General features: G+C 46.1%; 1 protein-coding gene and 1 long non-coding RNA gene across 2 annotated transcripts; one reads left to right on the top strand and one right to left on the bottom strand.

The window, feature by feature from the left end:
• Positions 1–31,557: 31,557 nt before the first annotated feature.
• Positions 31,558–33,660, top strand: LOC109768338 (mitochondrial metalloendopeptidase OMA1-like). The gene is made up of 4 exons (XM_020327071.1): positions 31,558–32,199; positions 32,389–32,460; positions 33,125–33,210; positions 33,345–33,660. The coding sequence occupies exons 1-4, from the start codon at positions 31,558–31,560 to the stop codon at positions 33,658–33,660; spliced, it is 1,116 nt and encodes a 371-aa protein (XP_020182660.1).
• A 1,724-nt stretch (positions 33,661–35,384) lies between these two features.
• LOC109768330 (uncharacterized) lies at positions 35,385–39,485 on the bottom strand. Its single transcript, XR_002234077.4, has 3 exons — positions 36,935–39,485; positions 36,049–36,849; positions 35,385–35,969 (listed from the first exon to the last, which is right to left on the bottom strand). It is a non-coding gene; the product is annotated as an uncharacterized lncRNA (long non-coding RNA).
• Positions 39,486–72,089: the final 32,604 nt, after the last annotated feature.

Genomic DNA, 72,089 nt, shown 5'->3' with positions numbered 1-72,089 from the left:
ACAAAGAAACAGCAAGAAAAATAGAATTTGGGCTACTATGTAGTCTTTGCATGTGCACCGCAATGAAATGACATGTGCTCTTGAAGTACAAATCAACAAAAATCCTAGAAATTGAGAAGCACAAAAGTGGCATCACAGACCATCAAACCATAGAAATCACCATGGCATGATTGCCAGCCCAAAAAGTCACCACGGCTCGATGGTTGTGGACACACAGAGCATGAGAGCACAGAGGAGGGAACCAGTGGCTTACTGATACGTCTCCGTCGTATCTACTTTTCCAAACACTTTTGCCCTTGTTTTGGACTCTAACTTGCATGATTTGAATGGAACTAACCCGGACTGATGCTGTTTTCAGCAGACTTTCCATGGTGTTATTTATGTGCAGAAACAAAAGTTCTCGGAATGACCTGAAACTCCACGGAACGTCTATTTGGAAATAATAAAAAATCCTTGCAAAAGATGAAGACCAGGGGGCCCACACCCTGTCCACGAGGGTGGGGGCGCGCCCCCTACCTCGTGGGCCCCCTGGAGCTCCTTCGACCTCAACTCCAACTCTATATATTTGCTTTCGGGGAGAAAAAAATCAGAGAGAAGAATTCATCGCGTTTTACGATACGGAGCTGCCGCCAAGCCCTAAAACCTCTCGGGAGGGCTGATCTGGAGTCCGTTCGGGGCTCCGGAGAGGGGGATTCGGCGCCGTCGTCATCATCAACCATCCTCCATCACCAATTTCATGATGCTCACCGCCGTGCGTGAGTAATTCCATCGTAGGCTTGCTGGATGGTGATGGGTTGGATGAGATCTATCATGTAATCGAGTTAGTTTTGTTAGGGTTTGATCCCTAGTATCCACTATGTTCTGAGATTGATGTTGCTATGACTTTGCTATGCTTAATGCTTGTCACTAGGCCCTGAGTGCCATGATTTCCGATCTGAACCTATTATGTTTTCATGAATATATGTGTGTTCTTGATCCTTTCTTGCAAGTCTATAGTCACCTACTATGTGTTATGATCTGGCAACCCCGAAGTGACAATAATCGGGACCACTCCCGGTGATGACCATAGTTTGAGGAGTTCATGTATTCACTATGTGCTAATGCTTTGTTCCGGTTCTCTATTAAAAGGAGGCCTTAATATCCCTTAGTTTCCATTAGGACCCCGCTGCCACGGGAGGGTAGGACAAAAGATGTCATGCAAGTTCTTTTCCATAAGCACGTATGACTATATTCGGAATACATGCCTACATTACATTGATGAATTGGAGCTAGTTCTGTGTCACCCTATGTTATGATTGTTACATGATGAACCGCATCCGGCATAATTCTCCATCACCGATCCAATTCCTACGAGCTTTTCACATATTGTTCTTCGCTTATTTATTTTTCCGTTGCTACTGTTACAATCACTACAAAACACCAAAAATATTACTTTTGCTACCGTTACTTTTGTTACTGTTACCACTACTATCATATTACTTTGCTACTAAATACTTTACTGTAGATACTAAGCTATCCAGGTGTGGTTGAATTGACAACTCAACTGCTAATACTTGAGAATATTCTTTGGCTCCCCTTGTGTCGAATCAATAAATTTGGGTTGAATACTCTACCCTCGAAAACTGTTGCGATCCCCTATACTTGTGGCTTATCAAGACTATGTTCTGGCGCCTTTGCCGGGGAACATAGCTCTATTCTTTGAGTCACATGGGATTTATATCTGCTGGTCACTATGAAGAACTTGAAAGACGCTAAGACAACAATTTATCCCTCAACTACGAGGGGAGGTAAGGAACTGCCATCTAGCTCTCCACTTGATTCACCTTCTGTTTTGAGTAAGCTTGCGACACCTAAACCTGCTTCTGCTATTCGTTCTGGTATGTCGCATGTTATTGATGATGCCACGTCTGCTATGCATGATACTTATGATGAAACTACTTCTATGCTTGATACTACTGTGCCACTTGGTGAATTTCTTGATGAAGAAATTGCTAGGGCTAGAGAGAAAGAAATTATTGAAACTGATTATATTGATGGAAGTGATGATGAAAACTTGCCTGTTATTCCCGAGGGTTATGTTTTTGATAAAGAAGCTTCTTTAGCTATTTTCGCTTGCAAAGATAGATATGAGCTCAAGAGATCATTAGCTAAATGGAATCAGCAATCTCTTAATGATAGAATGAGACCTGACCCTGCCTTTGCAACTTCACCTATCTGTGTTACCGATAAGGATTATGAATTCTCTGTTGATCCTGATATAATTACTTTGGTTGAACCTGATCCTTTCATGGCTATGAATCTCAAACTGTTGTGGCACATCTTACTAAATTAAATGATATAGCCACCCTGTTCACTAATGATGAGAGATCTCGCTACTTTTATATCCTTAAAATATTTCTGTTCTCATTATAGGGCGATGCTAAGATATGGTTTAATTCCCTTGATCCTGGTTGTGTGCGTAGTCCCCAGGATATGATTTATTACTTCTCTACTAAATATTTCCCTGCTCATAAGAAACAAGCTGCTTTGAGGGAAATATACAACTTTGTGCAAATTGAAGAAGAGAGTCTCCCACAAGCTTGGGGGAGGCTTCTCAAGTTACTTAATGCTTTGCCTGATCATCCTCTCAAGAAAAATGAAATACTAGATATCTTTTACAACGGACTAACCGATGCTTCCAGAGATTACCTGGATAGTTGTGCTGGTTCTGTTTTCAGGGAAAGAACACCGGATGAAGCTGAAATCCTATTGAATAATATGTTGACAAATGAAAATAATTGGACACTTCCTGAGCCAGCTCCTGAGCCAGTTCCTGAGCCTATTCCTAAACCAATTCCGAAGAAGAGAGGTGTTCTATTTCTCAGTCCTGAAGATATGCAAGAGGCAAAGAAATCTATGAAAGAAAAAGGTATTAAAGCTGAAGATGTTAAGAATTTACCTCCTATTGAAGAAATACATGGTCTTAACCTACCGCCTGTTGAAGAAACATATGATCTTAATCCATTACCTATTGAAGAACCTGTTGGGGAACGTAGTAATTTCAAAAAAATTCCTACGCACGTGCCAGATCATGGTGATGCATAGCAACGAGAGGGGAGAGTATTGTCCACGTACCCTCGTAGACCGAAAGCGGAAGCGTTAGCACAACGCGGTTGATGTAGTCGTACGTCTTCACAATCCGACCGATCAAGTACCGAACGCACGGCACCTCCGAGTTCAGCACACGTTCAGCCCGATGACGTCCCTCGAACTCCGATCCAGCCGAGTGTTGAGGGAGAGTTTCGTCAGCACGATGGCGTGGTGACGATGATGATGTTCTACTGACGCAGGGCTTCGCCTAAGCACCGCTACGATATTATCGAGGTGGACTATGGTGGAGGGGGGCACCGCACACGGCTAAAAGATCAATGATCAATTGTTGTGTCTATGGGGTGCCCCCTTGCCCTCATATATAAAGGAGCAAGGGAGAGGCCGGCCCTAGAGGGGGCGCGCCAAGTGTGGGGAGTCCTACTAGGACTCCCAAGTCCTAGTAGGATTCCCCTTTCCTTTCCGGAGTAGGAGAGAAGGAAAGAGGAGGAAAGGGAGAAGGAAAAGGGGGCTGCACCCCTTGTCCAATTCGGACCAGAGGGGGGGCGTGCGCCTCCTTCCTTTTGGCCTCTCTCCTCTATTCCCGTATGGCCCAATAAGGCCCAATACTTCTCCCGGTGAATTCCCGTAACTCCCCGGTACTCCGAAAATACCCGAATCACTCGGAACCTTTCCGATGTCCGAATATAGTCGTCCAATATATCAATCTTTAGATCTCGGCCATTTCGAGACTCCTCGTCAAGTCATTGATATCATCCGGGACTCCGAACTACCTTCGGTACATCAAATCACATAACTCATAATACAAATCGTCATCGAACTTTAAGCGTGCGGACCCTACGGGTTCGAGAACTATGTACACATGACCGAGACACCTCTCCAGTCAATAACCAATAGTGGAACCTGGATGCTCATATTGGCTCCTACATACTCTACGAAGATCTTTATCAGTCAAACCGCATAACAACATACGTTGTTCCCTTTGTCATCGGTATGTTACTTGCCCGAGATTCGATCATCGGTATTTCAATACCTAGTTCAATCTCGTTACCGGCAAGTCTCTTTACTCGTTCCGTAATACATCATCCCGCAACTAACTCATTAGTTACAATGCTTTCAAGGCTTATAGTGATGTGCATTACCGTGTGGGCCCAGAGATACCTCTCTGACAATCGGAGTGACAAATCCTAATCTCGAAATACGCCAACCCAACAAGTACCTTCGGAGACACCTGTAGAGAACCTTTATAATCACCCAGTTACGTTGTGACGTTTGGTAGCACACAAAGTGTTCCTCTGGTAAACGGGAGTTGCATAATCTCATAGTCATAGGAACATGTATAAGTCATGAAGAAAGCAATAGCAGAATACTAAACGATCAAGTGCTAAGCTAACGGAATGGGTCAAGTCAATCACATCATTCTCCTAATGATGTGATCCCGTTAATCAAATGACAACTCATGTCTATGGCTAGGAAACATAACCATCTTTGATCAACGAGCTAGTCAAGTAGAGGCATACTAGTGACACTCTGTTTGTCTATGTACTCATACAAGTATTATGTTTCCGGTTAATACAATTCTAGCATGTATAATAAACATTTATCATGAAATAAGGAAATAAATAATAACTTTATTATTGCCTCTAGAGCATATTTCCTTCAGAACCTCATAGTCTTAATAACCCGACACAGGTAGTAAAGGTAAATTCTCTCTATAGATTTGATGAAGGTGATATTCCTCACTATAAGTCTGCTAGACAATGCTTAGAAGAGTTTGATAATTTTATTGTCAAACAAGAAAACTTCAATGCTTATTTTGGTAGACAATTGAAATACAATTCCGATACGCTTGAACACTTGGGTGATTATATGGCTAATGTTAGAGGTGAACTTAAACTCATTACTAAACATGCTTCTATGGTTATCACTCAAGTAGAACAAGTGCTTAAAGCTCAAAATAATTTGCTCAATGAAATGAATAGTAAGAAAAATGATTATGCTGTTAGAGTGGCTACTAGAACTAGTAAGATGACTCAGGAACCTTTGTATCCTGAAGGCCACCCTAAGAGAATTGAGCAAGATTCTCAGAGAAATAATATTGATGCACCTAGCTAGTTCTTCTAAAAAGAAGAAAAAGAAAAATGATAGGACTTTGCATGCTCCTAGTGAACCTATTGCTGAACCACCTGAGAATCGAAATGATATTTCTATTTCTGATGCTGAAACACAATCTGGTAATGAATATGAACCTAATGAAAATGTTAATGATGATGCTCAACCTAGTAATGATAATGATGTAGAAATTGAACCTGCTGTTGATCTTGATAACCTACAATCAAAGAATCAACGTTATGATAAGTGAGACTTTGTTGCTAGGAAACGTGGTAAAGAAAGAGAACCATGGGTTCAGAAACCCATGCCTTTTCCTCCCAAACCATCCAAGAAAAAGGATGATGAGGATTTTGAGTGCTTTGCTGAAATGATTAGACCTATCTTCTTGCGTATGCGTTTGACTGATATGCTCAAAATGAATCCTTATGCTAAGTATATGAAAGAAATTGTCACAAATAAAAGAAAGATACCGGAAGCTGAATTTCCACCATGCTTGCTAATTATACTTTTAAAGGTGGAATACCAAAGAAACTTGGAGATCCAGGAGTACCTACTATACAAACTATGTTAAAACTGCTTTATGTGATCTTGGAGCCGGTGTTAGTATTATGCCTCTCTCTTTATATCGTAGACTTGACTTGAATAAGTTGACACCTACTGAAATATCTTTGCAAATGGCTGATAAATCAACTGCTATACCTGTCGGTAATTCTGAGGATGTGCCTGTTGTGGTTGCAAACGTTACTATTTTAACGGACTTTGTTATTCTTGATATTCCCGAGGGCGATAGCATGTCTATTATTCTTGGAAGACCTTTTTTGAATACTGCAGGGGCTGTTATTGATTGCAACAAAGGCAATGTCACTTTTCATGTTAATGGTAATGAGCATACGGTACACTTTCCGAGGAAACAACCTCAAGTTCATAGTATCAACTCTATTGGAGATATTCCATCGATTATATTAGGAGGTTTTGAATTTCCTCTTCCTACTATCAAGAAGAAGTATAATATTCTTATTATTGGGGATGTGCATATCCCCGTTGAGGTAACATAGTGTTATTCGAAATTTCTCCGGTTCCATGATTATTCGGAATGAGTTTGTTAACAAGACTTGATCAACCTTGTTAGTGGATTCCTTTTGATGATGATCATGAGATGGATGAAACTAGAAGGCACAACCTTCTGTACCCTCTTTCTACTTTCTGTTATTTAGTTGAAATAAAGTAAAAATAGTATTTTTCTGTCTGTTTTCTGATTTATCCGTGCAATATAAAAATACCCCGAAAATAAAAGTTCTCCAAATGCCCTGAAAATGGAATATGATTTTTTCTAGACTCATTGAGAATTTCTGGCACTGAGAACACAGCAGGAGGGGGAAGCACCTGGCCACGAGGGTGGAGGGCGCGCCCTACCCCCCAGGGCGCGCCCCCTGCCTCGTGGGCCCATGGTGGCCCTCCTCCACTTATTCCTGCACCCATACACTCCTTCTTCCTCCCACAAACACCAATATCCAGCTCAAGCACGAGTTCTAGCTCATTTTGCTGTGATTTTCGATCTCCTTGCTCAAAGCACCTCTCGCAAAACTGCTTGGGGAGATTGTTCCTTGGTATGTGACTCCTCCATTGGTCCAATTAGTTTTTGCCCTAGTGCTTTATTCATTGCAAATTTGTGCTGCCTAGGTGACCATGTTCTTGAGCTTGAATGTCAAATTTATATGGTTCCAAGTATTTCTAATGCATGCTATAAGCTCTAGGCATTTGTAGGAGTAGTTGCTATCAATTTTATTGAGGTTGGTTCACTTTGTTTGAAGTTACTAAAAATTTCAGAATATTTCAGAAAATAATGAAGAGATTTTTGAGGGGCTCGTCGAGCCGAAGCTTGAAGGAAAAGCAAAATGAAGAAGCACAGAGGCCCAAATATAATTTGCCTCGCACCGCGGAGGTCCAGCCGTGTGAATGGCCTTCCGATGATTTCTTGAGAAAAGCCGGGATTTATGATGATTTCTATTCATTGGCTGAGAATGCTGGCCTCACCGACTTCCTCCGCGACAAACGTCATCAGTATCTCTTACTCCCCAATACTTTTGTGCAAAACTTCTACTATTTTCCTAAGGAATCACCTCCCTCAGTAGAGTTTCATTTATATGATGTTGTTAAGAAGAAGCCACTAGATGAATTTTGCGAGGTTTGCAAAATACCCTTCGAGGGTACCTTAGATGAACCACATCGCAAAGATGTGGACGGGTTTATTGAGACCATTACTATGGGGGAAACCAGGAAGGTTTCCGATGCAAGAATCACTAGCATACATTTTATTGTTTTATGCTACTTCGCTATATTTGCTAGTCGTTGCTTAATTGGTCGCGGAAACTATGGAAACCTTAGTGTCCCTCATATTATCATTTTGCTCCATGGTTTGTATTCTGATAACACTGTTAGTATGGATGGTATTATTGCTAAACGGTTAAGTCTGAACCATACTAAGGGCCCCATCTTTGGAGGTATTTATGCTTCACGCCTAGCTGCGCATTATAACATACCTATTAGGCTCTATGAGAAAGAAGAAAAATTGTTGCCCAATGCTTATTTAGATTATAAGAGTATGTTAGCGCATGACTTTATTGTTAAGAATAGGGAAGGGGAGCTTAAATACAAATTGTTCTTTGATAAACATCAACCTGAGACTATTACCTTGCGTGCTCCTTCCTTGTTTAATTTATCTGAGGGGCCGTATCTCGTTCCGTGGGCGGCCATTCAAGCCTACCGGAACCCTACACCAGCCCCGGAGCCGGAACCACAATTTGAGCCTCCACGACAGTCTGATTACTTTTGGGATCCGGAGATGACTGCCAGCCAGTGGCAGCCAGAGTCCTCTTCATCTCAGTATGACCCCAGCTACACCTACGGGTATCCGCCAGGCCATCCGTGGCAATGAACCAACTTAGGCCAAAAGCCTAAGCTTGGGGGAGTACGTATTTCCCACCGACATTACATTTATGTTTACGCACACTCATTACGTAATATCCATGCTAGTTATTTTCTTTTTCTTGCCTTCTTCTTGTGTGTTTGATAAACCTTAAGAAAAACCAGAAAAATTAGTAATAACTTCTAGTTAGTTTACCTTTCTTGCTGTAGTAGTAATAATTAAAAAGAAAACCCAAAAAGATTTCCCGTTTTTCTTTTGCTTGTTGGGAGCTTTCCCGTGTAAATAGTTTTATTTCTTTTCTTTTCTTTGGGGGTCGATAGGAGAAGACCATGTTTAAATTGTTGAAGTGGCTCTTATATGCATTATTGTTGATTTAACCAAGAGCCCATATTGCCTTGTCTTCTCCTGTTTATTGAATGCTCGCAGATTCCAGCTTAGTCCAATGCACGTGCACTCTTATTATTATTCACTTCATTCGGTCGTGCAAGTGAAAGGCAATTATGACGATATATGATGGACTGACTGAGATGAGAAAAGCTGGTACGAACTCGACCTCTCTTGTTTTTGTAAATATGATTAGTTCATCGTTCCTGATTCAGCCTATTATGAATAAACATGTTTGCAATGACAATTAGAGATCATAGTTGCTCGTGCCATGCTTGATTAGCTATGAGCTATAATGGTTTACCTTGCGTGCCAACATGCTATTAAAATGGTTGTGATGTGGTATGATGGGGTGGTATCCTCCTTTGAATGATTTAAGTGACTTGACTTGGCACATGTTCACACATGTAGTTGAAACAAAATCAACATAGCCTTCACGATATTTATGTTCATGGTGGATTATATCCTACTCATGCTTGCATCCAATGTTTATTAATTTTAATGCATGTTCATGATTGTTGTCGCTCTCTAGTTGGTCGCTCCCCAGTCTTTTGCTAGCCTTCACTTGTACTAAGCGGGAATACTGCTTGTGCATCCAATCCCTTAAACCCCAAAGTTATTCCATATGAGTCCACTATACCTTCCTATATGCGGTATCGACCTGCCGTTCCAAGTAAATTTGTATGTGCCAAACTCTAAACCTTCAAATAAACATTCTGTTTTGTATGCTCGAATAGCTCATGTATCAACTAGGGCTGCCCTTATCTTCCATGTTAGGCGGGTTATTCTCAAGAGGAGTGGACTCCACTCCTCACTCACGAGAAAATGGCTGGTCACCGGGATGCCCAGTCCCATGCTTTATGCAAACTAAATCGAAATAATTGCAAACAAAACTCCCCCTGGGACTGTTGCTAGTTGGAGACACTCGTTGTTTCGAGCAAGTCATGGATTGATGCTTGTTGGTGGAGGGGGAGTATAAACTTTACCATTCTGTTTGGGAACCGCCTATAATGTGCGTAGCATGGAAGATATCGCCATCTCTTGGTTGTTATGTTGACAATGAAAGTATGCCGCTCGAAATATTATTTATCTCTATTTCAAAACCGAGCTCTGGCACCTCTACAAATCCATGCTTCCCTCAGCGAAGGGCCTATCTATTTACATTTATGTTGAGTCATCACCCTTTTATTAAAAAGCACTAGCTGGAGAGCACAGTTGTCATTTGCATCCATTACTATTAATTTATATTGGGTATGACTATGACTGGATCTCTTTTACCATGAATTACAATGTCTAGTCAGTCCTTGATCTTTAAAGGTGCTCTGCATTTATATTTTGCGGTCTCAGAAAGGGCTAGCGAGATACCATCTTGTTATATTATATCATGATTGTTTTGAGAAAGTGTTGTCATCCGAGATTTATTATTATGACTCGCTAGTTGATTATGCTATTGATATGAGTAAACATGAGACCTAAGAGTTATTGCAAATGTGGTTAGTCATAATCTTTGCTGAAAACTTGAATGCTGGCTTTACATATTTACAACAACAAGAGCAAACAGAGTTTGTAAAAGTTTTTTCTTTATCACTTTCAGTTTATCAACTGAATTGCTTGAGGACAAGCAAAGGTTTAAGCTTGGGGGAGTTGATACGTCTCCGTCGTATCTACTTTTCCAAACACTTTTGCCATTGTTTTGGACTCTAACTTGCATGATTTGAATGGAACTAACCCGGACTGGCACTGTTTTCAGCAGACTTTCCATGGTGTTATTTATGTGAAGAAACAAAAGTTCTCGGAATGACCTGAAACTCCACGGAACGTCTATTTGGAAATAATAAAAAATCCTTGCAAAAGATGAAGACCAGGGGGCCCACACCCTGTCCACGAGGGTGAGGGCGCGCCCTCCCCCGTAGGGCGCGCCCCCCTACCTCGTGGGCCCCCTGGAGCTCCTCCGACCTCAACTCCAACTCTATATATTTGCTTTCGGGGAGAAAAAAATCAGAGAGAAGAATTCATCGCGTTTTACGATACGGAGCCGCCGCCAAGCCCTAAAACCTATCGGGAGGGCTGATCTGGAGTCCGTTCGGGGCTCCGGAGAGGGGGATTCATCACCGTCGTCATCATCAACCATCCTCCATCACCAATTTCATGATGCTCACCGCCGTGCGTGAGTAATTCCATCGTAGGCTTGCTGGACGGTGATGGGTTGGATGAGATCTATCATGTAATCGAGTTAGTTTTGTTAGGGTTTGATCCCTAGTATCCACTATGTTCTGAGATTGATGTTGCTATGACTTTGCTATGCTTAATGCGTGTCACTAGGGCCCGAGTGCCATGATTTCAGATCTGAACCTATTATGTTTTCATGAATATATGTGTGTTCTTGATCCTATCTTGCAAGTCTATAGTCACCTACTATGTGTTATGATTCGGCAACCCCGAAGTGACAATAATCGGGCCACTCCCGGTGATGACCATAGTTTGAGGAGTTCATGTATTCACTATGTGTGTGACGCCCGGATAATTAAGCTACAGTAACTCTCTACTAATGATGCCACATCACCTCCATTACGGTTACTAATCTCGCGGTAGTTCGAAACCGGTTCAAATCCAAATTCAAAATCAAACAAACAATAAAAGTTTTCCAATCTTGAATCTAAAATGTCCAGAGAGAGCCAAATAATGCATAAATAATAATGGTGGAGAAACCATCCTCTTTGAAAGTGTTTGATTGTCCTAAAGTAAATAAGATAGTAGCAAAACAATTAATTAAATGCTTTTTACAGTTAATAAATTCCTAAACTATTCTATTTAGTTGCCCAAACTTATGTGGCAGTAGAATAATTATTTAGACAAAATTAGGGACTACTTTTATAGATTATAAAACTAAAATAATTAGGAACTAAAAGAAAACAGAAAAGAAAAATAAGAAAAGGGAAAAGACTAAAATAAAAGAAAAGGAGAAAAGCAAACCCCCCTCTCACTGGGCTTCGGCCCAGATGGCCACCGGGCCAACCAGTGCGCCCCCATAACCCCCAAACCCTAACCCCCGATCCCCACTACCCCCCACGATTCCCACACCGCCGCCACCACACGCAACACACGCGCACACGCACACGCATGCATCGTGCCTGGGGAGGGGCGCCCCTGCTCGATCCCCTCCTCCCGCACGGCCGCGCCCGACGCAGGTCGCCGCGCCGCTAAGGCCACCGCCAGCCGGGCTCGGCGCCGCCCCTCAGGTACTCCTCTGTGCCCCCACCTCTCCCTCGCGCGGTGCCCGCCTGACGCCGCGGCCTCGCCTCATCACCGACCCCGACCCCGTCGCACCTCGCCGGTGCCTCGACGCCGGAGCCACCCCGCCGGCCTGCTTCCTCTCCGCCGCTCGTCCCCGTCCTCCTCCTCACACCCCACTGCCACTTCCCTACGCGCGCGGTGAGGCCCGACCTCCTCTCCCCTCTCGCCTCGCTGAACCATGGCCTCGCCCCGCGCGTCCCCACCGTGGCCGCTTCCGCCGCTCTGTTGTCCCTCGCCTTCGCGCAGACCACTCGCCGCTCGCCCCGTCGCCGGCGCCCTCGGCTCCGTCGCCTTCCCTGCTCCCCCGCAAGCGCGCCCCCCTCCTCTGCACTTGGCCGCGGTCCTCCTCCTGAGGCTGCCTCCGCCGCGCCGGAGCCCCGGCTGTGGCCGGTGGTCATGCCCGGGCCACGCCTCGCTCCCCCCGCTCCGCTGGCCGCGCCTGAGGCCTCGGACGGGCGCCCGTTGCGCGAGATCGGGCTGCGCCCGACGCCTGTTAGCGCCCGCTGGCCCCCTGAGTCACTGACCTTGGGGCCCCACGCCCTAGAACAAAAATAAAAAAAGGAATAAAAAATGATAATAAGTAAATAAAATATTAATTAATTAATTAGTTAATTAAATTAATTGACTTAATTAATTAGGTTCAATTAAACTAATTAAAATCTATTACCCTAATAACCTAGTTAGACTAAATTAACTAGTTAGTTAATGTAACAGCCAATGACAGGGGGCCCCACCCCCTGTTGACCAGTCAAACGTTGACTGGTCAATAGGGACCCCCTGGCCCACCTGTCAGCCTCTGGTACACTTCTGTGTATGCAGAGCTGGGTGCACCTAACATTTAGCTATTTAATTTCGAATTAAATTAAATCCAGGAAATCTAGAAAATGATTAAATCTTTATAAAACAATATAAAATAATGCGTAACTCGGATGAAAATACTTTGTACATGAAAGTTGCTCAGAACGACGAGAGGAATCCGAATATGCAGACCGTTCGTCCGCCACGCGTCCCTAGCATAGCGAACCTGCAACTTTCCCCCTCCGGACCGTCTGTCCGAAAACGCGAAACACCGGGTATACTTTCCCGGATGTTTCCCCCCTTCGCCGGTATCACCTCTTACCGCGTTCGGGCACACCTATCACCGCTGTTTGCTTTGTCATGCATCGTTATGCATCTGTTTGCATTGTATTCATTGTTTCTTCCCCCTCTTCTCTCCGGTAGACTACGAGATCGACGCCGTTGTTGGTGCCCCGTCCGACTACACTGTTGACGACCCCTCCTTCTTGCCAGAGTAACCAGGCAAGCCCCCCCCCTTGATCACCAGATATCGCTTATTCTTCTCTATACTGCTTGCATTAGAGTAGTGTAGCATGTTACTGATTTCGGTTAATCCTATTATGTTGCATAGCCTGTCATTGTTGCTACAGTTGTTACCTTTACCTGCTATCCTACTGCTTAGTATAGGATGCTACTGTTCCATCAGTGGCCCCACACTCTTGTCCGTCTGCCATGCTATACTACCGGGCCGTGATCACTTCGGGAGGTGATCACGGGTATATACTCTATACTTTATATACATGACAAATGTGGTGACTAAAGTCGGGTCAGCTCGTTCAGTACCCGCAAGTGGTTCTGATGAGGGGGCTGAAAGGACAGGTGGCTCCATCCCGGTGGGCCTGAGTTCCCGACGGCCCCCGACTGTTACTTTGTGGTGGAGCGACAGGGCAGGTTTAGACCACCTAGGAGAGAGGTGGGCCTGGCCCTGGTTGGTGTGTGCGGATACTTAAGACGCTTAACGAGATCTTGGTATTTGATCTGAGTTTGGCCATCTGGTCTATACGCACTAACCAACTACGCGGGAACAGTTATGGGCACTCGGCGTCGTGGTATCAGCCGAAGCTCTTTTTGATGTCAGCGACTAAGTGGCGCGCGCCGCATTGGACCGTAAGCTCGCGCTTGTATTAAGGGGGCTAGGTATGCTTCCGGCCGCGTACGCAACGTGCAGGTGTGCAATGGGCGATGAGCCCGGACCCCTGCGCGCATAGGATTTAGACCGGCGTGCTGACCTCTCTGTTGAGCCTAGGCGGGGCTGCGACGTGTTGATCTTCCGAGGCCGGGCATGACCCAGGAAAGTGTGTCCGGCCAAATGGGATCGAGCATGTTGGGTTATGTGGTGCACCCCTGCAGGGAAGTTTATCTATTCGAATAGCCGTGTCCCTCGGTAAAAGGACGACCCGGAGTTGTACCTTGACCTTATGAAAACTAGAACTGGATACTTAATAAAACACATCCTTCCAAGTGCCAGATACAACCCGGTAATCGCTCTCTAACAGGGCGACGAGGAGGGGATCGCCGGGTAGGATTATGCTATGCGATGCTAGTTGGTGAACTTACCATCTACTCTCTTCTACATGCTGCAAGATGGAGGTGGCCAGAGGCGTAGTCTTCGCCAGGATTAGCTATCCCCCTCTTATCCTGGCATTCTGCAGTTCAGTCCACCGATATGGCCCTTTACACATATACCCATGCATACGTAGTGTAGCTCCTTGCTTGCGAGTACTTTGGATGAGTACTCACACTTGCTTTTCTCCCTCTTTTCCCCTTTCTATACCTGGTTGTCGCAACCAGATGCTGGAGTCCAGGAGCTAGAGATCCCGAGGATGATTCTACGTGGAGTTTGGCTTCGAGGAGTAGTTAGGAGGTCCCAGGCAGGAGGCCTTGCCTTTTCGATCGTTGCTACTTTTGTGCTAGCCTTCTTAAGGCAATCTTGTTTAACTTATGTCTGTACTCAGATATTATTGCTTCCGCTGACTCTTGTGTTTTCGAGCTTATGTATTCGAGCCTTCGAGGCCCTTGGCTTGTAATATAAAGCTTGTTTTATTTTAATTTGTCTCTAGAGTTGTGTTGTGATATCTTCCCGTGAGTCCTCGATCTTGATCATACACATTTGCGTGTATGATTAGTGTACAGTCAAATCGGGGGCATCATAATGTGCTAATGCTTTGTTCTGGTTCTCTATTAAAAGGAGGCCTTAATATCCCTTAGTTTCCATTAGGACCCTGCTGCCACGGGAGGGTAGGACAAAAGATGTCATGCGAGTTCTTTTCCATAAGCACATATGACTATATTCGGAATGCATGCCTACATTACATTGATGAATTGGAGCTAGTTCTGTGTCACCCTATGTTTTGATTGTTACATGATGAACCGCATCCGGCATAATTCTCCATCACCGATCCAATGCCTATGAGCTTTTCACATATTGTTCTTCTCTTATTTATTTTCCTGTTGCTACTGTTACAATCACTACAAAACACCAAAAATATTACTTTTCCTACCGTTACTTTTGTTACTTTTACCACTACTATCATATTACTTTGCTACTAAATACATTACTGTAGATACTAAGTTATCCAGGTGTGGTTGAATTGACAACTCAACTGCTAATACTTGAGAATATTCTTTGGCTCCCCTTGTGTCGAATCAATAAATTTGGGTTGAATACTCTACCCTCGAAAACTGTTGCGATCCCCTATACTTGTGGGTTATCACTTACCACCTATGTCGGGAGTGGAAGAAGAACAGGGGCCATCAACAACGCTGGTCTCCAAAGCTGTTGGCATCGTGCAGGTCCACCAAGTCCACCTCCTGGCCGGCGTCGGCGGTGCACCCCCAGCCAGGCTCACAGTCGTCGACTCGGACGTGAGGTTGTAGTTCTTGTTGCCGGCGGTGTCGAGGATGCTCTCGAGGTAGAGACTGAGCTTGGCGGCGGTGCACACGCGCTGCCGCATGTCTTCTGCACACATACTGGATGGATTCATTTGCATGTGTAATTGTAAGGGTCGAACAAGATAATGTCAGAAGCAAAGCATGAAAATCAGCCCCTTCCCTTACTGATGGAATGTTGGAATTTGTCCATATTAAAGGAAATTATATAATCTTTTGATTAATTGAAACCCTAAGCTAACTAAGTAACTCATGTTTCTCTTTATTTTGTTGGGATATGAAGCAACCCTTGCACTGATTAATTCTAATTCCACCATGACAAATAGAGCAAAGGGCATTAGCGGCAGTGTGAAGAAGTGACCCACCAAACTGAATCCCTTTCTTTTACATGTGCAACAACAACATTTGGAACCCACCAAACTGGAGTATAATTAGTGATTGCAGAAAACACAAAGTGGGTGTTGAGACTACAATGGAAGCAAGATGTGACATACATACTAGCACAAAGCGTTCGAGAAAATGTTAGAACCTTGGCGCACACTTGAGCACTCTAACTCTGTGTCGGTAAAGCACAGGAACATTCCTACTTTCTTTAGAACTCTGAAACAAACAAATCTTGATTACATGCGAAGAATACGTCTCCTAGTTAGATTTTAGAAGACATGCACCAGGTCCTACAGCAAGAAATCTTATCGAAAACATCCAATCCAACTTGCAAATCATTTGTAAGTTTGGGAAATCAAAATCATGTACTCCTTCCGATCCATATTAATTGACGTTGGTTTAGTATAAAGTTAAACTTTTGTACTAAACCAGCGTCAATAAATATGGATCGGAGGGAGTACAAATATTTGAACAGAAGGTCGCATACAAAAAGAGCTTCATGAGGAATCAATTGAGAATTTGTACATCAAGAAAAAAATCTGCCTCACGCAGGGAAACTGACTCGTTTAATTATAACTAGCCAACAACAACTAAATCCCCCTCGAACCGACCCTATATGTCCCGAACTGACCGGCAATTCTAATTCCACCATGACAAACAGAGGAAAGGACATTAGAGGCAGTGTGAAGAAGTGACCGACAGATGAATTGTTGCCCTTAATGAAAACAAAATGGTTAACCATGATGGAATGAGATTCAATCAGGGGTAGAGCATGAAAATTGCATGCTCCCTGATAGATGCCACTATACTGAGGTCCACCCAGATTAAAGGGATCAGTTTTTCGATTTATACAAACTGTAACCTAAGTAGCTAATGTTTTATTTTCCATTGACGATAAACTCCATCATGACGAGCAATTGAGCTGGAGGAACAAAGCAGAGCAGGGCAGGCAGTGTTGAGTGAGAGATGGGGCAGCTACGTACCTTCCTTGATGCAGTACGTGGACGAGTAAAGGTGGGATCGGAGGAGAAGTTGAAGCTCTTGACGCCCCTGCAGCAACGCAATTTTTCATACTAGAAAACAATTCGTCCTGAAGCAAACAAAAGGAGAAATGAAGAAACATGAAGAAATTGGGCTCCTTGCGCACCTGCCGGGTCGGTGACCTTGCTGCGGCTAGGGTCGGCAGATTAGGATTTGTTCTGATTTGTCTTGTACTCCAAGTAGATCATTGTACTCCTATATATATATGCTCACGAGGCTCAAACAATATATAACAACTATTCCACCAATCTCCCTCTCTCCCTTCTAACATGGTATCCGTTTCCGGGTTCTAAACCCTAGCCGCCGCCGCTTCCGCATCCGCGCGATGCCCCTGGGGCGGTCGGCCTTCATGACCGCCGCCGGGGCCTGCGCCCGTACCTAGGGTTCGTCCGCCGGCCGTGTTGGCCGGCTGCCCTAGAGAGTCTTTTTTCCCCGATCCTTTGATCCGGGTTTTCTTTCTCTCGCCGATCGCTTTGATCGGCGTCTACTTTTTGGTTTTCCGGTCTATGTGATCCGGTTTGCGTCGCCCGCCGTCGCCGTCGACACCGTGCGCCTCTACTCCAACACCGGCGCGATTGGCCGGCTTCTTCACCGACCCGGCGGCCTCGAGCGTCGTCCGCGCGTCTGCCCGTCGGTCGCCCCGACCCGGCGGCCTCGCGTCATGCGGCGGCCCTTCACCGCCGCCGTTCGCGCGACGGCCCGCCCGTCGATCTACGTCGGTCGTCACCGCCCTGCTCCGACCGGGACTCCTGCATCACCCCGACCCGGCGGCCTCGCGCCATGCGGCGGCCAATCATAGCCGCCCTGCCGCCCGCCGCCGCCAGCTTCATCTTGGACTCCGCCGCCACCGCGCCTTCACCGAGCGGCGTCCCCGACCTCGCGCGCGATCGGATTGATCATCGGACCGCCGCCGTGATCCGCCTCATCTACGCCGTGCGACCGACCTGGCCCGTCGGTTGCGCGCGCCTCCGTAGGCCCCGTGAAGACCGTCCCGAGTTAAGCGCGCCCCTCTACCGATCGAGCAACGGGCTGCCGCTGCGTCGCCCCATCGGGCCGCAGCGCCGCCGCCCCGTGGTTCTTCTCCCGGCTGCACCGACCCGCGTCACCGCTGCGTCGCCCCTTCGGGCCATAGTACCGCGGCCCGCGGTCCACCGCCGCCCAGTGGCCGTCAGCTCCAGCTCATCCCCGTGGCCGCACCGACCCTCGCGCCGCCACTGCGTCGCCCCATCGGGCCGTAGCGAGCGTGGCACACGGTCCACGCCGCCGTCCCGAGGCCGTCCCCGCGCTCCTCCGCCGCGCCGCCCCTTCGGGCTGTCGCGCTGCGGCCCGCGGTCCCTGCCGCCACCCCGAGGTCTTCCCGCCGTCACCCCGACCTGCCCGCCGCCGTTGCGTCGCACCTTAGGGCCGTAGCGCGGCAGCCCACGGTCCACTTCGTCATCCACGCGCGTTGACTTCCCGTGGTATGCGTTGCGCTGCCTCCCTTGGCGCGGGAACGCCACCGTCCGCGCCGGTCTTCCTCATGCTGTCGGGTTCTTCGTCTACTTCGAGCACCGCCGCCGCGCTCCTAACCTAGCCGCCGCCGCCGCCGTCAGGACGCTGCCGCCGCTCTTCTTTGGTTGCCGCCGCCGCTACCCACGTAGCCGCCGCCGCCGCCCGTCCACCTCCTTCGTCTTCGTCCAGCACCAGCCCGTCGCCAGCGTCGCCGTCATCTACCCCGACCAGTTCGTCTACTCCGACAACCGCAGGCGACATCGGCCCCGCGCTGATTGACGCCGCAACCGTCGTCGAGTCCTTCTTGTTGGGGATCGTAGCAGAAATTTAAAATTTTCTACGCATCACCAAGATCAATCTATGGAGTAATCTAGCACCGAGGGGAAGGGGAGTGCATCTACATACCATTGTAGATCGCTAAGCGGAAGCGTTGCAAGAACGCGGATGAAGGAGTCGTACTCGTAGCGATTCAGATCGCGGTTGATTCTGATCTAAGCGCCGAACCACGGCGCCTCCGCGTTCAACACACGTGCAGCCCGGTGACGTCTCCCACGCCTTGATCCAGCAAGGGGAGAAGGAGAAGTTGGGGAAGACTCCGTCCAGCAGCAGCACGACGGCGTGGTGGTGGTGGAGGATCGCGGAACTCCAGCAGGGCTTCGCCAAGCACTACGAGAGACGAGGAGGGAGAGAGGTATGGCTGCGCCTGGGAGAGAATAACTCGTGTATTGGGCAGCCCCTAGACCTCAACTATATATAGGGGGGAGGGGAGGGGGCTCCGCCCCCTCTAGGGTTCCCACCCCAAGGGGTGCGGCAGCCCCAGATCCCATCTAGGGTGGCGGCCAAAGGGGGGAGAGGGGGAGGCGCACCTGGGGTGGGCCTTAGGGCCCATCTGCTCTAGGGTTTGCCCCCATCTTCTCTTGAGGCGCCTTGGGCCTTGCTGGGGGGCGCCCCAGCCCACCTAGGGGCTGGTCCCTTCCCACTATTGACCCACGCAAGCCTCTGGGGCTGGTGGCCCCTCCCGGTGGACCCCCGGACCCTTCCGGTGGTCCCGGTACATTACCGGTGATGCCCGGAACACTTCCGGTGGCCAAATCCTCACTTCCTATATATCAATCTTTACCTCCGGACCATTCCGGAACTCCTCGTGACGTCCGGGATCTCATCCGGGACTCCGAACAACATTCGTTAACAGCATACATACTTTCCCTATAACCCTAGCGTCATCGAACCTTAAGTGTGTAGACCCTACGGGCTCGGGAACCATGCAGTCATGACCGAGACATATCTCCGGCCAATAACCAACAGCGGGATCTGGATACCCATGTTGGCTCCCACATGTTCCACGATGATCTCATCGGATGAACCACGATGTCAAGGATTCAATCAATCCCGTATACAATTCCCTTTGTCTACCGAGTATAGTACTTGCCCGAGATTCGATCGTCGGTATCCCGATACCTTGTTCAATCTCGTTACCGGCAAGTCTCTTTACTCGTTCCATAACACATCATCCCGTGATCAACTCCTTGGTCACATTGTGCACATTATGATGATGTCCTACCGAGTGGGCCCAGAGATACCTCTCCGTTTACACGGAGTGACAAATCCCAGTCTCGATTCGTGCCAACCCAACAGACACTTTCGGAGATACCTGTAGTGCACCTTTATAGCCACCCAGTTACGTTGTGACGTTTGGTACACCCAAAGCATTCCTACGGTATCCGGGAGTTGCACAATCTCATGGTCTAAAGAAATGATACTTGACATTAGAAAAGCTTTAGCAGACGAACTACACGATCTTGTGCTAGGCTTAGGATTGGGTCTTGTCCATCACATCATTCTCCTAATGATGTGATCCCGTTATCAACGACATCCAATGTCCATGGTCAGGAAACCGTAACCATCTATTGATCAAGGAGCTAGTCAACTAGAGGCTTACTAGGGACATGGTGTTGTCTATGTATCCACACATGTATCTGAGTTTCCTATCAATACAATTTTAGCATGGATAATAAACGATTATCATGAACAAGGAAATATAAGAATAACCAATTTATTATTGCCTCTAGGGCATATTTCTAACAGTCTCCCACTTGTACTAGAGTCAATAATCTAGTTCACATCACCATGTGATTAACACTCACAGGTCAAATCACCATGTGACTAACATCCAAAGAGTTTACTAGAGTCAATAATCTAGTTGACATCACTATGTGATTAACACTCAATGAGTTCTGGGTTTGATCATGTTATGCTTGTGAGAGAGGTTATAGTCAACGGGTCTGCAACAATCAGATCCGCATGTACTTCGCAAAACTTTATGTCATATCGTAGATGCTGCTACCACGTTCCACTTGGAGCTATTCCAAATGGTTGCTCCATTATACGTATCCGGTTTTTCTACTCATAGTCATCTGGATAGGTGTTAAAGCTTGCATCGACGTAACTCTTAACGTCGAACTCTTTATCACCTCCATAACCGAGAAATATTTCCTTATTCCTCTAAGGACAATTTTGACCACTGTCCAGTGATCCACTCCTGGATCACCTTTGTACCCTCTTGCCACACATGTGGCAAGGCACAAATCAGGTGCGGTACTCAGCATGGCATACCGTATAGAGCCTATGACAAAAGCATAGGGGACGACCTTCGTCCTTCCTCTTTCTTCTGCGGTGATCAAGCTTTGAGTCTTACTCAACTTCACACCTTACAACTCAGGTAAGAACTCCTTCTTTGACTGATCTATTTTGAACTCCTTCAAAATCATGTCAAAGGTGTGTGTTCTTTTGAAAGTATCATCGGGCGTCTTGATCTATCTCTATAGATCTTGATGCCCAATATGTAAGCAGCTTTATCCAGGTCTTCCTTTGAAAATCACTTTTCAAACAACCGTTTGTGCTTTCCAGAAATTCTACAGCATTTCGGATCAACAATATGTCATCCACATATACTTATCAGAAATGTTGTAGTGCTCCCACTCACTTTCTTGTAAATACAAGTTTCTAGCAAACATTGTATGAACCTAAAAACTTTGATCACTCCATCAATGCATATATTCTGACTCCGAGATGCTTGCTCTAATCCATAGAAGGATCGCTGGAGCCAGCATACCTTTTAGCATCCTTAGGATCGACAAAACCTTTGATTGTATCACATACAACTTTTTCTTACGAAAACTGGTAAGAAAACTTGTTTTGACATCCATCTGTCAGATTTCATAATCGAAAAATACAGCTAATGCTAACATGAATCCGACGGACTTAAGCATCGCTACGGGTGAGAAAATCTCATCGTAGTCAACTCCTTGAACTTGTGAAAAACTCTTTGCCACAAGTCGAGCTTCATAGACGGTAACATCACCGTCCACGTCCGTCTTCTTCTTAAAGATCCATTTATCTCAATGGCTTGCCGATCATCGGGCAAGTCCACCAAAGTCCATACTTTGTTCTGATACATGGATCCTATCTCGGATTTCATGGCTTCTAACGATTTGTCGGAATACGGGCCCACCATCGCTTCTCCATAGCTCGTAGGTTCATTGTTGTCTAACAACATGATATCTAAGACAGGATTACCGTACCACTCAGGAGTAGTACATATCCTTGTCGACCTACGAGGTTCGATAGCAACTTGATCCGAAGCTTCATGATTACTATCACTAACTTCCTCTTCAACACACGTAGGCGCCACAGAAACATCTTTCTGTGTTGCACTAATTTCCGGTTGAAGTAGAGGTTCAACAACCTCATCAAGTTCTATCTTCCTCCCACTCAATTCTTTCGAGAGAAACTCCTTCTCGAGAAAGGACCCATTCTTGTGACAAACAATTTGCCCTCGGATCTAAGATAGAAGGTATACCCAACTGTCACCTTTGGGTATCCTATGAAGATGTGTTTGTCCGCTTTGGGTTCGAGCTTCTCCGGCTGAAGCCTTAAGCATCGCAGCCCCAAACATTAAGAAACGACAACTTTGGTTTCTTGCCAAACCAATGTTCATATGACGTCGTCTCAACGGACTTAGATGGTGCCCTATCTAAAGTGAATGCAGATGTCTCTAACGCATAACCTCAAAATGATAGCGGTAGGTCGCTAAGAGACATCATAGATCGCACCATATCTCATAAGGTTCGATTACGACGTCCGGACACCCCATTTCGCTGTGGTGTTCCAGGTGGCTTCAACTGTGAAACAATTCCACAATGTCTTAAGTGATTGCCAAACTCATAACTCAGAAATTCTCCCTCGATCAGATCGTAGGAATTTGATCTTCTTGTTATGATGGTTCTTAACTTCACTCTGAAATTGCTTGAACTTTTCAAACGTTTCAGACTTGTGCTTCATTAAGTAAATATACCCATATCTACTCAAATCGTCAATGAAGATGAGAAAATAACGATATCCACCACACGCCTTAATTCTCATTGGATCACGCACATCAGCATGTATGATTTCCAACAAGTCACTTGCCCATGTCATTGTACCTGAAAACGGGATCTTAGTCATCCTGCCCATGAGGCATGGCTCGCATGTGTCAAGCGATTCAAAATCAAGTGACTCCAAACATCCATCAGCATGGAGTTTCTTCATGCATTTTATGCCAAAATGACCTAAGCGGCAGTGTCACAAGAAAGTGGTACTATCATTATTAACTCTACATCTTTTTGGCGTGAACATGTGTATTACCATGACCGAGATTCAATGAACCATTCACATAGGGTGCATGACCATGAAAGGTATTATTCATGTAAAAAGAATAACCATTATTTTCTAACTTAAATGAATAACTGTATTGCAATGAACATGATCTAATCATATTCACGCTCAATGTAGACACCTGATAACATTTATCTAGGTCCAATACTAATCCCGAAGGCAGATGGAGCGTGCGATGGTTATCTCATCAACTTTGGAAACACTTCCAACACACATCGTCACCTCGCCCTTAGCCAGTCTCCGTTTAGTCTGTAGCTTTTGCTTCAAGTCACCAATAAAAGCAACTGAACCGGTATCCAATACCCAGGTGCTACCAGGAGTACTAGTAAGGTACACATTAATAACACGTATATACTTTGTTGCAGTTGCCAGCCTTCTTATCTACCATGCATTTGGGGTAGTTCCGCTACTAGTGACCGTTCCCCTTACAATAGAAGCACTTAGTCTCGGGTTTGGGTTCAACCTTGGGTTCCTTCATTGGAGCGGCAGCTGGTTTACCATTCATGCAGTTTCCCTTCTAGCCCTTGCCCTTCTTGAAACCAGTGGTCTTGTTAAACCATCAACACTTGATGCTCCTTCTTGATTTCTACTTTTTGCAGTCTTAAGCACCGCGAACAGCTCCGGGATCATCTCCATCCCTTGCATGTCATAGTTCATCACGAAGATCTAGTAGCTTAGTGATAGTGACTAGAGAACTCTATCAATCACTATCTTATCTGGAAGTTTAGTTCCCACTTGATTCAAGTGATTGTAGCACCCAGACATTCTGAGCACATGCTCACTAGCTGAGCTATTCTCCTCCATCTTGTAGGCAAGGAACTTGTGAGAGGTCTCATACCTCTCAACACGGGCATGAGCCTGAAATCCAAATTTCAGCTCTTGGAACATCTCATATGTTCTATGGCGTTCAAAACGTCATTGGAATCCCGATTCTAAGCCGTAAAGTATGGTGCACTTAACTATCAAGTAGTCATCAGGACGTATCTGTTAGATGTTCATAACATCCACAGACGACGCTGGAGGGGTTGGCACACCGAGCGGTGCATCAAAGACATAAGCCTTCTGTGTGGCAGTGAGGACACTCCTCAGGCAACGGACCTAGTCCGCGTCAATGCTTACAATATCTTTCAACTTAATCTTTCTCTACGAACGTATTGAAACAGGGAGCTACAACGCGAGCTATTGATCTACAACATATTTGCAAAGACAATTTAGACTATGTTCATGATAATTAAGTTCATCTAATCAAATTATTTAATGAACTCCCACTTAAATAGACATCCCTCTAGTCATCTAAGTGATACATGATCCGAATCGACTAGGCCGTGTCCGATCATCACGTGAGACGGACTAGTCATCATCAGTGAACATCTTCATGTTGATCGTATCTTCTATACGACTCATGTTCGACCTTTCGGTCTTCCGTGTTCCAAGGGCATGTCTGTACATGCTAGGCTCGTCAAGTCAACCTAAGTGTTTCGCATGTGTTCCGAGGCCATGTCTGTACATGCTAGGCTCGTCAACACCCGTTGTATTCGAACGTTAGAATTTATCACACCCGATCATCACGTGGTGCTTCGAAACAACGAACCTTCGCAACGGTGCACAGTTAGGGAGAACACTTTTCTTGAAATTTTAGTGAGGGATCATCTTATTTAAGCTACCGTCGTTCTAAGCAAATAAGATGTAAAACATGATAAACATCACATGCAATCTAATAGTGACATGATATGGCCAATATCATTTTTCTCCTTTTTGATCTCCATCTTCGGGGCGCCATGATCATCGTCGTCACCGGCATGACACCATGATCTCCATCATCATGATCTCCATCATCGTGTCTTCATGAAGTTGTCTCGTCATCTATTACTTCTACTACTATGGCTAACGGTTTAGCAATAAAGTAAAGTAATTACATGACGTTTATGTTGACACGCAGGTCATAAATAAATTAAGACAACTCCTATGGCTCCTGCCGGTTGTCATACTCATCGACATGCAAGTCGTGATTCCTATTACAAGAACATGATCAATCTCATACATCACATTTATCATTCATCACATCCTTTTGGCCATATCACATGACACGGCATATGCTGCAAAAACAAGTTAGACGTCCTCTAATTGTTGTTGCAAATTTTTACGTGGCTGCTATAGGTTTCTTAGCAAGAACGTTTCTTACCTACGCCAAAACCACAACGTGATATGCCAATTTCTATTTACCCTTCATAAGGATCCTTTTCATCGAATCCGATCCGACTAAAGTGGGAGAGACAGACACCCGCTAGCCACCTTATGCAACTAGTGCATGTCAGTCGGTGGAACCTGTCTCACGTAAGTGTACGTGTAAGGTCGGTCCGGGCCGCTTCATCCCACGATGCCGCCGAATCAAGATAAGACTAGTAACGGCAAGTAAATTGACAAAATCGACGCCCACAACTACTTTGTGTTCTACTTGTGCATAGAAACTATGCATAGACCTAGCTCATGATGCCACTGTTGGGGATCGTAGCAGAAATTTAAAATTTTCTACGGATCACCAAGATCAATCTATGGAGTAATCTAGCACCGAGGGGAAGGCGAGTGCATCTACATACCATTGTAGATCGCTAAGCGAAAGCGTTGCAAGAATGCGGATGAAGGAGTCGTACTCGTAGCGATTCAGATCGCGGTTGATTCCGATCTAAGCGCCGAACCACGGCGCCTCCGCGTTCAACACACGTGCAGCCCGGTGACGTCTCCCACGCCTTGATCTAGCAAGGGGAGAAGGAGAAGTTGGGGAAGACTCCGTCCAGCAGCAGCACGACGGCGTGGTGGTGGTGGAGGAGCGCGGAACTCCAGCAGGGCTTCGCCAAGCACTACGAGAGACGAGGAGGGAGAGAGGTATGGCTGCGCCTGGGAGAGAATAACTCGTGTATTGGGCAGCCCCTAGACCTCTACTATATATAGGGGGAGGGGAGGGGCCTGCGCCCCCTCTAGGGTTCCCACCCCAAGGGGTGCGGCAGCCCCAGATCCCATCTATGGTGGCGGCCAAAGGGGGGAGAGGGGGAGGCGCACCTGGGGTGGGCCTTAGGGCCCATCTGCCCTAGGGTTTGCCCCCATCTTCTCTTGAGGCGCCTTGGGCCTTGGTGGGGGGCGCCCCAGCCCACCTAGGGGCTGGTCCCTTCCCACTATTGGCCCACGCAAGCCTCTGGGGCTGGTGGCCCCTCCCGGTGGACCCCCGGACCCTTCCGGTGGTCCCGGTACATTACCGGTGATGCCCGGAACACTTCCGGTGGCCAAATCCTCACTTCCTATATATCAATCTTTACCTCCGGACCATTCCGGAACTCCTCGTGACGTCCGGGATCTTATCCGGGACTCCGAACAACATTCGGTAACCGCGTACATACTTTCCCTATAACCCTAGCGTCATCGAACCTTAAGTGTGTAGACCCTACGGGCTCGGGAACCATGCAGTCATGACTGAGACATATCTCCGGCCAATAACCAACAGCGGGATCTGGATACCCATGTTGGCTCCCACATGTTCCACGATGATCTCATCGGATGAACCACGATGTCAAGGATTCAATCAATCCCGTATACAATTCCCTTTGTCTACCGGTATAGTACTTGCCCGTGATTCGATCGTCAGTATCCCGATACCTTGTTCAATCTCGTTACCGGCAAGTCTCTTTACTCGTTCCGTAACACATCATCTCATGATCAACTCCTTGGTCACATTGTGCACATTATGATGATGTCCTACCGAGTGGGCCCAGAGATACCTCTCCGTTTACACGGAGTGACAAATCTCAGTCTCGATTCGTGCCAACCCAACAGACACTTTCGGAGATACCTGTAGTGCACCTTTATAGCCACCCAGTTACGTTGTGACGTTTGGTACACCCAAAGCATTCCTACGGTATTCGGGAGTTGCACAATCTCATGGTCTAAGGAAATGATACTTGACATTAGAAAAGCTTTAGCAGACGAACTACACGATCTTGTGCTAGGCTTAGGATTGGGTCTTGTCCATCACATCATTCTCCTAATGATGTGATCCCGTTATCAACGACATCCAATGTCCATGGTCAGGAAATCGTAACCATCTATTGATCAACAAGCTAGTCAACTAGAGGCTTACTAGGGACATGGTGTTGTCTATGTATCCACACATGTATCTAAGTTTCCTATCAATACAATTTTAGCATGGATAATAAACGATTATCATGAACAAGGAAATATAATAATAACCAATTTATTATTGCCTCTAGGGCATATTTCTAACACTTCTCTGCTGGCCTCTCTGACTTCTCCGACATGGCGTACAGCTTGTGCAGGTCCTCGTCTATGCATGCCCGGTGCTGGCAACACCGATGTATGCCTTCGTCCACGACGTGTCCCCGGGCCACGCAAGCCTGGTGCGGCGCTTCGTCAACTTCGTCTTCGTCCGTCTATGCATGCCCAGTGCTGGCAACACCGGTGCGTGCCTTCGTCTACGATGTGTCCCCGGGCTTGGCAAACCCGCCGCGACGCGTCGTCAAAAACATCTTCTTCCAGGCGCACCACTACTTCGACACCAATGCGCCTATGCCAACTCGGCGCCTCCTTGCGCCCGCGGCTCCACGGCGACATCCTCGACACCGGCTCTCCGACTCGACATCGACCACGACATTTTTCAAACGGCTACCTCGACCACAGCTCCACCACCCACGCTCTCGGCTACATCAACAAACGGCACAAAGGGCTACCGCCTTGCTTGAGCAATCTCGTCGGTTGTCACTCCAACCACGACTCCGCGATGTGTCGACCGTTACGACTGGGGGGGGGGGTGTCCGTCGGCTTGCCTTCGGATTCTTCTCCAGTCTCGCCGTCTGCGTCGCTACCGTTGTGACTGCGGGGGGATGTTGAGTATCGTGATTATTAGGAAAGACGAGATAGATTAGGATTTGTTCTGGCTTGTCTTGTACTCCAAGTAGATCATTGTACTCCTATATATATGCTCACGAGGCTCAAGCAATATATAACAACTATTCCACCAATCTCCCTCTCTCCCTTCTAACACGGCGCTCGACCTTCGTCTAGGGAGCAGGCAGCCGAGCAGGTTTCCTCTCCCTCCCGGCGCTCGACCTCCGTCGAGGGAGGCCCAGGCCGAACGACGCCGCTGGCGGGCGTGGGGGTCGGGAATTGGGAACGCCATCGCGTGCTCGATCTGCAGCCTAGGATATCCGAGGAGGAGGAGGGCGAGGTGAGGAGGAGAGGGTGGGGGTGGCGGTCGCCGGTTGTGGGGGGAGCGGAGAGGGCAGCTGAGGCCGGCGGCGATTTGGGAAGGCGGCGGTGGTGGGTGGCGGTGGCGCTTGCATGTGGAGGTGGCGTGGGAGGGGGAGAATTTGGTTTGCGTCGGGGATTTCGGCTGCTTGTTGGGTTGGTTGGGCCGCCAGCCACCTCCCAAGTCGAGTCCCACGGATCGTCCCTTCCCTTTCCGTGTTGGTGATTGGTCGATACCTTTGTCCCGATCGTTGGATGAATAGAGGCATCCAAGCGCTCGTTCAGATCCCGACGGCTCATTCCACGTCTCACACGTCCCACGAATCATCACTTTGACTCTGATTGTTGATTGGCCGATGCATTCATCTCGTGGATCGTTTGCTTCCTGCAGTCGATCCCAGTCGCTCCTTCAAATCCAATGGCTAGAGATCTTTCTTATGGTTACTTCCACATTCACTGTTTGTTGGGAAGTGGCGTGGGAGGGGAGGAGGTTGCCATTACTGCTGGGGATTAATTTCTTGCGCCTCTTTTGTTGTTGTTTGTTATTATGCCAATTAATCTTCCGTCTCCCAACTATTCGTGTCTCATCTCCAATAAATAAAACATGTCAAAGTTTTTTCCGCCCATATCAATTCGTCAAAGTTTTCTTTTAGGGATATATACCCGTCAATGCATCTTAAGTAGATTTCTCAGTGAATTGTAAGACGGAAAACCCGCCAAAGTTTTTCGCGTCTAGATTTGAGTAGGTTTCTTAGTTTGGGGCCTAGTGACAACCCCCCCCCCCCCCAAGCTTCTCGTTAACATCGCTCGCTTGTCCACACATCCACTTCTGCGTACCTTGCGCACTCGGCCTCTAGGCCCCCACGTTGCATGCTTGATATGCCTCGAGGTGACTCCTTCTCCAGTCAGGGTGCGGAGGGTAGGCGGCGGGCAAGTACGGTGGTGGCGAGGTTGCTGGTGGTTGCTGGCGACGGGCGGTAGGCGGGCCTGATTTGGGCCCAGATGGGCCACACAGGCTGCGCCATATCGGTATGTTAAGCTGCAATCTTGGGGTAGCGCACATGCGCGTTTGGATGTGTCGCTTGTATGCTACGCGAGGTCAGCGAGGGTGCGGCTCCGGACTTGGTGGCGGCGATCTCCTCCTTCTGGTGGTGGTTGGTCGGTTGATGGTCGGTGGTGGCAACTGCAGCTGTCCAGGCATGGCAACCCCAATGTTACCTATGTTCCTTCTCCTAATTCATTGTCCACAACTTCACTTCATGGACTCACCTGTGTACGACGTTGATGGCAGGTACATGGTTGCCGCCTGATGCCACGTGCTGCATGAAGGTCCTACATTTTTCCATATAACTCGTGAGTCTTTAGCCATCGTTGCAAGTTTAATTTCATGGCCACACCAGTATGTTTCTTTTCCGTATGCGTTACCTTGATTTGCCACATTAGTTACTTGAAGTTGGTCACCCGTACATTTGTCAGCGTTAGCGCCCTGTGACTGAACTTGCCATGGTATCCCCCTGTGTGTGGTTGGGTCATAAGAACCTGCGAAATATGACATTGTAGGACATAAGTAGAATGCCAGCTTCCTCGTCACAAACATGGCAACTGTTCCTTTTTTCTTATCATGCATCGTACCGATGCTCACGTACTGCTCTAGTAGTGGCAGCAATGGCCTGCAGAAATGAGTTGATTGTACTCTGCTGCATCCCAAGGGGGCGTTTCCGGCCTTTGAGAAAACCAAGGATCAGTGTCGTCCTCATGATTCATTCTTCCGCTGTGTTTTCAGTCACTGCATGAACAAGAACGCATCAATAATCCGCAAAATGCATTTTTGCTGTTTGCACATACAAGATAACACGGCAATCTTATCACATTTCCTGCGTAGGCAACCAACACATCATGGCAAGTAGGATATGCACATTCATTCTCTTTTCTAAAATCTGGATACCATCTATCATTTTGAAGCGATGGCAACAACCAATATAATAGGATGGCAAGCAACAACATAACATGGTGGCAGCTAACGACAACGATAGGTGGCAACTGACGTTAGATACAAACGGCAATTATTTTTCCTCCCCTCCCTATGCCAAATTCCTCCTTTCTCTTCCTATTTTTAGTGATTCCTATGCATCTTTCAGTACCAACTACTCGCACCAAGGCAAACTAGAAGCTTAGCTCAACTCTAGTATAGTATATGGCAGATCTGGCGTATGTTGGTGGGCAAATGCGAATACACACAAATCCATGGTGTGTTTGCCCTGATAGCGTGGATCTAATCGCCATCTTTGTGGGCAATCTGCAATTTCAAATTTCTGGGCAGAAGAAGGACGAGAAACAGAAGGAGATCGAAGATCCACCTGTTTAGCTTGTCGTCTTGTGAAGGCGGGGTTGGGAGGGGGGGAGGGGTGTGGTTAGCGGTGGGGAGGCGCTAGGGATCTGCTCTGGTTGCCATGGCAACTAGAGAAGGAAGGTGATGGAAGTAGGGGATGGAGAGGTAGGAGACGATGACGCAGGTCGCACAGGAGTTCGAAAGGAGGCCGGGACGACGGGCGTGTTGGGTCGTGCAGGCAGCGCGGTCGTTCGCCGGACGTGTGGGCGATTGTGCCACACATCGGACGTGCGGGCTGTGGCTGCGCGCATCCGGACGCCGTCGTGCGGGCGGGGTCGTCTCCGTGCCACACAGGGCGTGTGGCCCAACCCCCTATATGCCACACGTGTGGCAGTTATCGGCGTCCTAAAATTTAGACTCGGTAATAGATAGGGAAAAAATTCAGTGTCTAATAGGAAAATAAAATTTAAGACGGATGTTAAGGAATTCTTTCGTTACTAATAAATTATTAGTTTCGGAAAACGTATAGTAGTGCTGAATTTCTTTCGGAAGACGTAGAGCAAAGAGACAGATTTCGGATTGAGCTAGCTATCGCCGCCCCGATGGATCACTCTCCTATACGGCTGGGCGGCCGGCAAGTATCATTACTCCGACCCGTCGCTGGACTCCGAGTCGCGGCAGGCCCCCGTTAGCCTGTTATAGTATCTTGCTAGGATCTCGTGAGCGATCCTCTCGATCATATACGGTACGAGCAGTAAACTATAGTTCCAAACACGACAGCTGAAGAGCCCTACTCGATCCATCGTCCAAAACCGCCATGAACCGTTTGTGGTGCTCGCTCTCCCAGATGCTCCGTCGCTGCGGAGCTACAGCTGCCCCGCAGCGCCTGCTTCACTGGTGTTCTTCTGCCCCCCGCGTCACGCCGTCGACTGTGCTTCCTCGGCGGTTCCGTTGGTACCACGACCCTTGGAAGGCCACGGCGGCGACGGCCATCGGCTTGGGCGCCGCGGCGCTGGCCGCCTGCGAGGTCGTGCCCTGCACCAACCGCTGCCACCTGGTCGTCTATTCCCGCCAGGGGGAGCGGGACCTTGGCGAGTCCCTGTTCGCCGCCGAGTTGAAGTCCATCCACAGGCATAGGATGGTCGACCCACACCATCCGGATAGCATCCGCGTCCGCCTCATCGCCGAGAGAATCATCCACGCCGCCAAACGCGGCCTCGGCATCTACGACAGCCGTGACGCCCCCTTGCTCCGCGTCACCCGCAAAGGGAAGAAGCCGTGGGCGCCGCAGCCGCACACGAGGCACCTCCATGGGCTCAACGGCAGCTGGGAGCTGGTCCTTGCCAGGCATACTTCCGCCAATGCCATGTCCGCGCCCGGTGGCAAGCTTTTAGTGTTCACGGGACTGCTTGACTACTTTAAGACCGATGGCGAGATCGCCTTCGCTCTTGCGCATGAGGTACGCTATCTACCCACGCACGCACCAGCCTAGGTTTATTTTCTACCCCCTCCGTAGACAAGTGTAACACGTTCTGACTGCCAAAACGTGCTATTGTTTACCGAGGGAGTAATAGATGACATCTCGCCTGCGTGTTGCATCGGGTATTATATCTTTGATCAACATTGTTCAGTATCCGGGCCAATATAGCTTTTAGTGTTCACGGGACTGCTCGACTGCTTTAAGACTGATGGCGAGATCGCCTTCATTCTTGCACCTGAGGTATGTATCCGGGCCAAGATAGCTGCCATTCTTCTGCAACACTTTGACGCAAACAAGTTGTGTTGCTGAAGTCTGTCGCTGGTTATCTGTCTTTGGCCTCAGTTGCCGGGTCTGTCTTAGAACCTTTGCTGGTAATCCTGGGGTTGTTCTTATATTTTTTGTTTATTAGTAGTGAACTAAGTTTATTTCGCAAAGAAAAAGTAATGAACTAAGTTTGCTGTAAAACTAAGACCATGTGGTTTCATTATAGGGGGAGGCCTCCCTTTTGCTGCCCCCCCCCCCCACCCACCAAAAAAAACCTCCAAGAAGTAGCACCCAATGTTTGATATATAACACGATCAAGCCATTGTGAGTCGCGATAACTCGGTGGCAACCGAACAGCAGACGTGCGGCGGCCGGCTGGTTTTGCATCTCCAGTTTACGTCACCTGTTGGAGTTGCACTTTTACATCTTTGTTTTGCATCATCTATTGAAGTTGGCTGTTTTTTGGAGATGTAAAAACCATTTTTTGGTATGTAAATTATACAACACCTACTTACATCTCCAAATGTACATCTTCTATTGGAGATGCTCTTAATTATGGAGTATTCGAGTTCCAAGTTGGAACTTCCAACCTAATGAGATGTTGTTGTCGTGTTGGTAATTTTAGTTTATTTTTCTATAGGTTGGGCACCTCATTGCAAGGCACCAAGCAGATATTGGAGATAGTGTGTGGTTACCAGATTTCCTACGACGGATCTTTTTACAAAGGTAATGTTCTACGCACCCGAGCCCTTTTCAGAGCACCATGATTGTTTATTCGCTCGTTAATATCCACCTATGCATCAAAATACCTTCCGTTAATCAATTAGAAGCTCTCATGTGTTGCATGTGTATGTACGTAGGATGGAGATAGAGGCTGATCGCATTGGAATCTTGCTACTTGCGGCTGCTGGTTTCCATCCAAACCATGCCCTTGCGGTCGCCAAGAAGCAAGCTACAATTGCCGGAGGTTATTCTGTATGGAAACAGATCCTAGATACCACTCATCCCCACCCGAAGGACAGATTGGCGCGTTTGTCAGAGGCCAAGACCATGGAGGAAGCGCTGGAATTGTACAATGAAGCTAATGCCATGGATAAAGTAACTGAAAAGTATTTTTCCGGTAACCCTAGCATGTCCATCTCAGATGAAAATGGTATTTCAAAATCTGAAAAGTAGATGATACCTTGTGGGTCATTGTGGGAATTTTGTTGCATTGTATTTGAGGAATTTCAATTTATGGACTTTGAGTATGAGAAAGGAAACGGAATATGCAATATGATCTATAGTATTTCATTGTTATATACTAGTTGAATAATTTTGCAGAGTATAATTAAATAGTACTTCTCACACATTTTTAGAGAAATACAAATAGTAAAAGTGATGAGGTGGCAAGTGCGGTGATGTGATATGTGTGCATGTTGAAAGAAAAAGTAGACGGGTTAGAGCATCTCCAACAGTAGCCCTAAAACACGACACCAAAAAGTAGTTATGGAGCACCAAAAAATTGGTTTTAAATAACCTGAATTTTTCTTTATGCTTCAACAACAGCCTTATAATAGGGCGCTGCTACTCCAACAGCTGCCCTATGGTCACCAAAACATCCAAACCATTGTAAATTTGATCCAAACATACAAACACTCTAAGTTTTAAGCACACAAACTTAAACATAGTTCGGATACATACTTCGGCTATAAACTACTACGAACTACTTATACTCCTCCTCCTTCTTCTTCTCCTCCTCCTTCTTGTTCTTCTACTCGTACTCCGCTTCGGCCACCCTTCGATAAGAAAGATTACTTACACAAGATATATTATTCTTTCACACTTGCTCTAGAAACCAAAGGGAGAAGGAGGGGAATTGAAAGCGACAGAGATGAAGTACCAGCAATTGCAGTGATAGGTGGAAAAGGCTTTCTTTCTTCTTACATGTATTGAGCTTGGCCCTCCTTGAGATCTCAGAACAGCCCCCGAAGACTTTATCGATGAATGGATGAAATAAGTTTATCTATCTAAGACATCTTATATAAGGGAAGAAGCCAGCCCCTGATTGAAGAATGAAGAAGCTAGCCCGGGTAGACTTTAAGAGCTATTGCTTTGCCCATCTGTCTCGCTCTGTCTTGGAGGTCATAGAAAGATACGAAGGGCCTACTCACCTGATGTCGAAGGCGGGGGCGACAGTGTCCGGCAAGTCAAACGTGTCGAGCGTCGGCCATCGTGGATGATCCCGGCCTAGTAACGGCGGGAGTCCCGCTGACAAACGACATAGAAGAGCCCCGGGCTTGCAATGCGGACCTGCTCCGCAATTTTTTTACTTAGAATAATTTTCTCATTGTAATAATTATCCGAGTGACATTCAATGAAATAAAGTCTTACTTTTCCTGTATATCATCGAATTTGGCTACGTGCTATGACTCACTCCGGTGACACGATACACTCGGAAACTAAAACACTCCCAACGGGTGGGCTTAGCCACGATCCAGAATTCACCTATATTAAAAACTCATCCAAGTGGGGACATCCTCCTCACTTGGGGGCTTAGTGCCTTCGCCACGATCCAGAATTCGCCTAAGTTAAAAAAAACTCATCTGAGTGGGAACATCATCCTCACTCGAGGGCCTAGCTGCAAACTAGAGTTCACCTAAGTTAAAAACTCATCAGAGTGAGAACATCATCCTCACTCTGAGGTTTAGCCGCGAACCAGAATTTGCCTAAGTTAAAAACTCATCGAGTGGGAACATCATCCTCACTCGGCTTAGCCGCGAACCAGAATTCGCCTAAGTTAAAAAGTCATCCGAGTGGGTACGGGCTTAGCCGCGAACCAAAACTCGCCTAAGTCAAAAACACATCAGCAAATAATGCAGGGATTCAAACATCGGACTAAAACTTCGATCCATCCAAAGTTGTCAATGCAAAAGATCAAGTACGTGAGCTCCAAGATCATTAAAGTTTAGCGGTTACATAAAACCTGTCGGGATACCGAGGCAAATTCATTCGGAATTAAAAGTTTTTCAGTCATGCGTCCGACGCAGGGCTGGGTGGACCAACGAATGTGTCTAAGTCGATGTCATTTGCGATCCATGTGGCGGCCTTGATGAACGTCTCCATGAAGTCCTCGAACCTAAAAATTTTCTTGTTGGCGGCCTTGAAGGACATCAGCTTCTCTTCGTCCACATCCTTGCAGTGGACACGGATGAGTGAAAGCGCCACGTCAACTCTGCATCGAGCCGCGGACTTCTTCCATGATTGCACTCGGCTTGTGATCGCCTTCAGTCTGGTCATCATGGACTCCAGGCCACTCTGAAGCGTCACCTCTGGAAGCAATTCCTCGTCGATCATCTCCGTGGCGAGCTTCAGACGCTCTATGTAAGTCGCTGCATTGTTGATGTGCTCGTCCTGTCGGAGGATCGCCAATCCAGTGTTGTCCTTGAGCAGCAGCTGTTATTTCTCAATCCTCTCAGTCTCCAGCTCGGCATCAACATGGAATTCTGCACACAGAAACAAAGCGAAGATTAACATCTCCAGATATCCTGAAGTAAATGAAGCTCACTTGGCTAAACTTCATACCTTCGAGCTTCTTGCTCATCTCCTCGCTGAAGTCTTCGACGTACTCTTCGAGCTCAACCTTCTTTTTGAGGAGCTCGGCAACCTAGTCGCTCAGCTTTTTCCTCTCCTCCTCGAAAGCACTCGCCTGGGTATTGCACTTCATCTCCCACTCGGTGTACTGTTTCTTGAGCTCGGTGATCTCGCCTTTGATCACCTCAGCAGAAGCCTTTAGGGTCTTGCTCTCCTCCTTGAGCTTCTCGACTAACTTCAGCGACCGCTCGGCCGCTTTAGCCTACGCATACGCGTCCTTCCAGACCTCCGCTAGCTTGCTATCCTTTGTCCCTGAGAGCCTGCTTCATGGTTTCTAAAGAAATACCGGTCCTGAGCCTCTTTACAAGTCGGGCATTCTCTCTATGAACTTATACTAAAGCAAGTTTATTCGGATCAAAGGGAAAGAAAGCTTTGATGAGTAGTCGGATAGCAAAAGTAATCTCCCAAGGTTGACACATGCTTAACTCAGTCTAGCTCGTTTGGTTGACATGCAGGGCCGGCCCATAGATATACAGGGCCCCGGGGCAAGACAACAATAAGGGGCCCTTGTGTTTACTCAAAAGCTCAAAATATTTATATTTCAAAAGCAAAGTAATATCCAGTAAATAGGATAGTCTGATGATCTTAATTCGCACTCTAAAGCTGACAATACAATTTATTAGTTGATCAAGTGAACTACACCATGATAGCAATGAAATGATGTAGTTCAACAAAAGCTAGGTTTCCCCAAAAGCTTGCATTCCTAAATTTGAATGGAGACTTCATTTTGTTCTGCAAAACAAAAGTTCCTGTCAAAACTGGTCGCTACTTATATCTTTTGTGTTACCATCAGATAAAAAGTTAGGCATGAACTTACATTTGTTTCCGGATCTTCCCCAATTGGTCATGTTCTTCACTCCAAAGTTCTTCACCAAGATAATAACTCAATTCTTCCAAACATTTCTGCTCAAGGCATAGTAAAGGAAACTGAGCATTTCACGTCTATACTAGAACTTGGAAATTCGTCTAACAGTTCTAGAAGCAAAGTCATCGATCATTTATTTCATCCAACTTATCTTTCTCAATACATAAAGTAGCAAGACCATTTAATCGTTCTTGTGACATTGTTGACCTCAAATAGTTCTTTAACAATTTCAACTTCGAAAAGCTACGCTCTGCTGATGCTACGGTCATTGGTACAGTGAACAAAATTCGATAAGCAATTAAAACATTTGGAAAAAAGTCAATATCTCTAACAAACTCAAAAATCTCCATAGCGTGCAATAGCAAATCTGATTCTGGTAAAGTCATTTGCAGCAGTCTTAATTCAGAAAAAAAATCATCTAACTCAACATCGCATGAACCATTTCGTGAAAATGTTTCTACAAACTTAGCACAACATTTGCGTAGTTCAACATCATCCAATAACTTCATGTCTTTTGAGCTAAGTAAGAAGCCAAATATACTTTTGAACACTTTGAGTTCTTTGAATCTAGTTGTCAAAGAGACCTTTGCAATATCAACCACAACTAAGAAATAAATAACTTTGAACGCCTTCTCAACTTTTAGAACTTCTTCTTCGTTATCGGGTTCATCAAATTGTTTCTTCCTAGTAACGTTACGTTTTATTGGAAATGATGGTTCTATGCCCATGTCAATTGCAAGACCTTTGGCGATAGTCAAACAAGATGCAAATCCTTCATCTCTATACTTATCAAAAAAGTGCATTACGCCTTCAATTTGCTGCAAGGTAGAGTCGACACACATAGATGCAGACTGCAACTTCTTGCTCACCATGTTTACAGCAAAAAATATATCATGCCAAATAACCATGCCAAGTAAAAACTCAAAACTACCAAGTGCATCAAATAATTTTTTTGCGTCGCTCCTTGACTAGGCATCATCACAAATTTTACATAACTCGAACAAAGCTAGCCTTAATTGTGGAGCTTGATATCTAATAGCTTTTACACTTTTGATTCGACTCTCCCACCGAGTATTAGACAAACCTTTCACAGTTAAACTAGGAATATGGTCAAGTAAAACTTTCCATATTTTTGTGGAACTTGAAAATAAAACATAAATTCGTTGCACAATTCCAAAGAAGGATGTAGCTTTACTGCAAGAACTTGCCATATCACACAAAGTAAGATTGAGGCTATGACACACATATGGCATATATAGAGCTCTTGGATTTCTTTCAAATAAACGACTTTGTATCCCTTGTTTATTTCCTTTCATGTTGGAACCATTATCGTACCTTTGGCCCCTTACACTATCAATATTTAATCCATAAGCCACTATTGCATCAATAAGTACATTAAAAAGACCCAAACCAGAAGTGTCATCCACCGTCAAAAATTCCATAAAATATTCTTCTATTTTTATTTTCTTATTTGACATGTTGACACATCGAATACATTTGTTCTTGATGGTTAACATCTGGAGTACAATCAAGAATTATGGAGAAATATTTAGCCTCTTTAATAATTTGTAAGATAGAACTAGTAACACTAGAGGCCAAAAGAGAAATCAACTCATTCTGGATTTTGTGGCTGAGATAGTGATGATAAATTTCATCATTTTGAATTCGTCTAAGATGTTCTTGCATTATTGTATCAAATTCAGCAATCATCTCTACACATGCCAAAAAATTACCATTATTGTGTTGGTAAAGTTTCTCACTACATCCACGAAAAGCCAAGTTACGTTTACCAAGATTTTTAACAATGGCTACTAATCTCACTAACACTTGTCTCAAACGTTCTTTCTCCTTATTGATCTGCTACTGGATATCCTTATCAATGGTCTTATTTTGGCTAGTCTAACTTTTAACTCATTCCAAGTGTTCATGGTTTTAATATGCTCTACACCATTTTCATGTTCTTTAAGCCTCTCGCTAAGATAGCTTCCAGTCACTCAATCATTACCTGCTAACGCACTCTTGTTGCTATGGGATTTGAAAAGCTTGCAACAAAAGCAGTACACTTTGTTAACATGTTCAGAGTAAACCAACCATTTCCTGTCATGTACCTCTCCATTGCTCAACTTTCTGGAATAATAAGATTGTGAAAAACGTCTAGAATTAATATCTGGAGGGTACACAATATCATCATTTCTTACGGGACCCTTCTCAACTAAAATATCCCTAGCCTTATCATCCAGATTATCCCAGTTTCGTGGATCAAAAATGTCAACAGTGAATGGTTGTTGTTTATCGACACTCGGTGAATGAGTTACATTTTCTTGCTCACTGGAATTGTTATTACCCTCATTCATATCATCATCAGTAGAATTTGTATTCTCATCTGGTTGTTATTCAACACTTACTATGGCCAATTCCAGGGGATCTCTAGAAGAACTAACAGGTCTGAAAAAATTGTTAAGTGATCCTTTCAGGGATTTTACCTCTTCATCTTTTTCCTTTGGTGTCATGCCGGTAACAATGGAGATCATGACAGTACTTTGGAGATGGAGATCAAAGCACAAGATGATGATGGCCATATCATGTCACATATTTTGATTGCAAGTGATGTTTATCTTTTTTACATCTTATTTTGCTTAGTTTGGCGGTAGCTTTATAAGATGATCCCTTACTAAAATTTCAAGGTATAAATGTTCTCCCTGAGTATGCACCGTTGCGACAGTTCTTCGTGCCGAGACACCACGTGATGATCGGGTGTGATAAGCTCTACGTTCACATACAAGGGGTGCAAGCCAGTTTTGCACACGCAGAATACTCGCGTTAAACTTGACGAGCCTAGCATATGCAGATATGGCCTCGGAACACTGAGACCGAAAGATCGAGCGTGAATCATATAGTAGATATGATCAACATAGTGATGTTCACCATTGAAAACTACTCGATCTCACGTGATGATCGGACATGGTTTAGTTGATATGGATCACATGATCATTTAGATGACTAGAGGGATGTCTATCTAAGTGGGAGTTCTTAAGTAATATGATTAATTGAACTTTAATTTATCATGAACTTAGTCCTAATAGTATTTGCATAACTATGTTGTAGATCAATAGCTCGCGATGTAGCTCCCTGTTTATTTTTGATATGTTCCTAGAGAAAAATAAGTTGAAAGATGATAGTAGCAATGATGCAGACTTGGTCCGTGATCCGAGGATCATCCTCATTGTTGCACAGAAGAATTATGTCCTTGATGCACCGCTAGGTTACAGACCTATTGCAGGAGCAGATGCAGACGTTATGAACGTTTGACAAGCTCGGTATGATGACTACTTGATAGTTTAAGTGCACCATGCTTTACGCTTAGAACCGGGACTTCAAAAAATGTTTTGAACGCCACAGAGCATATAAGATGCTCCAAGAGTTGAAATTGGTATTTCATACTCATGCTCGTGCCGAGAGGTATGAGACCTCTGACAGTACTTTGCCTACAAGATGGAGGAGAATAGCTCAACCAGTGAGCATGTGCTCAGATTGTCTGGGTACTACAATTGCTTGAATCAAGTGGGAGTTAATCTTCCAGATAAGATAGTAATTGACAAAGTTCTCTAGTCACTATCACCAAGTTACTAGAACTTCGTGATGAACTATAATATGCAAGGGATGACGAAAGTAATTCCCGAGCTCTTCGCGATGGTGAAATCGGCGAGGTAGAAATCAGGAAAGAGCATCAAATGTTGATGGTTTACAAGACCACTAGTTTCAAGAAACGGGCAAAGGAATAGAAAGGGAACTTCAAGAAAGAATGACAAACAAGTTGTCACTCCCGTGAAGAAACCCAAACCTAGACTCAAGCCTGAAACTGAGTGCTTCTACTGCAAAGGAAATGGTCACTGGAAGTGGAACTGCCCCTAGATACTTGGCGGATAAGAAGGATGGCAAAGTGAACAAAGGTATATTTGATATACATGTTATTGATGTGTACTTTACTAGTGTTTATAGTAACCCCTCGGTATTTGATACTAGTTCAGTTGCTAAGAGTAGTAACTCGAAACAAGAGTTGCAAAATAAACAAAGACTAGTTAAGGGCGAGGCGACGATGTGTGTTGGAAATGATTCCAAGGATGATAAGATCACCATCGCACACTCCCTTTACCTTCGGGATTAGTGTTGAACCTAAAATAAATGTTATTTGTTTTTGCGTTGAGCATGAATATGATTAGATCATGTTTATTGCAATACGGTTATTCATTTAAGTCAAAGAATAATTGTTGTTCTGTTTACATGAATAAAACCTTGAATGGTCATACACTCAAAATAAATTGTTTATTGAATCTCGATCGTGTTGATACTGATATTCATAATATTGATGCCAAAAGATGCAAAGTTGATAATGATAGTGCCACATATTTGTCGCACTGCCGTTTAGGCCATATTGGTGTAAAGCGCATGAAGAAACTCCATGCTGATGGGCTTTTGGAATCACTTGATTATGAATCACTTGATGCTTGCGAACCATGCCTCATGGGCAAGATGACTAAGACTGCGTTCTCCGGAACAATGGAGCGAGCCACTGACTGTATGCGGTCCAATGAGTGTTGAGGCTCACGGCAGGTATCATTGTTTTCTGACCTTCACAGATGATTTGAGCAGATATATGTATATCTACTTGATGAAACACAAGTCTGAAACACTTGAAAAGTTCAAAGACTTTCAGTGTGAAGTAGAGAATCATCGTAACAAGAAAATAGAGTTTCTACGATCTAATCGCAGAGGCAAATATTTGAATTACGAGTTTGGCATTCAATTAAAACAATGTGGAATAGTTTCTGTGACTCCCGAATAATTAGGCTACAGTAATCACATACTAATGATGCCAAGTCACCATTGTCACTGTTGATTAATCTCGCGTTAGTCCAAAACCGAGTCAAATTCAAATTTCAAATAACAAGCTAAATTATTATTTCTTCAAACTATCAAATAAAAATGTTCGACGGGCGGCAAATATTCACTAAGTAATGAACATGTTGGAACAAACCTCATTTGGTTTCCCAATTTGCCCATGGAATTAATTTAGTGGAACAACAAGATTAAATAAAAGCATTTTAATTCAACTATAAATTTGAACAGTTCCAATTGGCCTCCAACTTTTTATGCAATCTCATAGTGTTGACTAGGAATTATGTGCAAAGTTTTATAGTTAACAAAAATCACTTGGCGGCTAAAATAAATAGAAAACAGTAAAGGAAAACTAAGTAAAAAAAGAAAATAACAGAAAAGTAAAACAAAGGGAAAAATAAAAAGAACCCCCCTCTCGTTGGGCGTCGACCCAGCTGGCCATCGGGCCAGCTAGGGTAGCTCACCTCACTCCCCATAACCCCATCGGCGGAAACCCTAGAGCCCACCGACACCCCACTCCGACCCACTCACTCTCTCCCTCCCCCCGATCTGGATCGAGATCGGGGGCACGGACTCGACCTGATGCCCTCGCCGCCGCCCGGAGCCACGTCACCGACCAGCGCCCCTCGCCGGACCGCCTCGACTTCCCCTTCCTCCCCAACGAATCACCCGAGCAGGAACGCCTCTGCATCGTCCCCTACGTCGTCTTCCTCAACCCACGGCCACCGCACGCCGTCGCCGATTTCGTCGCCGCCGAGCCTCCCCCGAGCCCGCTTTGCACCTCTACAGGCTCAACGTGAGCCCTTGCTTCCTCCCCTCTCTCTCTCTCTCATCACTGCTAGCTGCCCGTACGCGCCGCGGCCATACTTGCCGCTGCTCCCTGTCGTTGTGCTGTGCTGCTGCCGCTCCTGCTAATAGCAGCCAACGCCGCCGCTGCTCGTGCTAGTAGCCGCCGCTACTGCTTGCTGCAGCCGCGCCCGCGCAGTCTCGCTTGATGCTGCTCCGGCCACGGCGCTCGACCGCGCCGCCCCTGGCCTCGCCCCACTCCTCTGCTTCACCGTGCTCGCCTCGCCTTCCCCTTGTTCCGGCCAGCCCGCCCGCGTTCGCTACGCCTCTTCGGCTGCACCAGCGTCGCCGCATCCGCTGCACGCCGCCCGCACCTCCCACTGGCCACCCCTGTGTCGTGCCCAACGGCTGCCCTGCCCTCGCCAGCACGCGCGCGCTAGCACTGGCCCGTCGCCGCGCGCCGCTCCCCTGCTCCCGCGTTTCGCCCCATCCCCTACCGAGCCCGCCTCCCCGTGGCCTCGCCACTGCCGCCTCAGGCGGCCGGCCTCGCCCTCCCCCCGTCGATATGCGAGGATGCCCAATCGGGCTGGGCGCCAGCGCCCATAACTTGCACACCCGCTAAGGCTCCCCAAAGCCGCTGGCGATCGGGCCCCACACCCAGGAAAAAAATGTTTAAAATAAATAAATAGATAAAAAATATATGTTAATTAATGAATTAATTAAGTTAATTAATCTAGGTTAACCTAACTTAATTAGCCTGATAATTAAGCTGCTTAACTGTTAATTAGTTAACAACCAATGATAGTCGGGGCCCACGTGTGAGTTGACCGGTCAACCGTCAATGTTGACCACTGACGTTCCGCTGACGTCACGCTGATGCAATAATGAATTTTGTTCTATTAAATCTGTTAGTACGTGAAAATGAATTAAAATTTTGAAAAATAATATGCAATAAACCGTAAGTCGGATGAAAATACTTTATACATGAAAGTTGCTCATAACGACGAGACGAATCCGAATACGCAGCCCGTTCATCCGCCACACGTCCCTAGCATAGCGAGCATGTAACTTTCCCCCTTCGGTCCGTTTGTCCGAAAACGCGAAACTCCGGGAATACTTTTCCGGATGTTTCCCCCCTTCGCCGGTATCACCTACTACCGCGTTAGGGCACACCTAACACCGCTCGTTGTCCTGTCATGCCTATGTTTGCATTATATTTATTGTTTCTTCCCCCTCTTCTCTCGCTAGACACCGAGACCGACGCCGCTGCTACCCAGCACGACTACGGTGTTGACGACCCCTCCTTGCCAGAGCAACCAGGCAAGCCCCCCCCTTGATCAGCAGATATCGCCTATTCCTTCTCTCTACTGCTTGCATTTGAGTAGTGTAGCATGTTACTGCTTCCGGTTACTCCTATTCTGCTGCATAGCCTGTCATTGTTGCTACAGTTGTTACCCTTACCTGCAATCCTAAATTCTTAGTATAGGATGCTAGTATTCCATCAGTGGCCCTACATTCTTGTCCGTCTGCTATGCTATGCTACCGGGCCGTGATCACTCGGGAGGTGATCACGGGTATATAACTACATACATATTATATGATACATGTGATGACTAAAGTCGGGTCGGCTCGTAGAGTACCCGCATGTGATTCCGATGTGGGGGCTGAAAGGACAGGTGGCTCCAGGGACGGATTAAGGGGGGGGGGGACGAGGGGGACAAGACCCCCCCCCCCCCCCCCCCCCCCAACGATCGTGTCATCCCTTGATGGCGTTCTCTTAGTCACTAATTTTTTTGATTCCGTAGCTGTACGTAACGTGCTTTGCCCCCATATGGGCTTCAGCCTTTGCAATTAACGTGAAGCATCAGCATTTCAGCCCATGTACAGCCCAATGTATTTGCTAAATGAAGGAAAATGCCAGTGGCCAACCCATCATGGAGGACGCCCAGCCACGACTTGGGAGTTGGACTACGCACGCAGTCTCACACATATCGCTTAGACCCTAACCTCTTCGTTCCAAGCCGCTCCTGTGATCAGATCTCTCAATCGCGCCTCCGATCTCCATCGAGACGGGGCGAAGGGAAGGGGAAGCTGGGACTGGCGCCGATCCATGAACATGGTGCCGCCTTGCCGACATACCGGACGCAATGAAGAGCTGCAAGCCTAGGGCAGTCCCGGGATGTGAAAACTGGCACCGAATCGACAAGATTGCAACCAAAAATCGATCGCCGCTGCAATGTGTGGCTATAAGCCTGCGCCCTACGACCCCGCGACGATTGACCGACCAAGGATATTGTGCGGTTAGTCTTCTTCATTGATGTGTATTGTTAAACGGTTTTCTAGATTACATTTTACAAAGTTTCTGCGTTCAGATGGAATTAGCTTATGTGCGTAGCAATTTTGTTTTACCATCACAAGGCCTGAAGCACTAATCGATGATAAACTTTTGAATTAATAAATAGGGAAATAATTTATCCATTCTACAATGGAACTGGTTTTACAACCTGAATCTGGCTGTATGACTGTAATAACTATCGCAGTCAACTAGCAGCTAGTCAAAAAATAGCACCAATTCTAGTCCAGCAAACGAGCACACTTGATCTAGGTCACGGTAAAGCAAATAAGTTAAAGGTTGAAGATGCAAGGCTAACGCTTGGGATAACCACATGGTATGGTATGTCTATTTTTCTGCTTGTTGCCTTTTGCCCCCCCCCCCCCCTATGTCTAAATCATGGCTCCATCCCTGGGTGGCTCCATCTAGGTAGTGGTGGGCCTGAGTTCCCGACGGCCCCCGACTGTTACTTTTTGGCGGAGCGACATGGCAGGTTGAGACCACCTAGGTGAGAGGTGGGCCTGGCCCTGGTCGGCGTCCGCGGTTACTTCAAAATAACACGCTTAATGAGATCTTCGTATTTGATCTGAGTCTGGCCACTGGCCAATACGCACTAACCAACTACGCGGGAACAGTTATGGGCACTTGACGTCGTGGTATCAGCTGAAGCCTTCTTGACGTCAGCGACTGAGCGGCGCGCGCCAGGTTGGACCGCGTAACGCAACTTCCTTTGTAATGTAGGTTGCTAGGTCTGCTCACCGGCCGCCCACGCAACATGCAGGTGTGCAATGGGCGATGGGCCCAGACCCCTGCGCGCATAGGATTTAGACCGGGGCTGCGACGTGTTGATCTTCCTAGGCCGGGCATGACCCAGGAAAGTGGGTCCGGCCAGAGGGATCGAGCGTGTTGGGTAATGTGGTGCACCCCTGCAGGGAAGTTTATCTATTCGAATAGCCGTGATCCTCGGTAACAGGACGACTCGGAGTTGTACCTTGACCTTATGACAACTAGAACCGGATACTTAATAAAACACACCCTTCCAAGTGCCAGATATAACTCGGTGATCGCTCTCACACAGGGCGACGAGGGGAGGATTGGCGGGTAGGATTATGCTATGCGATGATTCTTGGTGAACTTACCATCTACTCTCTTCTACATGCTACAAGATGGAGGCTGCCAGAAGCGTAGTCTTCGACAGGACTAGTTATCCCCCTCTTATTCTGGCACTCTGCAGTTCAGTCCACCGATATTGCCTCTTTACACAGATACCGATGCATATGTAGTATAGATCCTTGCTTGCGAGAACTTTGGATGAGTACTCATGGTTGCTTTTCTCCCCCTTTTCCCCTTTTCCTTTCTTCCTGGTTGTCGCAACCAGATGCTGGAGCCCAGGAGCCAGACGCCATCGTCGACGACGACTCCTACTACACCGGAGGTGCCTACTACTACATGCAGGCCGCTGACGATGACCAGGAGTAGTTTAGGAGGATCCCAGGCAGGAGGCCTGCGCCTCTTTCGATTTGTATCCCAGCTAGCCTTCTTAAGGAAAACTTATTTAACTTATGTCTGTACTCAGATATTGTTGCTTCCGCTGACTCGTCTTTGATCGAGCACTTGTATTCGACCCCTTGAGGCCCCTGGCTTGTATTATGATGCTTGTATGACTTATTTTACTTTTAGAGTTGTGTTGTGATATCTTCCCGTGAGTCCCTGATCTTGATCGTACACATTTGCGTGTATGATTAGTGTACGATTGAATCGGGGGCATCATAGTTTCACAAACTCATGCCACCTGGAACACCACAACATAATGGTGTGTCCGAACGTCATAACCGTACTTTATTGGATATAGTGCAATCTATGATGTCTCTTACCGATTTACCACTATCGTTTTGGGGGTATGCATTAGAGACAACTACATTCATGTTAAATAGGGCACCGTCTAAATCCGTTGAGACGACACCGTATGAACTATGGTTTGGCAAGAAACCTAAGCTGTCGTTTCTTAAAGTTTGAGGTTGCAATGCTTATGTGAAAAAGTTTCAACCTGATAAGCTCAAACCCAAATCGGAGAAGTGCGTCTTCATAGGATACCCAAAAGAAAATGTTTGGTACACCTTCTATCACAGCTCCGAAGGCAAGATCTTTGTTGGTAAGTATGGATCCTTTCTAGAGAAGGAGTTTCTCTCGAAAGAAGTGAGTGGGAGGAAAGTAGAACTTGATGAGGTAATTGTACCTTCTCCCGAATTGGAAAATAGTTCATCACAGAAATCAGTTCCTGTGATGCCTACACCAATTAGTGAGGAAGATTAATGATGATGATCATGAAACTTCAGATCAAGTTACTACCGAACCTCGTAGGTTAACCAGAGTACGGTCCACACCAGAGTGGTACGGTAATCCTGTTCTGGAGGTCATGTACTTGACCATGACGAACCTACGAACTATGAGGAAGCGATGATGAGCCCAGATTCCGCGAAATGGCTTGAGGCCATGAAATCTGAGATGGGATCCATGTATGAGAACAAAGTGTGGACTTTGTTTGACTTGCCCGATGATCGGCAAGCCATAGAAAATAAATGGATCTTCAAGAGGAAGACAGACGCTGATAGTAGTGTTACTATCTACAAAGCTAGACTTGTCGAAAAAGGTTTTTGACAAGTTCAAGGTGTTGACTACAATGAGATTTTCTCACTTGTATCGATGCTTAAAAGTCTGTCCGAATCATGTTAGCAATTGCCGCATTTTATGAAATTTGGCAAATGGATGTCAAACATGCATTCCTTAAATGGATTTCTTAAAGAAGAGTTGTATATGATGCAACCAGAAGGTTTTGTTGATCCTAAAGGTGCTAACAAAGTGTGCAAAGCTCCAGCGATCCATCTATGGACTGGTGCAAGCATCTCGGAGTTGGAATATACGCTTTGATGAGTTGATCAAAGCATATAGTTTTATACAGACTTGCGGTGAAGCCTGTATTTACAAGAAAGTGAAGGGAGCACTACAGCCTTTCTGATAAGTATATGTGAATGACATATTGTTGATCAGAAATGATGTAGAAGTTTCTGGAAAGCATAAAGGAATGTTTGAAAGGATTTTTTTAAAGAAAGACCTCGGTGAAGCTGCTTACATATTGGGCATCAAGATCTATAGAGATAGATCAAGACGCTTGATAAGTTTTTTCAATTAGTGCATACCTTGACAAGAGTCAAAGAAGGAGTTCTTGCCTGTGTTGCAAGGTGTGAAGTTGAGTAAGACTCTGCTACCTCTTGAGCATGCGTTGGTTTTCCCTTGAAGAGGAAAGGGTGATGCAGCAAAGTAGCATAAGTATTTCCCTCAGTTTTTGAGAACCAAGGTATCAATCCAGTAGGAGGCCACACGCAAGTCCCTCGTACCTACACAAACAAATAAGAACCTTGCAAGCAAGGCGATAAAGGGGTTGTCAATCCCTTCACGGCCACTTGCAAAAGTGAGATCTGATAAAGATGATAAGATAATTTTTTTGGTATTTTTAGGATAAAGATTGAAAGGAAAGATTGCAAAATAAACGGCGACAGAAATAGCTAGTTGACGGGAGATTAATATGATGGAAAATAGACCCCGGGGCCATAGGTTTCACTAGTGGCTTCTCGCAAGATAGCATAAGTATTACGGTGGGTGAACAAATTACTGTCGAGCAATTGATGGAATAGTGCATAGTTATGATGTAGAGGGATAAACTCAAGCAATATGATATAAACCCCATCTTTTTATCCTCGATGGCAACAATACAATACGTGGCGTTTCGCTTTCTGTCTTTGGGATCGAGCAACACAAGATTGAACCCAAAGCTAAGCACTTCTCCCATTGCAAGAAAGATCAATCTAGTAGGCCAAACCAAACTGATAATTCGAAGAGACTTGCAAAGATAACAAATCATACATAAAAGAATTCAGAGGCGATTCAAATATTGTTCATAGATAGTCTTGATCATAAACCCACAATTCATCGGATCTCGACAAACACACCGCAAAAAGAGTTACATCAAATAGATCTCCAAGAAGATGGAGGAGAACTTTGTATTGAGATCCAAAGAGAGAGAAGAAGCCATCTAGCTAATAACTATGGAACCGAAGGTCTGAGGTAAACTACTCACACATCATCGGAGAGGCTATGGGCTTGATGTAGAAGCCCTCCGTGATCGATTCCCCCTCCGACGGAGCGCCGGAAAAGGCCCCAAGATGGGATCTCATGGGTAAAGAAGGTTGCGGCGTTGGAAATAGGGTTTCGTGGTGCTCCCGGATGTTTTGGGGGTACATGGCTATATGTAGGAGGAAGAAGTAGGTCGGTGGAGCTGCGAGGGGCCCACGAGGGTGGGGGGCGCGCCCAGGGGGCAGGCTCGCCTCCCTGCCTCGTGGCCTCCTCGCTTCTTTCTTGACATCCACTCTAAGTCCTCTGGATCACGTTTGTTCCAAAAATCACTCTCCTGAAGGTTTTATTCTGTTTGGATTCCGTTTGATATTCCTTTTCTGCGAAACACTGAAATAGGCAAAAAAAACAGCAATTTGTACTGGGCCTTGGGTTAGTAGGTTAGTCCCAAAAATAATATAAAAGTGTATAATAAAGCCTATTAAACATCCAAAACAGATAATATAATAGCATGGAACAATCAAAAATTATAGATACATTGGAGACGTATCAAGCATCCCCAAGCTTAATTCCTGCTCGTCCTCGAGTAGGTAAATGATAAAACAGAATATTTGATGTAGAATGCTACCTAGCATATTGTTCAATGTAATTTTCTTTATTGTGGCATGAATGTTCAGATCCGAAAGATTCAAGATAAAAGTTTAATATTGACATAAAAATAATAATACTTCAAGCATACTAACTAAGCAATCATGTCTTCTCAAAATAACATGGCCAAAGAAAGTTCATCCCTACAAAATCATAGTATGGTCATGCTCCATTTTCGTCACACAAGAATGCTCTCATCATGCACAACCCCGATGACAAGCCAAGCAATTGTTTCATACTTTAGTAATCTCAAACGTTTTTCAACATTCACGCAGTACATGAGCGTGAGCCATGGACATAGCACTATGAGTGGAATAGAATATAATGATGGGGGTTGTGTGGAGAAGACAAAAAAGGAGAAAGTCTCACATTGACGCGGCTAATCGGGCTAGGGAGATGCCCATCAATTGATGTCAATGCAAGGAGTAGGGATTGCCATGCAACGGATGCACTAGAGCTATAAATGTATGAAAGCTCAACAAAAGAAACTAAGTGGGTGTCCATCCAACTTGCTTGCTCACGAAGACCTAGGGCATTTGAGGAAGCCCATGGTTGGAATATACAAGCCAAGTTCTATAATGAAAAATTCCCACTAGTATATGAAAGTGACAAAACAAGAGACTCTCCATCAGAAAGATCATGGTGCTACTTAGAAGCACAAGTGTGGAAAAAGGATAGTAGCATTGTCCCTTTTTTCTTTTCTTTTTTTTGAGCCTTCCTTTTTTTATTTGGCCTTTCTTTTTTTTGGTACAATGCTCTATTAATGATGATCATCACACTTCTATTTATTTACAACTCAATGATTACAACTCGATACTAGAACAAAATATGACTATATGAATGCCTCCGGCGGTGTACCGGGATGGGCAATGAATCAAGAGTGACATGTATGAAATAATATGCATGGTGGCTTTGCCACAAATACGATGTTAACTACATGATCATGCAAGGCAAAATGACAATGATGAAGCGCGTCATAATAAACAGAACGGTGGAAAGTTGCATGGCAATATATCTCGGAATGTCTATGGAAATGCCATAATAGCTAGGTAGGTATGGTGGTTGTTTTGAGGAAGATACAAGGAGGTTTATGTGTGATAGAGCGTATCATATCACGGGGTTTGGATGCACCGGCGAAGTTTGCACCAAGTCTCAAGGTGAGAAAGGGCAATGCACGGTACCGAAGAGGCTAGCAATGATGGAAGGTTGAGAGTGCGTATAATCCATGGACTCAACATTAGTCATAAAGAACTCACATACTTATTGCAAAAATCTACAATTCATCAAATACCAAGCACTATGAGCATGCTCCTAGGGGGATAGATTGGTAGGAAAAGACCATCGCTCGTCCCCGACCGCCACTCATAAGGATGACAATCAAAGAACACCTCATGTTTCAAATTTGTTACACAACATTTACCATACGTGCATGCTACGGACCTTGCAAACATCAACACAAGTATTTCTCAAATTCACAACTACTCATCTAGCACAACTCTAATATTACCATATCCATATCTCAAAACAATCATCAAGTATAAAACTTCTCTTAGTATTCAATGCACTTATATGAAAGTTTTTATTATATCCAACTTGGATGCCTATCATATTAGGACTAATTTTATAGCCAAAGCAAATTACCATGCTGTTCTAAAGGACTCTCAAAATAATATAAGTGAAGCATGAGAGATCAATAATTTCTATAAAATAAAACCACCACCGTACTCTAAAAGATATAAGTGAAGCACTAGAGCAAAATTATTTAGCTCAAAAGATATAAGTGAAGCACATAGAGTATTCTAATAAATTCTGATTCATGTGTGTCTCTCCCACAAGGTGTGTACAGCAAGGATCATTGTGGCGAACTAAAAAGCAAAGACTCAAATCATACAAGACGCTCCAAGCAAAACACATATTATGTGGTGAATAAAAATATAGCATCATGTAAAGTTACCGATGGACGAAGACGAAAGAGGGGATGCCTTCCGGGGCATCCCCAAGCTTAGGCTTTTGGTTGTCCTTGGATTTTACCTTGGGGTGCCTTGGGCATCCCCAAGCTTAGGCTCTTGCCACTCCTTTTTCCATAATCCATCAAATCTTTACCCAAAAACTTGAAAACTTCACAACACAAAACTCAACAGAAAATCTCATGAGATCCGTTAGCGAAATAAAACAAACCACCACCTTAAGGTACTGTAATGAACTCATTCTTTATTTATATTGGTGTTAAATCTACTTTATTCCAACTTCTCTATGGTTCATAACCTCCGATACTAGCCATAGATTCATCAAAATAAGCAAACAACACACGAAAAACAGAATCTGTCAAAAACAGAACAGTCTGTAGTAATCTGTATCTAACGTAAACTTATGTAACTCATAAAACTCTACAAAAATAGTAAGACCTAGATAATTTGTTTATTGATCTAATGCAATTGGAATCAGTATTTTATCCCGTTCTGGTGACGTTTGACAATTGTTTTCGTGAGTAGAAAGTTTCTGACTTTTTCAGCAAGATCAAATAACTATCATCCAAGAAGATCCTATAGGTTTTACTTGGCACAAACACTAATTAGAACATAAAACCACATCTAACCAGAGGCTAGATCCAAGATTTATTTCTAAACAGAACCAAAAATCAAGAAACAAAAATAAAATTGGGTTGCCTCCCAACAAGCGCTATCGTTTAACGCCCCTAGCAAGGCAAAAAGGCAAGGATAGATCTAGGTATTGCCATCTTTGGCATGCAATCCATAAGTGGCTCTCATAATAGATTAATAAGGTAATTTAATTTTCCTTCTAGAAAATTGTTCCATGCCTTTCCTTAACGGAAATTGGAATCTAATATTCCCTTCTTTCATATCAATAATTGCACCAATCGTTCTAAGGAAAGGTCTACCAAGAATAATAGGACATGAAGGATTGCAATCTATATCAAGGACAACGAAATCTACGGGCACATAATTCTTATTTGCAACAATAAGAACATCATTAATTCTTCCCATAGGTTTCTTAATGGTGGAATCTGCAAGATGCAAGTTCATGGAACAATCATCAAATTCACAGAAACCTAACACATCACATAAAGTTTTTGGAATCGTGGAAACACTAGCACCCAAATAACACAAAGCATAGCATTCATGATCTCTAATATTAATTTTAATAGTAGGTTCCCACTCATCATAAAGTTTTCTAGGGATAGAAACTTCTAATTCAAGCTTTTCTTCATAGGATTGCATTAAAGCATCAACGATATGTTTGGTAAAAGCTTTATTTTGACTATAAGCATGAGGAGAATTTAACATGGATTGCAACAAGGAAATACAATCTATTAAAGAACAATTATCATAATTAAATTCCTTGAAATCCAAAATAGTGGGTTCATTGCTATGTAAAGTTTTGACCTCTTCAATCCCACTTATACCAATTTTTGCATCAAGATCTAAAAACTCTGAATCATTGGGATGCCTTCTAATTAAAGTTGACTCATCTCCAGTCCCATCATTATCAAGATTCATATTGCAAAACAAAGATTTAATAGGAGACACATCAATCACTTTTAGATCTTCATCCTTATTATCATGAAAACTACAATAACACGCTTTCACAAGCAATCTTTTTTAGCATGCATCCTAGCGGTTCTTTCTTTGCACTCATCAATGGAAATTCTCATGGCTTTGAGAGACTCATTGATATCATGCTTAGGCGGAATAGATCTAAGTTTCAAAGAATCAGCATCAAGAGAAATTCTATCCACGTTCCTAGCGAACTCATCAACCTTAAGCAATTTTTCTTCAAGCAAGGTATTGAAATTCTTTTGAGAATTCATAAACTCTTTAACTCTACTCTCAAAATCAGAGGGCAGATTATTAAAATTTCCACAAGAATTGTTGTAGGAATTACCATAATTATTAGAGGATTACTAGGGAATGGCCTAGGATTAAAGTTTCCTCTGTAAGCGTTCTTTCCAAAATTGTTCCTACCAACAAAATTCACATCCATAGATTCATTATTATTCTCAATCAAAGTAGACAAAGGCATATCATTAGGATCAGAAGAGACACTCTCATTAGCAAACAATTTCATGAGTTCATCTATCTTTCCACTCAAAACATTAATCTCTTCTATCGCATGAACCTTTGTACAAAAGTAGATCTTTCGGTGTGCCTTTGAGAATAATTAACCATAATATTATCTAGGAGTTTATTAGCTTCTCCCGCGGCCGAATCTAAAAGGTTTCTAGAAGCAAAATTCAATCCTGCATAAAAAATTTGTATGATCATCCATAAATTCAAACCATGTGTAGGGCAATTACGTATCATTAATTTCGTCCTCTCCCAATATTTTGCAACATGCTCATGGTCAAGTTGCTTAAAATTCATAATGTCGTTTCTAAGAGAGATGATCTTAGCGGGAGGAAAATATTTAGAGATAAAAGCATCTTTGCATTTATTCAATGAATCAATACTATTTTTAGGCAAAGACGAAAACCAAGTTTTAGCACGATCCCTAAGCGAAAACGGAAATTGCTTCAACTTAACAATATCATTATCAACATCTTTCTTCTTTTGCATATCACACAAATCAACAAAGTTGTTTAGGTGTGTAGCGGCATCTTCACTAGAAAGGCCAGAGAATTGATCTTTCATAACAAGATTCAGCAAGGCAGCATTAATTTCACAAGATTCATCATCGGTAATAGGAGCAATCGGGGTGCTAAGAAAATCATTGTTGTTGGTATTGGAAAAGTCACACAATTTAGTATTATCTTGAGCCATCGTGACAAGCAAGAAATCCAACACGCAAGCACACAGGAAGCAAGCGAAAAAGAGGCGAACAGAAAGAGAGGGCGAATAAAATGGCAAGGGTGAAGTGGGGGAGAGGAAAACGAGAGGCAAATGGCAAATAATGTAATGCGAGGGATAAGAGTTTGTGATGGGTACTTGGTATGTCTTGACTTGTGCGTAGACTCCCCGGCAACGGTGCCAGAAATCCTTCTTGCTAACTCTTGAGCATGCGTTGATTTTCCCTTGAAGAGGAAAGGGTGATGCAGCAAAGTAGCATAAGTATTTCCCTTAGTTTTTGAGAACCAAGTTATCAATCCAGTAGGAGGCAACACGCAAGTCCATCGTACCTACACAAACAAATAAGAACCTTGCAACCAACGCGATAAAGGGGTTGTCAATCCCTTCACGGCCACTTGCAAAAGTGAGATCTGATAGAGATGATAAGATAATATTTTTGGTATTTTTATGATAAAGATTGAAAGTAAGGATTGCAAAATAAACGGCGACAGATATAGCTAGTTGACGGGAGATTAATATGATGGAAAATAGACCCGGGGGCCATAGGTTTCACTAGTGGCTTCTCTCAAGATAGCATAAGTATTATGGTGGGTGAACAAATTACTGTCGAGCAATTGATAGAATAGTGCATAGTTATGAGCATATCTAGGCATGGTCATGTATATAGGAATCACGTCTGCGACAAGTAGACCGAAACAATTCTGCATCTACTACTATTACTCCACACATCGACCGCTATCCAGCATGCATCTAGAGTATTAAGTTCATAAGAACAGAGTAACGCATTAGGCAAGATGACATGATGTAGAGGGATAAACTCAAGCAGTATGATATAAACCCCATCTTTTTATCCTCAATGGCAACAATACAATACGTGTCATTTCCCTTTTTGTCACTGGGATCGAGCAACGCAAGATTGAACCCAAAGCTAAGCACTTCTCCCATTGCAAGAAAGATCAATCTAGTAGGCCAGACCAAACTGATAATTCGAAGAGACTTGCAAAGATAACAAATCATACATAAAAGAATTTAGAGGAGATTCAAATATTGTTCATAGATAATCTTGATCATAAACCCACAATTCATCGGATCTCGACAAACACACCGCAAAAAGAGTTACATAACTACGGACCCGAAGGTCTGAGGTAAACTACTCACAATTTTATGCAGATCGAGGAGAACTTTGTATTGAGATCCAAAGAGAGAGAAGAAGCCATCTAGCTAATAACTACGGACCCGAAGGTCTGAGGTAAACTACTCACACATCATCGGAGAGGCTATGTTGTTGATGTAGAAGCCCTCCGTGATCGATTCCCCCTCCGGCGGAGCGCCGGAAAAGGCCCCAAGATGGGATCTCATGGGTACAGAAGGTTGCGTCGGTGGAAATAGGGTTTCGTGGTGCTCCTGGATGTTTTGGGCGTACATGGGTATATATAGGCGGAAGAAGTAGGTCGGTGGAGCTGCGAGGGGCCCACGAGGGTGGGGGCGCGCCCAGGGGGGCAGGCGCGCCTCCCTGCCTCGTTGCCTCCTTGCTTCTTTCTTAAAGTCCACTCCAAGTCCTCTGGATCACGTTTGTTCCAAAAATCACTCTCCCGAAGGTTTTATTCCGTTTGGATTCCATTTCATATTCCTTTTCTGTGAAACACTGAAATAGGCAAAAAAAACAACAATTTGTACTGGGCCTTGGGTTAGTAGGTTAGTCCCAAAAAAATATAAAAGTCTATAATAAAGCCCATTAAACATCCAAAATAGATAATATAATAGCATGGGACAATAAAAAATTATAGATACATTGGAGACACTAGTAGAAAAAGGGCCTATTGTCCCGGTTCGTAAGGCCCATTTGTCTCGGTTTTTGTACCGGGACTAAAGGGTCGTTACTAAAGCCCTAGGCCTTTTGTCCCGGTTCTTACACGAACCGGGACAGATGGGCCTCCACGTGGCCGGTGCTGCGAGCCCAGGCAGGAGGGCCTTTAGTCCCGGTTGGTGGCACCAAGCAGGACCAATAGGCATCCACGCGTCAGCTGTTCAGGGGCTAGGGTTTTTGTTTTTTTTTCTGAAAGGGTGGGGGGTTGGGGGGTTTTGTATGATTAATTAAGGTGTTTCATATATTGTGTTAGGTAGCTAATTAATTAATAGAGAGAAGTGTCCTCTCTTATCTTCGTGCTTGGTCGACGCTACGTACTATATGTATAGAGAGGCCCTCGACACGCTAGCTAGTAAGCAAATGAAGGAAACCATTAAGTACAGAAGTTCGTCATGGATACCGATAGAAGTGATATCGACCTCTCCTTCTCCAAGAGATTGCGCGAACAACAAGTTTTCGTATATCTATCTGACGCTACTGGCTACATATATACAATATTAAGATCTCTTACAATATAATTTCCCCTAATTATATATGAACTCAGCATCAACATGGTATTCTCTGGCTTTATTGATGACGTGGTCAAGAAAGAATCCCGCCAATTCCTCTTGAATTGCTTTCATGCAATCTTCGGGTAGGAGTTCATTCCGCGTCTGCCACGTCTAATTTGAAGAAGGGGCTTAATACATATATATGAATGAAACTCAACAGAAATGATGGTGTAATAAAATGAAATTGTGAATATTATTGCTTACGCACTTCATATTGTCTTTTAGAGTAGCCCCGCTAATCTTTGCAAGTCGCGTTGTAGATGAACTCGCACACGTAGTATCCACAGTAATCATTCCCTTGTTCCTGCCACAAGCACTTTACGAGAAACAGAGGTCAATCAAACTGATAATGAAGCATTATAAATGGCAATGATGAAAGTAGCTAGAATCAACGGGAGATGCGCGGAACTAGCTAGCTAGTAGTACTTACTATCAGGTATGTATATCGCAGCTCCTTCGGCAGTCCTGGAGCTTCTGCGGTGAACTTTTTCCAAACCCTGCAAGACAAAGAAAATAATTATTACTTGAGATATCAGGAAATGAACAAAAAGTTGCCGATATGGTGCGATAATGATCGATTGAACTTACTTGTTGAGAATTTTAGTCATGTCCACATAGGTCTCGGGATCTTTTCGTCTCAAGTCTAAGACGGTTACTAGTCCACTACTGGAATCAGCTAATTTGCCATCTGCCAGCTCTTTGTCGTCTGCTAGCTGACGGCAAAGAAGCTCTTTGCCATCAGCTACACAAAAACAGACGGCAAAGAAAAGGCTGACGGCAAAGAAGCTCTTTGCCATCTGCCAGCTCTTTGCCGTCTGCCAGCGGACGGCAAAGAATCTTTGCCGTCCGCTGACAGACGGCAAAGAGTGTGGTGGCCCCCACCCCCCGCTCGTTTGAAAAAAATCATAACGGCCCACCTCTTTGCCGTCCGCTAGCAGACGGCAAAGAGGCAAAAAGGCGGACGGCAAAGGCTGGCGGACGGCAAAGAAGGCACTTGACTAATGGCACGTACCCCCCGCCCGTTACTCACTTCGTCCTCGCGCCCTTCTCCTCCCACCCCGCCGCCGCCGCCGCCGCCCGCCACGCGCCGCCGCCCCGTCGCCCCCCGCCGCCCCGTCGCCCCGCCGCCCCGGCTCCCCGCCGCCACACCGCCCCGTCGCCCCCCCGCCCCGGCCCCCCGCCGCCCCGCGCCCCACCGCCGCCCCGGCCCACAGCCGCCACGGCACCTCGCCGTCCCGGCCCCCCGCCGCCCCGCGCCCCCCGCCGCCTCCTCCACCGCCCCGCCCCGGCCCCCCGCCGGCCGGGCCCCCGCCGCCCCGCCTCCTCCACCGTCCCGCCCCGGCCGGGCCCCCGCCGCCCCGCCTCCTCCACCGCCCCGCCCCGGCCCTCCGTCGCCGGCCCCTCCCCGACCCATCGCCGCCCCCCACAGTGAGCCCCTCCTCCCTTTTTTTCTGTTTTTTTGTTTTTTTTTCTGTTTTTTTGTTTTTTTTCTGTTTAAGTTTAGGTTTAATTAGTTTAAATAGTTTAGTTTTAATTAGTTTAGGTTTTTAGTTTAGGTTAGTTTAGGTTTAGGTTAAGTAGAAGGGGGAAGAAGAAGAAGAAGAAGAAGAAGAGGAGGAGGAGGAGGAGGAGGAGGAGGAGGAGGAGAAGAAGAAGAAGAAGAAGAAGAAGAAGAAGAAGAAGAAGAAGAAGAAGAGGAGGAGGAGGAGGAGGAGGAGGAGGAGGAGGAGGAGGAGGAGGAGGAGGAGGAGGAGGAGAAGAAGAAGAAGAAGAAGAAGAAGAAGAAGAAGAAGAGGAGGAGGAGGAGGAGGAGGAGACACCCCGAAGCCCCGACCCCGAAACAGCACCCCGACCCCGACACGGCACCCCGACACCGACACGGCACCCCGACACCTACACGACACCCCGACCCCCGACACGACACCCCCGACACCCCGACCCCGAGAACCCAACCCCGACCCCGACCCCGACCCCGACCCCGAGCCTGACCCGACACCCCGACCCCGACACCGACACGGCACCCCGACCCCGACCCGGCACCCCGACCCCCGACACCGACACGACACCCCGACCCCCGACACGACACCCCCGACACCCCGACCCCGAGACCCCGACCCCGACCCCGACACCCCGACCCCGAGCCTGACCCGACACCCCGACCCCGAGACCCCGACCCCGACACGGCACCCCGAGACCGACACGACACCCCGACCCCGACACGGCACCCCGAGACCGACACGACACCCCGACCCCCGACACGACACCCCCGACACCCCGACACCCCGACCCCGAGACCCCGACCCCGACCCCGACCCCGACACCCCGACCCCGAGCCTGACCCGACACCCTGACCCCGACACTGACACGACACCCCGACCCCAACCCGACACCCCGACCCCGAGACCCCGACCCCGACACGGCACCCCGAGACCGACACGACACCCCGACCCCGACACGGCACCCCGAGACCGACACGACACCCCGACCCCCGACACGACACCCCCGACACCTCGACACCCCGACCCCGAGACCCCGACCCCGACCCCGACCCCGACCCCGACCCCGACACCCCGACCCCGAGCCTGACCCGACACCCCGACCCGACACCCCGACCCCGACACCGACACGACACCCCGACCCCGACCCGGCACCCCGACACCGACACGGCACCCCGAAAAGGTGTTCTTTGGCCTTCCAGAAGCCGACGGGGTCATATATTTGTGAATTATTAGTTAGGTCATATATCTTTCGATTTTGTTATGAAAAACATCATATATAATTGTGTTGATCGGGTAGTTTTAAATGTGCAGTTGTTTCATCGCTGCGAGGTTTGGTGTTCGACGACCTCGCCGTGCGTTTGACGAGCTCTGCCCCTTCGTTCGTGGGTGAGCACAAATGACATGTCCTCCTCCCCCATTAATTATTTGATCTATTCCGATGAAACTTGATAGCTAGATATATATGTGTCTTGAATCATCAGTATGCGTAACCAATATGTGTCTCCCGTTCGAAAGCGTCATAGTTATAAATATGCATGCATTTGCATATTTATAACCTTGATTCTTTCGAATTGTCCAACGCTATCCATGGACAGCCCGAGTATGTTTAGATTGGGTTCGTTTTCCCATATGCTTTGCTCCGGATCCGACGCATAAATTTCGTCAGTGCCTCCCCTGTTGTTCTCCGGGTACACATCCTCTCTGTTTATTGCAGAGACGTGTATCAGGAGAACAGCGGGGAGGTGCTGCCAAAATTTTGCGTAGGATCCGGGGCATAGCATGGGAAAATGAACCCAATCTAAACATACTCGGGTGGGATTAGGACCTATCATTACCTATTAGAGTGTAGGTTGCATGGACGTAATAAAATTGACAAAGTAGATCAACTGATGAATACATACATGGTGAATTATATACATATATATATTTGTTGTGTGTCTAGTAGCTCTGAAAGTCAAGATGAGTGATCGTGCGTGGATGTACACCGGTCACACTGGTCAAAACAAATGGAGCACTGAATGGTTCACAAAAACCAAGGGGTTTGTGCGAGCCGCATTTGCAAATGGCCAGAGGAAAACCTGGTGCCCCTGTTTACGGTGCGGCAATTGGGAAAAGAGGATAGAGGCTGAAATGGGCAAACACCTGCAGAAGAGTGGTTTTACGCCCGATTATACGGTGTGGACATTTCATGGTGAGTTTGCCCAACGTGACCGAGCTGAGGTGGATCGTCGTCGCACCGACGAGCATGGTACCGGTATGGAAAACATGGCGCAAGACTTTGATGATGCTCGGGATTCGGACGAGGAGATGGAGGAATCTGCAAAGGCCTTCAATGAAATGTTGGAGTCTTCAAAACGTCCGCTCCATGAGCACACTGAGCTTTTTCAGTTGGATGCCATCTCACAAGTAATGGCTCTGAAGGCTCAGTTCAACTTGGGCAGAGAATGCTACGATGCAATGATGACAGTATTTGGACGCTTTCTACCCAAAGGCCATGTAATGCCTGCAAACCTGTACCAGTTGGACAAAATCCTCCGTGCACTGAAGATGCCCTATGATAAGATACATGCCTGTGAGAAAGGATGTGTCTTGTTTAGGCTTGACTATGTGGACTTGAACTGTTGTCCCATTTGCAAGTCTTCCAGGTATGTTGTGGTAGACAACGGTATGGGTGAGAAGACACAGACCAAAATCCCCGTTAGTGTTCTTCGGTATATGCCAATCGTACCAAGACTTCAACGTCTTTTCATGGTCGAAGAGACGGCCAGACAGATGACATGGCACAAAACGGGCAAAAGAACCGAACTAGATGCAGATGGGAATCTGATGATTGTACACACATCGGATGGTGTTGCGTGGAAAAAGTTTGATGAATTACATGGTGACAAAGCGGCAGATCCGAGGCATCCTCGAGTCGGCATCAGCACGGATGGGTTCAGTGTGTTTGGTATGACGGCAGCCCAATACAGTTGTTGGCCCGTATTTGTATTTCCACTCAATCTCCCCCCCGGATAGATTATGCAAAGAAAGAACATTTTCCTGACGTTGATAATTCCAGGGCCCAATTATCCGGGGAAAAATATGAATGTGTATATGCAACCGCTTAAGGACGAATTGCAAGAAGCCTGGGATAATGGGTTCAAGACATACGATGCCTATAGCAAACGGAACTTCATAATGCGTGTCTGGTACATGTACTCGACGCATGACTTGCCGGCGTATGCGCTATTCGTTGGCTGGTGTGTGCATGGAAGGTTCCCGTGCCCCACATGCAAGGGAGCTCTTGAGTTTCGTTGGCTTCAGGCCGGTCGCAAGTTTTCTTGCTTCGACATGCATAGACAGTTCCTGAATCCTCGCCATAAGTTCAGGAAAGACAAGAAGAACTTCATCAGAGGTAGAGTTGACAAAAACTCTGCACCACATGCATTGACAGGCCAACAGACCCTGAATCAGTTAAACGCTCTCGAGCCAGATCCAGAGCGTCCAGGGTACTTCAAGGGGTATAATTCTAAGCACGCCTGGACTCACGAAACATGCTTATGGGATCTGCCTTACTTCAAAGACCTCCTTTGCCCACACAACATCGACGTGATGCACACTGAGAAGAATATCGCCGAGGCACTTTTTGGTACATTGTTCGGCATAGATGGGAAGTCAAAGGATAATACTAAGGCTAGAGTCGATCTGGAGGCGCTATGTGACAGGCCGTTACAAAACATGAAAGAACCGAAAGGAAAGCAGAACTGGACGAAGCCAAAGGCATGGTTCAATCTTGGAAGGCCAGCTATGAGGGAAATTATCTTGTGGGTGAAAATGCAGTTGATGTTCCCCGATGGGTATGCAGCGAATCTACAGAGGGGAGCCAGTCTTGATAAATTGAAGATATTTGGTCTCAAGAGTCATGATTGGCACATATGGATTGAGCGGGTAATGCCGGTGATGTTGCGTGGCTTCATCCCTGAGGATGAATGGCTAGTACTGGCAGAACTCAGCTATTTCTTCCGTGTTCTTTGTGCGAAAGAACTATCGCCTGGCGTGCTAGAAGAAATGGAAGAGTTGGCGCCGGAGTTGATCTGCAAGTTAGAGAAGATCTTTCCACCGGGCTTCTTTAATCCAATGCAACATTTGATTTTGCATCTCCCGACCGAGGCAAGATTGGGGGGGCCCGTGCAAAATCGTTGGTGCTACCCAACTGAGAGGATGCAGAAGACACTTCGACAAAAATGTAAAAATAAACGTAGAATTGAAGCATCGATGGCTGAGGCATTCATCACTGAGGAGGCGGCAAACTTCGTGACAGCACACTACGAAGCCAAAAATCGTCATTTGCATAATCCGAAGCCTCGGTACAATGCTGACGACCCTAAAAAGGGTGGATCCAACCTCAGCCTATTCAAAGGGAATCTCGCACCAGCCAGTGTTTCAAATCCAGTATCTTTGGATAACGAACAATGGCGGACCATTTCGTTGTATATCTTCAACAACCTGATAGAAGTGCGGCCGTACATCGAGTAAGTTCTGGGTACATAGTTTAGCAACTTCTATTTCCTTTGAACTGCTCTTATTCCTGGATATTTCATACAGTCGATACGTCGCCTTATTCTCGTATGGAGCGGTGATCCAAAAGGATTCTGTCGAAGAGTATGAGCTTCTCGCAAAGCAAGGAGGCGGCTATCCCGGTTTCATCTCTTGGTTCAAACAAACGGTAATTTCTATTAGACTTGTAGGCTAATTTGTAGGCGGCTATCCCGGTTTCATTCGCTAATTTGTGCCTAATGCAACAATCCTTTCATATTAAACTTGTAGGCTAATTCAGAGTCTATGGACGCCGAATTGAGACAAGTCGCTAATGGTTTTGACTATAAGGTCCGTTCATTTGACAAATACGACATCAACGGGTATCGCTTTCGTACCTATGGCAAAGAGCTATCTATGGCCGACCGAAAGTCTACAAATTGTTGTGTATCTGCTATCGGCGAAGGAGGTACCGAGTATTATGGGAGAGTTGAAGCAATTTATGAACTTCTATTCTATGGTGAAAACCCACCGAATGTCGTAGTCTTCAAATGTTATTGGTTTCAGCCGAAGGAGACTAGAAGGACTCATGAACATATAGGGCTAGTTGAAATCAACCAAAGCACCCATTTAGATGTTCCTGATGTCTATATTACGGCTCAACAGGCGACCCAAGTATTCTATCTACCATGGGCCTGCCAAACTAATCCAAATCTGAAAGGTTGGGATGTCGTTTATGAAGTGCCGCCACGTGCTAGACTATCTCCCCCAAAGGAAGAGGATTATGAACCTCACATTAACCCAGACACATATGAAGGAGAATTCTTCCAAGAGACACGTCTTTCCAAAAAGCGTTTCAAGAACCGCTATACTTCACCCCAAAACATTGAAGTAGACAGCGACAGTGAATCCGACATCACCCCAGAGGAGGAACAAGAAGAGCCGGAACAAGAAGAGGTTACTGCTGCGGATGACCTGTCATTGCTTGACCGATTACATCAAGGTGGCCTTGCACATGTTGATGCCACTGAACCCTATGAGCCCGTCATTGATTATAGTGATGATGATGATTATGCATTTATTGATAATACTGATCGAGATTATTAGTAGTGTCAGGTATTAAATTTTTTAATGTTGTACTTGATGATGATACACTTAAGTGATACACATATTATTATTCATGTCGGTCTTTTTTTTATGTTGTACTAATTTCGTTTACTGTTTCTCATGGCAGGTGTTGAAAGATGGTGGGCGCTGGTCGGGAGCGCGCCAAGGCCCCTTCTTCGTCGGCGCGTGGTCTGAGGTCTTCGATTCCAGACGTACCTCTCCGCCGAGCGTTGCTGGACAGTATGTCCACACCGCCGGGCCCTTCTTCGTCGACCGCGGTGCCCAGCAGGGGACGAGGTAGGAAGAGAGGAGGTGGGGCACGTGGTCGCGGGAGAGGAGGTAGGGTGACTGCTAGGGCACCTTCCTCGCCGCCACCCCCAGCTGTTTCACCCGAGCACGTGACTGCTAGGGTGGACTCGTCCGAGGAGGAGGCTACACGGACTCCGGTCCACGAGCCTCCGGTCCACGGGTCTTGGGCCCACGAGCCTCGGGTCGACTGGCCTTCGGCCCACGAGACCCCGGAGGAGCACACGTCCGGATGGGGTACCTGGCCGGATCAGCCCGAGGAGCCGAGTGGCCATGCTGATGATGGCGGGGAGCCGACTGATCTTGAGGAGGAGGGTGGCACCGTGTACCAGCGTGGTGCTACACGGCTCCCGTCCGTGCCGGCGACCCGCGAGCAGAGGTGGTTGATCTTCCCTGATGGGGAGGTACGTAAGTGCATTTAATATTTTTGTACCTTCTGCATTCACGTTTCTTCAAATAACTAATGCGTTGGCCTTGTCATGCTGCAGGGGTTGGGACCACCATCATAGTGTCCGCCGGCCCAACTCCGTCCTTGGAGTTCTTTGCCGGCAAAACTTCCCGGGGTTTGTCACGTTGCCTAGTGAGGGTCGGCTTCCAGAGCTTGGGTTGAGCTGGGAGCACTACGTGGCTGCCCCGGCCCCGCCGGATGTCATTATCGACGGTGTCGTGTGCGACACGAGGGCAGACATGGTGATCAGGACGTTCTGGGTAATTTCTCCTTTACACATTTCAAAATCTTCAACTAGCTAGTTATTAATTGTACTAATCAATATTGTCTCATTTGATTGCAGACATTCTACAGGTGTGAGGAGGGATACGAGGAGGACAGCGCAAATGTTATCCAGAACGTCTGCAAGCGCCTACTCCAGAACTTACGGCACGAGGCTCGGGTGCAGGCTGTTCGAGACTACTACGCCTTGCGTGGTATCAAGAAGACCAAGCCGGCGTGCCGCGATAAGTTCCTGAGTAAGGAGCAGTACATGAAGGTAATTCTTAAGGCCTTCTACTTAAGTTCCTTCATTTAGTAATTCTTAGCCGTAGCGCTCAAGTTTCTATTTGCTAACTTAGGCGCCTCCGAGATGGTGTGCGGATCGGATGGATTGTTAGGAGGTGTTGGTCGATGAGTGGTGCTCACAAGAATGGCTAGCCCTCCACAACCAGGCCAAGGACAAACGTGCCCAAATGGAAGGTGTGCCACACCATCAAGGCAGCTCCAACTTATATCAGTTCGGGCGCAACTGGGTATGTGGTTTGCTTCATGATTCATGCAATTCATTCATCATGCTAGCTTGAGCTCTTTAATTACTAATTTTTATTGTTTCTCTCTTTCAGGCACGCCACAATAAGGCGGATAAGGTGCTAGAGGTGTACAACCTGTATGCCATGGCCCACACTGGCTCTTTCAAGAAAGTCAAGGCTTTCTCTCACTCTGACCTCGATGATGCAAACAACTTCACCAACATCTCCTCCCACAACAAGCTCGTGAGATATAGAGATGAGGGGAAGGCGAGGAAAGGGGAGGACTTTAACCCGAGCCAGGGTCCCATTGATCCAGAGCTGGTGATGATATCTGGTGGCGGGAGGTCCCATGGCTCCATAGCCATTGGAGATGGACTTATCCGTTGTCCTAGCACTCTCCCGGAGATCAAGGCGCGCCAGTCAAGCTCCGCTCCTGAGATAAGGCCTCGTGAACGGCCAGTGCAACTCGCCATCAAGGTTAGTGATACGTACTCAGTTATCTTTCTCCATTACATTGTGTGCGCTTCCATCAATGATTACAAATGGTCATGTGAGTGGTGTTGCAGGCTGCTATACAGACTGAGAGAGATAGAATGGAGAAACTTCTGGCGGAGGCGGCGGAGAGGCAGCAGGAGATGGAGGAGAGGACGAGAAAGATGATGGAGGAGGAGAGGGCACGGAATGACATGCAGGCAAGGGCCATGTACGAGCTCCTTGTGGTAAGTTTCTTCTGCAGATTACTTGATAGTCTTAACATTTGAGTCTCATTACTAACTAGTATGACTCTGTTCTGAAAACCAAATGTGCAGTCTGTGTGCGAGAAGTCCGGTCAGCCCGCTCCGCCGATGCCAGTGATTGCTCCTGGGAGCACGGTGAGTTTAGTTTGAATGGACATTAGTTGGTAGTCTTAACATTTGATTGTCGTAATGCTAACGAGACATTGGAAATGATCTTTGTTGCAGCTTAACTCCAGAAACGCATTGCACGATCCTTCTCCAGGGTGCGGCACTAGCCACCCCGCTCCTACACCTCCCTGATCACGGTAAGTTTCTCTAGTGTTTTGCTTAACAAATGCATAAAGACCTAGACTTAGCTTTATTTCCTCCAATATGCTTACCATAATGACCTAGAGTTAGCTTATTTTCCTCCAAAATGACCCATTTTACCTAGGTTAGCTTATAAATGATGCAGTTCATCCAAGTTAGCTCAAAAATGACCCATTTTACCTAGATTAGCTCCTAAATGATCCATTTTACCTACGTTAGCTTTAAAATGGCCCATTTCACCTAGGTTAACTCCAAAATGACCCATCTTACCTAGGTTATCTCATAAACGATCCATTTCAACTAATTTAGCTCATAAACGATCCATTTGACCTAAGTGAGCTAAAAAACGATCCATTTCACCTAAATTAGCTCTTAAATGATCCATTTCACCTAAGTTAGCTCAAAAAGATCCATTTCAACTAAATTAGCTCTAAAATGACCCATTTTACGTAGATGAGCTCCTAAATGATCCATTTTACCTACGTTAGCTTTAAAATGACCCATTTCACCTAGGTTAGCTCCAAAATGACCCATTTCACCTAGATTAGCTCCAAAATGACCCATTTCACCTAGGTTAGCTCCAAAATGACCCATTTCACCTTACTTAGCTCAAAAACGATGCCCTTCACCTTAGTTACCTCATAAACGACCCATTTCAACTAAGTTAGCTCATAAATGATCCATTTCAACTAAGTTAGATCATAAACAACCCATTTCAACTTAGTTAGCTCATATATGATCCATTTCACCTAAGTTAGCTCATAAATGACATATACTTCTTGTTCTAGTCACCTATTTCTAACTTTCTTATTTACCATTTTGCAGATTTCATTCACTTCATGGAAGCTAGCTTGCTATGATGGAGTGCTTGCTTTTCCTTTGATGAAACTTTGCATTGTATCTAGCTTGCTATGATGGATGGAACTATGTGATATGGATCATTGCATCTAACTTGCTATGTTGATGAAACATTGCATTGTAATATATATATGGATGGAACTATGTGTATGGATGGAACTTGCTTATGTATGAACAATGTCTATGGATGAAACAGATGTGATATGTGATATGTGATATGAAACTTATGTGCTGGATATGTGATATGGAAATATATCTATATATGTCATATATATTTTCTGTGCAAATTGTGGGATTTAATAAAAAACAGAAAAAACAGCCAATATGCAGGCTCTTTGCCGTCTGCCACCGACGGCAAAGAGCTCTTTGCCGTCTGCCGCGGACGGCAAAGAAGCCACGTGGCAGCCAACTGTGCTTCCTGGGAGCTGACCCATTTGGTCAGTTTGCCTACGGTGGCAGACGGCAAAGACTTTGCCGTCCGTGGCAGACGGCAAAGAATCAGTGGCAGACGGCAAAGAACCTGCCATCTAGTGACGTGTAGATGACATCATAAGGCGGACGGCAAAGACCAGAGAAATTTTGCCGTCTGCGGCGGACGGCAAAGGTCTGCCGTTAGCCACTTAACGAACTGACAGCGCAATTATTGCCGTCCGCCTTCTTTGCCGTCCGCCGCAGACGGCAAAGAGCCTTTGCCGTCCGCCGCCAGGAAGCAGACGGCAAAGCAGCTGTTTACCGTAGCCTTCTTTGCCGGAGCCTTTTGCCGTCAGCGGCTGACGGCAAAGGTCTTTGCCGTCCGCCTTTCGAGCCTTTGCCGTCCGCCGTGGCTGACGGCAAAGAAGCTGTTTCCTGTAGTGGTCCCTGCTCAAGCTTAATCTCCAGGAGAATATAGTGGAAGCTGTGCATGCATGCATAACTCATCAATTACATTACTATAACCTCGCTCGAGTAATAAGGGAAACCGAATATGCACAAGACAGTAACACTCACTTGAAGTTGTAAGGAAAGAGTATTTTATCTTTGTTTTGATTTATTATCAATGATTTGAGCAAGTTGGCCTCGACATCTTTGGCGCTCTTTTTAACCGTAAATTCATCTATGAGATTTTGGTTAATGAACCCAATATCATACATTTCTGCTTTTCTGCACTCGACGATCTTCAATCTACATAATATAGTGAGGATAATTATAAATACATGCAATGAAAGAGCTGAGCTATATATAGAGACTTAATGACAGAAGTAGTACTTACAGACAGTAGCAAGTGACCGTTAATTTATCGAGGGCCTTTTGATTGAAAAACTAAAAGAACTCCTCAAATGGAACAGACAACAGATCAGTTCCAATGAGGTCGTCCTCCTCTTTAACTCTCAGATACAAAGTATTCGTCCCCCTAGACTCTCTGCAGGTTTTCATTTACCAATCATGGAATCTTCGCATTGTCGTTGTTAGAGATTTTTCATCTTTGACAAGAGGCTTCCCGTAATGGTATTTGTGTTCGTCCACCTCCAAGAAATCATAATGTACATCGTCGGGCAGGTAATCTCCAAGATTGCTATAACCGGGCACCATCCTCGGATCATTAGCGACGATATCGCTAGACACCTTGAGCGGGGGGCACGATTGGTTTGCTTGTTCGCTGAGCTGGGCAATTTTTTCCCAACTCATCGTTCTGCTAACCTTCGATCACAGATAGTACTTCCCGACCGCTCCGCTTTGATATATACCTTTTTAGTAATGCGCTCATAGTTGTTTTTCAGCGGAGACTTTGGTGGTATCCTCAGGGCATCGATAGTGCGCTTTGCGTTCACCGGATCTATCTTCTCCTCCGGAGGTGGATGTTTCTTTGCTTTCACCCCTTCAAAGAAGTCCTTCACTTCTTTTTCCATGATCTTCACGTTTTCTTCCACGGTCCTCTCGTATGGTAACTTCTCTAGAGGCTTGCGAGGTGGACCGAATCTGTATTGCCTCCCGCCTTTGGCTGTACTGCTAGACGCCGGAGCAGACGGAGCGGCTGCGGCTGTCTTATTTCGTGCTTGCTTACGAGGCGGAGGAGAAGGACTACGACATGCCAGAGCAGCCGTAGCGGCGGCGGGTCTCTTCCGCCCTTGTTGGCGAGGCAGAGAAGGAGGAGGCTGGCTGCTCGGGCGTGCCGGCGCAAGCAGAGAAGGAGGCGGAGTGCCGCCACGTGCCGGAGAAGGAGGTTGAGTGCCCTGATCACTCGCCGAAGGAGGAGGCGGAGGAGGAGGCGGAGTGCCCTGACTCACTGGAGGAGGAGGAGGAGGCGGAGGCGTCCAGTTCGGAAGGTTGATGAGCTCCTTCCGTCATAGGCATGGAGTCTTCAGAGAAGAACCCAGCCGAGTCTCCCCTTCACCGGTAGGGTGGTCAAGCTCGAGGTCCTCAAATCCGTCCGTTATTTCATCCACCATCACCCTAGCATATCCTTCTGGAATCGGCCGACAGTGGTAGGTTGCGCCAGGTTCAGTAGGTAAACCAGATCCAACAGCCGCCTTGACTTCAAATTTCATCCATTGCGTCATAAGGTGGCAATGTTGAGACTCCGTGATAGCATCCATGGGGTAGCTAGCAGGAGCCATGAAGACAGGCTCCAGCCGAAGCTGCTCGGTGGAAGCCATGCTGCTTCTCCGCTGAGATGGCGGGGTAGCTTCAGGGGAAGCTTTGGCAGGTCGTTTGCTATGATTTGCTTCTCGTTCCTCTATCGGTTGTACCCTTGCGTGCAGCGCCTGCAGTTGGGTAAGCTCCACTTTCTTCCTCCTCTCCTGGCATTTGTAACCCCCTGCGTCCGGAAACCCAGCCTTCCACAGAATGGAGCCTGGCGTGCCTCGTGTCCATCCAGGGTGCTCAGGATTCCCGAGGGCCATTGTGAGCTCGTCGTTCTCTCTGTCTGGAACGAACGTCCCTTGCTGCGCTGCCTCGATATACTCCTGAAGCCTCATGACGGGTATTCTCAGTTGCTCGTCCGTCCAAACGCACTTCCCTGATACAGGGTCCAAGGATCCGCCAACCCCGAAGAACCAAGTCCGGCAACGGTCTGGCCAGTTCAATGTCTCTGGTTCGACCCCTTTATCAAACAGGTCATTCTCAGTCTTGGCCCACAACGGCCGGGCTTTGAGGTAGCCACCTGACCCTGTGTGATGGTGATGCTTCTTCTTCGCAGCATTTTTCTTGTTTGTCACTACCATCTTCTTACTCTTATCCGATGTCTTGTGGGCCAAAAATGCGGGCCAGTGATCTCTGATCTTCTCATACCGGCCGGTGAATTCTGGTGTCTTTTCTTTGTCGACAAACGATGTTTTCAGCTCATTCTTCCACCTCCTGAATAGTTCTTCCATCTTCTTAAGAGCATGAGACTTGATCAATTGCTCTTTAACTGGCTTCTCCAGATCCTCCTCTGGCGGTAGGGTGAAATTTGCCTTAAGCGCGGTCCAAAGATCATCTTTCTGCATATCGGAGACATAAGACACCTCAGGGTCTTCATTCTTAGGCTTTAACCATTGGTGGATACTGATCGGGATCTTGTCCCTAACAAGAACCCCGCACTGAGCAGCAAATGCTTCCTTTGTCCAGATGGGTTCAATCGGCATGCCATCGCGCGCGATTGCTGTGATCTCAAACCTTTCATCCGAGCGCAACTTTTTCTTCGGGCCTCGTCTCTTTACCGAAGTTGTGCTCGATCAGGAGGGCTAGAAAAAAGAAGAAAGACGAGAGTTAATTAATATGTGTACATATACCAAAACAATGAATGCATCAATTAGCTAGTCAGCACAGGCTTAACTAATATATATACCTGGCCGGACTCAGTTCGGTCACCGGAGCCATCATCACGGTCTCCTTCTTGCACCGGCATTGGGTCACCGGAGCCGTCATCACGGTCTCCTTCTTGCACCGGCATTGGGTCACCGGAGCCGTCATCACGGTCTCCTTCTTGCACTGGCATTGGGTCACCGGAGCCATCATAATCATAGCCTGCTTCTTCACCCTGTCCTTCCAGACCATCGGTGTCATTGAGAAACGACAAGACAGCATCACTTCCTTTTGCGATTATGTCCCCCAACACCGCTACTGTTGCTTCGTCTCGGGGGTGCTCCATAGTTTCTACCAATGTTGGGGATATCGCTTATCGGGAACTTATCGGTCGACCAAAGATAAGGGGTAAATCGGTCATTTTATCGGCATATCAGCCAATTTATCGCCATATCGGTTGATTTATCGGCCTATTTATCTTATCGGCCACACACCGGTAAGCGATAAATCGGCTGATTTATCGGAATATCGGAAGATATCTTGAACATTGGTTTCTACAAATATTTACAACATGGCAATTATTATTCAAACATGACAGATGGATATATTAGTGGCAAACGTAGAACTAGCTAGCTAATCACAATAAGGAATCATATTAGTGGCCTCGACGCTACTTCTCTAGGGTTTGGGGTGGCCTCGGCAACGCTTCAAGGGTTTGGGGTGGCCTCGACAACGCTTCAAGGGTTTGGGGTGGCCTCGACA

This window comes from Aegilops tauschii, chromosome 5 (assembly GCF_002575655.3).
Source record: "Aegilops tauschii subsp. strangulata cultivar AL8/78 chromosome 5, Aet v6.0, whole genome shotgun sequence".
NCBI lineage: Eukaryota > Viridiplantae > Streptophyta > Magnoliopsida > Poales > Poaceae > Aegilops > Aegilops tauschii.
The sequence above is the reverse complement of the archived record's forward strand: the minus strand, read 5'-3'. Positions and strand labels throughout refer to the sequence as shown.

Coding starts and splice junctions, on each gene's coding strand:
- LOC109768338 (XM_020327071.1), top strand. CDS start 31,558: ATGAACCGTTTGTGGTGCTCGCTCTCCCAGATGCTCCGTCGCTGCGGA. Junction 32,200..32,388: donor CCTTCGCTCTTGCGCATGAG/GTACGCTATCTA, acceptor GGGCCAATATAG/CTTTTAGTGTTCACGGGACT. Junction 32,461..33,124: donor CCTTCATTCTTGCACCTGAG/GTATGTATCCGG, acceptor ATTTTTCTATAG/GTTGGGCACCTCATTGCAAG.